Below are 72,089 nucleotides of genomic sequence, written 5' to 3' on the forward strand. Positions count from 1 at the left end.
GGAATCCTGAAAATCAAAAATTATCTACCAATTTTTAATGCTGCCATTTCTCCAACTGTAGCCCACAATATTAGAAATATAGATTTTATCACCTCTTCTGTAGCTAGGTAAGTGAAAATCACAATACAAGTGTGCAGTATACACTTCTTTCATTTTCAGGTAAAACCTCATAAACATATTATCTGAAAGCCATCAAAATCATTGATTTGATTTATAAAAATCAACCTTTGGGTACTTTTGGTTAAAATAATAAAGCAATTATCTTGATTGTGTACCATGATTGTACTTAAAACTGCATTGTTAATTTTCAACATCTTTTGACAAGGTACCCTATAAGCCAAAAATTAAAATGAGCAAAGCCCTTAATGCTAGTGTAGGGCCATTGATCCTGGAGGCCCTTTCCATGAGTTTGAATGTCCTTCTTTAGTTTACCATGTCTCCATTCTCTCTTTTCTTCTTTTATTTATCATTATTTTGTCCAATCAAAACATATATACCCTGGAAATCCAGCATTTCCCAATAATTTTCATACTTTCCAGGCTTCATCTTAGGATGGTATCACTAGACCATATGTTTTATACAGTTTTATTTAAACTATAAATCAAATCTTTCCATTTGTCTGTTTTCCCAGCACCCAAGTAAATGTAGACCTTTTAAAATGTAAAACCTTTATTTAACTGTAGAAATCACTTTTAACTTTTGATTAACCATGTGTATGTGATTTGAACCCCAGTTCCACTGTTCCTTTCTTAATGCTGTAAAGCAATGTTTGCACTTCCTTTTCCCTGTACCATTAATCATTAATTCTCTTGAAATGAGCAAATTCTGTTTATTCCAGAAATCTGAGGCTGCCAGCTCTGACTTTCTGAAACAAACATACATAGTCAGTAATCATTGACACAAAATTATGAATAACCAATGTCATCATTTCCAGCATGTGTTTTTTTTAATGTATTCCTTTTTTCCTATTCTGGTTCTTTTGAAAACTACAAAACACAAACAATATGTGCATATTATTTATTATTCAATTGATACTGTAACTCCCAATGTATTATGGCAATTGCAATTTTCTTCATAAACTTGGTCTTCTGTAGATGGTGGCCACTTTAAATTCCTGTTAAACTTAAACAAAGTTGTTAGTTCACTTGCCAGCCTTCAAAAAGGCTTTTTCTGATGTCTCCAGTACTTTCCTTATTCTCCTGCAATTTAAATAAATACAATTAACAATCATAAAAGTTCTCAGATCCTATACATGCATATCATCTTCTGAAGCCTTTTCTTTCCTGGATCACCTCCCCCCTTTGAATCTTGATCAAAACAGGAGCCTTTTCTCCTTTTTTTCTTTTTGGTTCTCCATGTCCTTTTGACTTTAGAGCCCTAATTCAAATATACCCAGTGGAAGAGGCCTGAGTGATTATAGTAAGATAACCCAGGATTTAAATAAAGCAGAATAAAACACAATGCTTTAACCATTAACTCCATATAACTGAAAGAGAAGGAGGAAACTGCTTAAACCATGTATCACAAACCCTCACTTTACTGTTATTATAAGATCCAAATAAAGGACTACTGAAATTCAGGAACACAGATACTAATATCACCTTTTTGTGAGGCAGGTCTCCTAACCTTTAAGAAGAAGGGAAAGGCCACCATTTCAAATATTCAAGTTTCTACATTATAGAACAACACAGATTTGCTTCAACATGAATCACAGTATACAACATAAATTTGGCTCCTGAATCACAAACATAAGAAGGCTCATGTTTGAACCACTGACCACATAACGGAACTGATAAAGAAACACAACATACAAACAATCTACAGATCTACTAAGAAAATCCAACAAATGCTATGTTCAGCAAAGGGCAAGAGAGATCCTCTCACCTCTGCAAGAGTCTACCGTATACCATGCAGCTGTTGACAAGTTCACATAGGGACCACCAAATGCAGCATTATAATAATAATAATAATAATAATAATAATAATAATAATAATAATAATAATAATAATACTTTATTTATATCCCGCCACCAACTCCCCACGGGGACTCGGGGCGGCTTACATGGGGCAGTTGCCCAAACACAAATCAAGGAACATGAAAGGCCCCACAGAGTAACTCAACCTGAGATGTCAGCCATAGCAAAGCACCTGATGAACCAACCTAGGCACAACATATTATATGAGAACACAGAAATGATGGAACACTTCAATAACCACCATGTCAGACTACACAGAGAAGCCACTGAAACCCACAAGCATGTGGACAATTTCAACAGAAAGGAGGAAACAATGAAAATGAACAAAAAACTGGCCACCAGAAATAAAAAAAACTCTAAAATCAGGAAAGCAAATAAAGAGCAACATTCAAAAAAACAGGGTGAATTCCAGACAAAAACCAATCAGGGGCAGCCAACACCTTTCAACAAAGGACCCCCTCCCAGGCAGTAACCAGCCAGGCCCCGAAACTACAAGGCCACTAAACACCAATCAAGGTGGCAAACCGCAACATTCACACGTGCCTCAAGCAGACAGGAGCTCCCTCTCTCCAAAATATTTAAAAATATATTACCTTTTCTTTTCTGACTTATAGCTGATTCAAAATCCCTCCTCTTCTAACAACAACTCTATTTCTCTTCTCACTTCACTTTTCCTTTGACACAAACTCTCTCCTGGCAATTTTGCTCCCAAACCTTTGCCTTTTTTTTTTTAACGCCTTTCATTTAAACCACAGCAATCTCTTCACTAACTTTCACTACAACCCATCTCTTCACTAACTTTCTTTAAACATTCTTAAACAACGTTTTAATCTCTTGAAGCTTTTTGCATCTATAAACAAAACCGTACAACAACAAGCTACTACACCAAGGATCCTTTTTCTTCCTTCATATGGGGATTCTGGGGATTCTAATCCACAGAAACCTCTTCAGCCTATTTCACTTTCCCCTCCAGTGCAATATTTGTATTTTCACTATCTTTTTCCTGGGCCGATGGCCAGGACATCACTCTTATCTGCTCAAAATTGACCTTTCACTTCTGGGCATAGCGCCCAGATTTTCCAAGTCCAGTCTCTTTTTACCTTTCATTAACAAATATTTTGTAAGAATGAAGATTTATTTCTACATCTCATTTCTAGCCATTTTTGTGGACTCCCTGTTCTATTTTCCTTAAGCTAAGTGTACTAGACTGCAACAAAAATGGAAATATGCTTGGATGGAAGGGCAACAGAGGCAAATTTTTGGTCTCTGAAGATCTTGGCTGGCCCATTACATTGACCATTCAAATGGTTATAGAATTTACTGACGTGTACAGAAGAAAAATCTAGTGGAATTAATGAAACCTGATGAAACAGGCAGAAAGACAACTCTTCACAGAGGTATGAAAATAAATGTGGATCACAGCTATCTTTTCATTGTGTAATTTTAAAATAGGAATCTGAAAAATCTTTACATAGCTTTCTTTTAAAACAACCTCTCCCTGTTGTGGTTGTGTGTGTGTGTTTGTACATACACAATTGCATTTCTGATAATCAATGCATATGCACAAAAGATATTTAAAATATGATGCTCACATGCATAAATATTTTTTCCTATTCCTAAGCATGCATTATTCAGGAGAAGTAACAAGGATCCTCCTTTAATACCTTTTTATAGTTTTATAAACAGTTATAGAGAAAGGGGTGACCATAAACAACGGTCAAAAACATAATACAGCTGACCTCAGCTGACACGCATATAGAATTATAGAATTGGAAGAGACCTTGTGGGCCATCCAGTCCAACCCCACCACCAAGAAGCAGGAAAATCACATTCAAAGCACCCTGACAGATGGCCATCCAGCCACACATTTCAATAGACTACTCAACTGCAAGTTTCTTTCTTTCAAAACACAGAAAAGCCTCTCTTCTTTCTAAAAATATTCAGCCAAATATACAGAGAATTTACAGTTTTTCACTTCACACATTTTCAAACATGCCGGCCTTGCACATACACATTCATTCTAAACAAACATAGTCTTTTTTGCTCTGACATTTTCTTACATACCTATGCATATTAACAAAGAAATAGTATTCCAGTATACAGTTAAGACCCTTTTGAAGATTTAACGCCGTTATAAATTTAAAGCTCATTCTAAACAATCCAATGAGAAATATTACAGTAGCCTGGCCAGGTCAAAAGTCCCCTGGACTTTTGTTTTTCTTTTATGTACACAGATGGGTCTTGCCACCAAGATCCCACTGTATTATCCTTTCGGTGGAGGAGAGCCTGCTCTATCAAGTTCCTCCAGGGACAAGTCCTCTAATTGGAGAAGCGCCTGCTCTATTAGGTTTCTCCAGGACTCTTTTATCTGCAGCTAAACGTCCCCTTTCCATACCTTCCCTGTGGATCGATCTTTTCCTGTCAGCGCTGGCCCTACTTGTTCTTGAAAACAACTTCTCAATGTCCCCACGACCCCAGTCGGTAGCAAGAGCAGGGAGGACGAGAGGGGGTTAGCGGCTTGTTATTTGTGGGTACCCTTCTCGCTTTTCCCCTGTGCGTTCTCCCTGCTCACCCCGAGTGGACGTCGGGTAGGCCCCGAAATGGCCTCTAGTCCCTTTCACACTCACCGGGCCCGATATCACGTCGGGGTCACCAATTTGTTGTGGAATTTCGTTTGGACGCGGGTGAAGAAAGGAGACTGACAGCAGAAGTTGTCTTCAAGATAGTTTACTTTTGGCCAAGAGCAGGTGACAATGTTAGCTAATGCCCAGAAAACGCAATGCCACACCTTGCCTGTAGTGGCTTTCCAATTTATACAATTTTACAGAGCATGCGCAGAAGCTAACTGACAATGGAATTTGCTGACTATTACAATCCTTTTGGACATGCGTAGTTGCCTTGTAACTTATATAACTCATTACTCATCACATCAGGTGAAGTGTCCATAGTTTGCTCCACGTATGCACTATCCTCAGGTGACATGTTCATAGTTCATCCAGCAGCCAAATCATTACTATAGTTTGCATGACCTTACATTGTGAGCAAAGAGCAAATGTCAGGCAGAACATGTCCTGTCAACACTTTCATGGAAAAACAAGATTTTTGAGTAAGGGTCATCTAGGTAAGGGATTATTAGGGTCTTTAAATAAAATATTCAAGAGCTGCTACATTAAAGGAAGCCTCAGGAAGACCTGCCCAGGAGAGGGAATGAAAGAGAATCACGCCTCCATCCAGTGTTGATGCCACTGACTGGCTGTAGCCTAGCTGTTGTTTGGTTTTTAGTCTTGGGCATATTGTCAGCTGCTCCTCCAATATCCTTGCTCTCAACTGGCCACCAAATGTCCACGAGGGGTGGGTCCCCACAGGAGGAAGGTGAGTTCTACATTGATGTGAAGGAGGTAGTGAATTCCTCCCTCCATAATGACAAAAAAACTTCAATATGATTTCAACCACTTGGTGTAGAAAGATGCATGTCACTATTTTTTTAAACTGAATACAGGATTCTCTGTTTTCTGCATATATGAATGCACCATTGACATTCCAGCAAGAGTTAATGGACCACACCATATTCTGATTTTCATTAATGGACATGTGTATCCTTTGAGTTTCATGAAAGCTGATGGAGGTCCACTCGGCCCTACACTCAGGACTATTTCTCCTTCTGGTCCATAGATGGATGGATGGATGGTTAGACAGATTATAAGTAGAAAGAATGAACATTTTTTTTAAAGCTGCATCTATGTTTATTTTATGCAAGAGCAGTAGTACTCTCTAATAAATTCACAAACATGACATGTGTCAAGGCCTACCAGACATTTATCCCCACGGGAGTTATTTGCCATAATTGCACTTAACAACAGTTATTCTCTTCATTGCACAATGCATCACTGTCTCACTGTGAGCTGAACGTGGACTTATATCTTTGACAAATAATTTGCCGAGAGTTCTCCTCCAGGAGCCTTGGCACTTGAATACGTTCCTTCATTATCCTCCTTGATTGCTGATTTCGCATGCACAGGCCCGGCTTGTCTCTTTCCAGTCTGTTTAGGTTGAATGGTACTTGTCAAGAGTTGCACATCATTTGGATTTAACTTCAGGCAGGCATTGCTGCCCTGGAGATTCTTGCGCTTATTCAAGGCTGGGGGGAAATTATTTTTTAAATGGATCTCTTTGCAGACAACACTGCTGCAACAGACTATGCTGCAGAATGTTGTTTTGAAGTATGGCATATTCTATAGTAATTCACAGTCATCTGCCAACAGATCACAGTGTGTGCACTTACTTTTGGGTGTGTGAAACCAGCAGTCCATTTTTTTGCTCATGTGCCTTGTTAAACTGGTGCTTTATTCTGTGAAGAAGGATCTTTTCGTTTAGTGGCATTCGCTCCCTGCAAGAATTCTAGAAGGAGGATTACATGGAGTTTTGAGCACCTCTTAAAAACATAGGCTGGCATCTTGCTCAGCACTTATGAGATCATAAGCTGGACTTGCATATATTGTGAGCAATCAAAAGTGACCCCACAAATTATTTTTGCAGAACCCTTGCCAAAGCATTTTTCAGATATTGGAAAAAGGGATGCTGGGAAATGACGCTTGCATGCTCTCCCAGTCATGGGATACTCTGGGCGTACAACTACACTGCAGAATTAATGCAGATTGACATCACTTTAGCTGCCATGGCTCAATACTATAGAATCATGGGAGTTGTAGTTTTAGTCTTTAGATTTTTCAGCCAAGGAGGTCTGGTGCCTTGCCAAATTACAAATCCCAGGTTTCCTTAAGAGCAGTTAAAGCAGAGTTTGTTTGTTTTTTCGTGTCAGGAACAACCGGGGTTGCTTCTGGAGTGAGAGAATTGGCCGTCTGCAAGGACGTTGCCCAGGGGACGCCTTGTGGGATGCTTCTCTCATGTCCCCGCATGGAGCTGGAGCTGAAAGAGGGAGCTCACCCACGCTCTCCCCGGGTGGGATTCAAACCTGGCAACTTTCAGGTCAGCAACCCAACCTTCAAGTCACGAGGCTTTTATCCCCTAGGCCACCGGAGTTGAACTGCATTAATTCAACAGTATAGATGTATCCTGGAACAAGCAGTTGGGGCAGGACTCCAAAGGTTCTGCTACAAGGTACTGGGCCCTTCCACAAAACCATATAACCCAGATTATCAAGGCAGATAATCCACAATATCTGCTTTGAACTGTGTTATCTGAGTCCACAGTGTCATATAATCTAATCCAATGTGGATGTTATACAGATGTGTGGAAGGGGCCACCATGTCCTCCCTCCCAGTTTGACAGGGACAATCCGGATTAATCCAAAATCATCCCATTTTGAAGATGCTTTCAAAATGTTCTAGTTTCTCTCACCTCATTTTCCCCACACTACACCCTTAGCTTCCTTCAACTGCAACAAAGTGAATTCAAATGCAATAGTAGTTTCAAATCAATTAACTTAGGAAGAGGGAGGATAGGGAGAGAAGTATCTTGATCTTCCCCAAAGACCCAGGCCCTTTTTACACTGTCATATAATTTAGATTATCAAAGCAGACAATCCACATTATTTTCTTTGAACTGGATTACGTGAGTCTACACTGCCAGATAATCCAGCTCAAAGCAGATAATCTGGATTGTATGCGGCAGTATAGATTTGCCCTCAAGGAAAAGCAAACTTCTGCAGATTCTCCTGGCTGGAGTGTTCTTCTTCATTAATAATGTTTGCCATTTTTACCATACTTGAATGCTGCTTAACCACCTGTGCTCAGGATTTCATCTGTGAAATGTTGGAAGGTCTAAAGCAGTGGTTCTCAACCTGTGGGTCCCCAGATGTTTTGGCCTCCAACTCCCAGAAATCCTAACAGCTGTTAAACTGGCTGAGATTTCTGGGAGTTGTAGGCCAAAACACCTGGGGACCCACAGAATGAGAACCACTGTTCTAAAGCATCCAGCATTTCTAAGCAAATGCAGCATTTGTGTGCATAATATTTTGAAAGCATATTGTATCTCAGGGTTGTTGTATGTCTTTCGGGCTGTGTGGCCATGTTCCAGAAGCATTCTCTCCTGACGTTTCGCCCACATCTATGGCAGGCATCCTCAGAGGTTGTGTACCTCACAACCTCTGAGGATGCCTGCCATAGATGTGGGCGAAACGTCAGGAGAGAATGCTTCTGGAACATGGCCACACAGCCCGAAAGACATACAACAACCCTGTGATCCCGGCCATGAAAGCCTTCGACAACACATATTGTATCTTCTCAGCAAACGACAGCCAGTTCTTCAAAATTCTGCTCATGCTTCTCCAAAAGCATCCTCAGCTCCTCAGCACTTCGTGTGTTGCTAAGGTGAGTTCAGAGGATGCTTTGAAGGGCTGCAGTTTGCTGATTGAAGCCATGCAAATTCTCCACTGAACTGGTTGAAAGAAGAGACTTGCATGGTTTTCATTAAATATGAAAAAGCTACACAGAAACACTGGGGAGATTTATTTTGTTTTTAAAAGAGTAATCCAGGGACAATGGAAATGAATACCTGCAGCAGCTGATAAACAGAATTAAAAGTCAATTGGCCCCACGTGAACATAGCTGGTTCCTCCCCTCCCCCATTTCATATATACTGTACACAGAAAATTCTTGAATTCAGAAGGAATAATGATCTACAAAATGGCTCAGTGTATGTGTTACGTACTAAGTCCTTTACATTTTTCTGGGGTTATTGATGGACTCTTATAATATTTTTAAAAAATGGAACTGGCAACACAAAATGTTGTTCTGTGGAGTGAAATCTGTGGAAAGTGCATGCAACCAACCATTGCCCTTTCCTGGTTACTCATGCCCCCCCTTCTCCTTGGTCTTCCTTTTTCTCTCTAGAGGTGGATCTACACTGTAGAATTAATGTTGTTTGACACCACTTTAATTGCCCTTGTTCAATGCTGTGGAAGCTAGGGAGTTGCGGTTTTGCAAGTTCTTTAAAGTGCTGGAGCCCCACCGAACGACAATGTTTCCATAGCATTGAGCCATGCAGTTATAATGGTTTCAAACTGCATTAATTTTTTTTTATTTTACAGTATAAATACACCTTAAGAGTTGGTCATCATTCCATTCCTCCTTGTGCTTGGTCAAAACTCATTGAGCTTTTGAAGGGGGGGGGGGGAGCTGTGGATGGGGAGAGATTTTATTTTCCTTTATAGCCCACCCCCCTTAAGAGTCTTCAAATCTTGGGTTTACCTCAATAATTTTTTTAACTTTCCTTTTGCGAAGAGTTGTGCAAGATATTTAGGCTTCACATCAATTTTTAAGCTACCTTTCAGGATTGTAATCTTTTCAGTGAAGTTCATAGCATAAAACCATATGAATGTAGTAATTAAATCATGGGCAATTTTCAATCATATATCAGGTTAAAATATTTGTCCACAGTGGGTAACACAAAGGTATTCAATTACAAGGTAGGAAGAACAGACTAGTCATACAAACCCATGGAAACACAACCACAAATGATGTTGCTACATCCCCTTTGGAAGGAAATTCCTTAGTACAGACAGCCCTCAAGTTATGAATAAGATAGGTTTTGAAGGTTTGTTCTAAAGTTGGATTTGTTTGTGAGTCAGAACAGGTACATGTTTTAAAATGCAATTCCAGCCAAATATATATAGGCTTTTAGATAGAACAGGGAAGGGTAACACATCTGGGGTGTTTGCTTTGTTGTCATGTCCCTGTTCAGAATATTTCACCGCACTTTCTGTTCCTGTGATAACTGGATTTAGAAAAATTTGGCTTGTTGGGGAAACAAGGATTGGTGACAAACCTTCAGTAAGGACATGTTTTCCCTATGATAACTGTAACGGATCTTGCCCATCTTATAAGGTTGGTAAGTGGTCCACCTTAAAGGATTGATGTGTGGCCATTTTGTAAGCAGGCTGATGATGTAGCCATTTTGCAGGCCTTACTTGCAGAAGCTCATCAGATCCAGGGGGAGGAGCAGTCAGGCAGCCATTACAATAGGTGCAGTCTGATTGGCTGATGCAAATGAAAGTTGTTTAGCAACTGGAGATGGGCAGAGCCAAAGTGACAGTTTGAGCCAAGCATCCAGAGAATTCTTTTTCAGTTGGAGTTTGGAATTCAGGCAGTTAGGAGTTGGAGTTTGGAATTCAATCAGTTAGCAGTTGTTTTTTTTGGAAATCAGTCAGTTGGGAACTGTGTTTTGAAAAGGAAGCCTCTTTGAGGAAATATGGTTAAAGTCTTCAGGAAAGGAAGGGCTGCAAACTATATTGTGAACTCTATAGTCTAGAGTGTTGGTGCTAAAATCCCAGGAGAAGGGGATTTAAAGGTAAATTGCCCTGTTTGTGTTTCCTTGGTGAAGGAACCTATTTACACAGAAACCAAGATATAAGACAATCCTTTGAAGAAAAAATCATAAGCCTTTAATGAAAACACTAAGCATCTTTACTGTTCAATGTTAATGAAACCATCACACATATTTACTGTTCAAACTACAAATAAACATGTTCTTATTTTTCTTCTCATAAAGTGTCTTGTGTCTCTCTCTAAATATCCAAAAGTGACATGGTTAACTTCCAAGATCAGACAGTATCTTTCTCTTTTGGAGTATCATTATTATCTTTATTTATATACCACTTTTTCTCCCCATGGGAACTCAAGGTAGCTAACATTTATCCACACTAGACAGTTTAAAAAGAGCAATACAAAAGTTAAAAACAATTAAATTAGGCTGAAAAATTCTGAACTTGGGATGATATTTGAAGTTAAGTGAGCATTGCCTCCACAGATTAACTTAAACTCAAATTAGGTACAGAACAGTGTGGGCAGTTTAGATAACCCAGGATACAAGCAGATTAAAACTTTAAAAGTCAAACTTTGAACTGATGCCAGAAACACACAACCAAATAGCCATTGCAATTGCTGTGGGACTGGTGTAAGGTCACCATATTGTCTAGTGTCAACTTGGACTGGAGGTATTAACTGAAAGATCTATGTTGTCATTCTAGGTGGTTCTTCATATAGCATTGCACTATAATGAAATATGTTATGTAACGAGGTCATACTTACCTGACATCAGATCCTTGATAGGGTTGCAGATAAGATCTCATCTCTATATATTAAAATCAAGTATACCTGTCTGTCTCACAAAGGATGTTGCTAGGCAAAGTGCCCCTCAATGCTTGAGGGGAAGGGAAGAAGGAAGAAAGAGCCTCAAAGAACCAGGTTACCATGGAGGCCCTGTGAGGCTCTCAGAGCTGGAGATGGGAGAAAGTGGATGGAAAGGAAAGAAAGAAAGAGAAGAAGAAGGGAAAGAAAGGAATTGAGAAGAAGGGATGAGAAAGAAAAAGGAGGGAAGGAAGAGAAAAGAAAGGGGGAATATGACAGGAGAGAAAGGCAAAGAAGAGATAAAAGCAGCAGGGCAATTACCACTCCAACACCCAAGCAATGATGGGTATATCTGCTAGTTCTGAATAAAGTTGAGAAAAGGCATTTGTTGCTACTATGGCTATATTATTTATTTACAGCATTTATATTCCGTCCATCTCACCCAGAAGGCGACTCAGGGCAGATCACAGAACACATATATGGCAAACATTCAGTGCCGATTATAACTATGACAAGACAGACAACAGATTGAAGTATATATAGGCTTTCCCATCTTTCTGCATCTTTGGAGGCTATGCTCGGTTCTGGCCACTAGAAGATGCTGTCGCTCCATCTCCCTGCAGAAGAGTTTTCTTTATTTGTAAACTTCCTCTTTTTTCTGATCAAAACGCTGAAGCTAAATAAATACCTTCCCGCTTTTAATGCAGTTCCTATTTATCTACTCACATTTGTTTTTGAACTGCTAGGTTGCAGAAGCTGACCTGGGCTTCAAACTGTCAACCTTCTGGCTGGTAAGATTATTGCAGCTTGGTGATTAACCTGCTGTGCTAAAGTCACAGTCAACAATGTTTGGAGGACATGCCAGGTTACCATACTGATCCATGAAGGAAAGTATAACCATGACCATAACACCAATTGCATCCTTCTGTCAGGAGGAAACTGCCTTCTTCTCTGTGAATAAGTGTTTCAGTTACTTATATTTGTTTGAGTTTTTCATTTATATTTAACTTATGGATTTTGTAAGGGTGAATCTCAGGGAAGCTAAGTTAGCAATATCTTGAAGTACTCCTTAAAATGGGCAATTAATCCCCATTTGATTCATGCTAGATACTCCAAAACTGAGATTTACAAGAGAAACATGCTAAAAAAATAACCTAGCAGAAAACAGCAAGCATGATAGATGAGTGTGCTCGAATTACAAATTACACAAAGCCTCCCTGCAGTTTGAAATCATAAAATCAAAACAATTATTGAATAAAATACTTTTATCTCCTGCAAGGTTCAGGTTTATCCAACCAAGTATAAATCTCAGTGGGTGGCATTCCTGTTTTATGTTCATAGTTCTGCAACTTTTAGAGAATAAATTTCACAGTGAAACTTGAACTGCAATATCCTGGTTTATGGATATACATTTTGGCAAACTTTTGTGTTGCAACACTCAGGCTTGTTGAGGATGGAGTTGGAAAATGGCATTCTTTTTTTAGAAAGCTGATTGTGGTATAAAAAGGAGTGATTTTGTATGCATATATTTCTGATTTTTCTTCTGGTAAAAAGATTTGATAGATATCAATATTCCCCATTCCTATTTCTACAAAACAAAGTACAGAAGAATTACTTTTGACTGCTTGCTGTAGTTAAAAAAAAACATTCCCAAGTTGTGCATACCACAAAAAATCATGGTTTTGCTGTTTCTGCCCCCTTACCTTGATATGTAGACAATCTATTTTAATATTCTCATTTTACACTGTAGTCAAAAATACAGCTGAGAAAAAATGAAAATCTCTGAGAATTGGCCTATTTAAAGCACTATGTATTATTACTTTTTAAAAAATGGAGCCCTTGGTGGTGCAGTGGGTTAAATCCTTGTGCCAGCAGGACATCTGACTGAAAGGTTGGCGGTTCGAATCCAGGGAGTGGGGTGAGCTCCTGTCTGTCAGCTCCAGCTTCCCATGTGGGAACATGAGAGAAACCTCTCACAGGATAGTAAAACATCCGGGTGTTCCCTGGGCAACATCCTTGCAGATGGCCAATTCTCTCACACCAGAAGCAACTTGCAGTTTTTTAAGTTGCTCCAGACATAAAAAAAAAACCTTTATAAATGTTTCTCCTGTCAGTATGGGGGAATCAGGAGAGAATCTACCTGTAGCAGAAAACTGTGGGTGCATCTGTATGGCAGAATGAATTTAATTTCCATATGGAATAGTGTTGTTGTAGTTTTACAAGATCTTTTCTGCCAAAAAGTTCTAGTGTCGCATCACATTACAACTTCTGTAATTCCGTACCTTTGAGTCATGGAAGTTAAATTGGTGTCAAACTGCATTAATTCTACAATGTGGAGGTACTGTACACTGTGAAGATGTGTATAATGACTTATTAGGAATGTTCACTCTAAATTGATTCCCAATATTCTTTGTGGTTTGCAAGTTGAAGTTAGCTGAAGAAATGGATTATGTTTCCAGATGGATGATATGCATCCTTATCTTGAATCAACCTACTGCTGCCTTAGCAAAGTCATTTTACCCATTAAGAGAAAGTGAGGGATACCAATGAACTGTGTTCTTAATTTTACGTGCATCTGTCCCATTGTATTTGTGTTGTGGGGGGGGGGGGGTATGTTGTCTTATGTTTCAGATTAATTTGCACTTTAGTCCTTTGCATATTACACTGAATAACAAGGGAGCACCATCCTTTGATGCTTCCTTTCCCTCTGGTTTTTCTATAATATGCAAAAGCTACTTTTCAATCGCAAGGCAAATTAGGCAGTTGCCTGGGCACCATCCTCTCCTCCTCCCAGGGTAGCTCTGCCCGCCTTCGGCCTAGGCCCGCCTTCGGCCATGGGTCCGCCTTCGGCCTGTGGCCGCTTTTGGGGCCTGTGGCTGCCTTCCGCCTGTGGCTGCCTTTGGGGCCTGGCTCAGGGCCAGGCCCGCCTTAACCCACACCTATGGCAGGCATCCTCAGAGGTTTTGAGGTCTGCTGGAAGCTAGGTAAGTGGGGTTTATATATCTGTGGAAAGTCCAGGGTGGGAGAAAGAATTCTTTTCTGTTTGAGGCTAGTGTGAATGTTACAATTGGCAAGCTTGATTAGCATTTAATGGCCTTGCAGATTCAAAGACCGGCTGCTTCCTCCCTGGGGGCATCCTTGGTTGGGAGGTGTTAGCTGGCCCTGATTGTTTCCTGTCTGGATTTCCCCTGTTTTCAGAGTGTTGTTCTTTATTTACTGTCCTGATTTTAGATTTTTTTTGAATGCCAGGGGCCAGATTCCCTTTTGGTGGCGTTTTAATTATCTGCCTTGGTATTCTGGGTTATATGGCTGTGTGGAAGGACCCTCACTGCTCTTCCACACAGCCATATAACTCAGAATATCAAAGCAGAATAACCCACAATATCTGCATTGAACTGGGTTATCTGAGTCCATACTGCCCTATATCCCAGTTCAATGTTTGGTGCTAAATTCACAAATATAGTAATTCCTACATAACATTACCATGTATTGAACTGCTTTTTCTGTTGAAAAACATAATTTGTAAAATCATAATGTAATTTGATGTTTAATAGGCTCTTCCTTAATCCCTCCTTATTATCCAACATTTTCGCTTATCCAACGCTTTTATTTTTCAGTGATTGGTTTGGGGGGGGGATGTGCCAAAATTCTGTTCGTTTACACTTGAAAATTACCTAGGACCGGCTCTGAAGGCAAGCCATCCCTGAATCCTATAATATGACTAATATAATTAAGAAACTTTTGCCCAGGGTGTGTTATCCTCTGCATCTGAAATGCATTGTACAATAAATGCTGTATCATATATAAGTTTCTCTGTTCTGATGATAGTGCCAAGTCCAGTCTGGATGGCTGATCAAACCAAATCAAACCCAATCTTGCTTTCTATTTTGCCCTGAAGTTCCAGAACTTCCAGCAAACTGCAGACTATCCGTCAACTTTGTCCAAAGTGGAGCAAATTCAGTTTAAGCAACCACCTCCAAAAGTTGGAGTGTATCATGGGGACAACTAGCAATATATTAAGGGTGAGTCTAGATTTTTCATAGTTACATTTCAGAAGTGAAACATTCAAATCATTTTTTCCTGTAACAAGCAACATTGAGATGTTAATTTTAATTAGCTTCAAAAAAAGGCATTTGAAAGGGTTTCCTCCTGATTTCCTATCATTCTGTAATTGCCAGGACTCAAAATAGTTTTGAACTGTAATGAAAAATACACAAGTAATAACATGAGTTATTTTTCAACACTGGTTTAGATAGTGCAGTGGGAGATGTAACTCTGCAACAAAACTATGATATATCTCCCAGTGCAATACTCTCCAAATCCACTTCTCACTCAGTGTGGTGCCCCAACTGTGGATAATTCTGTGATGATGGGAGGGAACAAAGATGTACCAAGCTATTTACTTGTGGTGGACACATAATGCTAATATAATATTTAGGAATCTCTTATGGTGTCCTGGTTCTTTCTACTCCCTACTGATGTGGAAGTGGCTATTTGGAGGAAGGGGTGCACATGGAAATGGTTTGCAGGGGAGATTTTGGCCATGCAGTTGGAACAGAATTCCATCTTACATAACCATAATAAAGGTGGGTTATGATGGAGTATAATGGACTTACACCATCATAACTCACAAGCAGGCTGCTAACTCTTGTGCCAAAAATTTATAATACGCTGATGACACCATACTAGTTATAGAAAAGTATAATAGACACTTTCTTATGATGAGGCCAGAATTTTGAAAAACTATTTTTTTGGGAATAGTGTTTCTAGAACCACAACGTTATGGTTCCACTTTTGACAGTGTTCCATGTACAATAGTCCTCTTGCAGCTATCCAAATATGTCATATCATCACAGGAAATGGGTGAACCTGCTGTGAATTCTAGATTATATAGTGGCACAAAGCAGTTACAAATATGTAACCTAGAGTAATGCATTCACGGCAGGTTCATATTCAGGATCTCTCCATATTAACTGCTTTAGGGAGTATGTAGGGACTGAGAGATGCCTCCAAACCCTTTTCAGACAGCAGTCTCTGTAGGATATGGGGTCTGTGAAATTGTCAGCTGACTGACAATTTCACCCATCCCAAAAATGATTTCTATTTTGAGGGGGAATTGCAACAGGGACCTGTTTCTGCCTGTCACACTGGAGATCATTCAGGAGAAGGGATGGGACTATCAGTCAGCTGCTTTCCAATCAACAGGGGAAGAGATTCTTGTTTCTTGCTGCAGCTGCTATACAGTGAGTCATTGTAGCTGAACTTTTAGTTAACCAAGGGCCAGGAGCGGCCCTAGTTTTTTTCAGTATGTATGCAAACCTAGGGCCGCCCCTCCCCCCAAATTATACCCCCCACAACTTACCGGTGGTGGTGGCAGCGGCAGCAGTGGTGGTGGTGGCAGCGACCATTGGGTCACTCACTGCGGAACAAGGAAGTACTTGCTATTCTCACGATATTTCGCAATATTTTTGTGAGATCTTGCAAAATCTCGCGCAAATGGCAAGTACTTCCTTGTTCCACAGCGAGTGACCCAATGGTCACTGCCGCCGCCGCCGGTGCTTTGAGAGTGCCCAGCAAGGGCTGCGCCTGAAGCGGCGGCTTCATGGGCCTCCATTAAGAACCGGCCCTGCCAAGGGCCAATTAAACTTTAGTATAGGAAGAGTGAAGCTTCAATATGGCTGTTATATGGCCGTTTCTTAAAAACTTAAAGCAGTAAGAAGGGTAAGCAAATTTTTCCAAATGTTAAATTAAAATATTGTTCCAGTAAGAAAGGCAAGGGCCAACAAAAATGAATTGGTGGGCCGCATGCAGCCTGTGACTTGCAGGTTCGACCACACTGCGTAAGTGAAGACTGTGGGCGGTCAGGTTTAGAATCACTACTTAGCTATCTAATTAAGGTGATTAAATAGCTAGGTAGATGATACAGAATTCTTGTCATTGAATTTCTGAATACAGAATGAAACATCTCAGCCTGTTTCTGAGACTGATTGTTATGGAAAGCATGTGGAAGGATGCAACACTTTAAAAATCCAGAAACTTAGAACACAGTCAAATTCCTTGCATCTAAAAACTTTCAGGGAGAAGGTTTCTGACATTGCATGATCCTCTCAAATATCGTGCTGTATTTTCCCTTGAGCCATGTGTTTCTCTTGTAAAATCAACATATTTCCCGCATTAATATATGATGCGCACATTTATGTCTTTATAATCATTACCAAAAATTATCATCATTGACACCTGCCAGTCCTACATGGGACAAGCTCCCTGACCCTTACATAAAAGGGATCCTTAACAATAAGGAACACCTGGCAACCCTAATCCACAAGTATTTTCGTTTAACATATATTGATTTTTATTTTTCCCTGTGCAGGTTCCAAAGCGACCTACAATATTTCAAAAACAGGCGATAGTTAAACATTGTGTAATCAAACGTTAATAAGGACTTATATAGCAGTTCAATTAAAAGTAAAAAAATCAACATATAGATTAGAAACAGAGATTATAATTTTAAAAGATAAAAACATAACCCCATGACAAATGTTTTTGGTTTCACAGATTTTTAAACCAAAGGCCTGCCTGAATAAGGAAGTGTTTGTCTTAGCTTTTCAATAGAAGGGCAGAATGCAGTGTTTTCTGTACATTAAATTGATTGGCCGATCAGTATCTAGTGAAAAATGGAGAGGTTTATATCTTCACATCATTTTTATCCATTTATTGATGCTTGCTTCTCTCAGGATTGACATTGCTTGGGTTGAATTAAGTCAATCCCACCTTTTTCATAACAAACTCTTGCCTTTTTCTGAAAAATACATTGAGGAATCAATTGTGCTTGAAGTAAACTCATATGGGGGGAATGTGGTGGGGAAAGAAGAAAAATGAGCATTTGGTGTATATATGTTACATATTCATGACTATGCGAACAGTTGGCATGGTAACCCTTTCCATTGTGGTCTTTCGCAGTTCCCCGAAGTAGTCCAGTATTAGTTTAAAACACCCAACCATGAAGTCTCCACTAAGCATAAGCATACGTGTGGGTGCTTTCAAGCTGAGATCTCTCTCTGAGTCAAGGGAATGAATTTGCAACATGCTGGTTTGGGGATTCTGTTTCACATTAATGGACATTCAAGACCTCATTAAAAGTCCAGGTTGCATCATAAGATTTTTTTAAAAACTAATTCAGTATAATACTGCGAAATCTATCACTGGCGGGCACTGAATATGGAAAGGGAGAGCTTTGTATAAAATAATTACAAAATATTGGTACTGTATAGTGTTTTATAGGTCCAGAATGTATACCTTCACCCCAATAGTTTTGTGCTTATGTTCTGCTCATTTATTTTGAGGCCACTGAATATGGGTAAAGACTGAAAGCTGAGCAGTGTAGTGTTCTGTCCTATTACTATTTGCATGAGGGTTATACATTTTACATAGAGTCAGAGGTGACCAAATGTTGAAAGTAAAATCAAATATCTATATATGTATTCTTTTTCATTTTCAATTAAATTAAAATAAATACATATCAAAATTTGCAAGTTTTATATATTTACTATGATATGGGATTTCCATGTCATAGTATGGAACTTATTTTATTCCAATGTTTACAGCCCAACCATGGTGCCAGTAATTTGCTGCCACAATTAGAGGATCACAGCTTGATTGAGTCTGAATTGATGTTTTATATGTTGCATGTATTTTATTTTATTGTATTTTATATTGTGTTCACTTTTATGTTTGTTTATTTTTAGTTTGTTTTATGTTTGTTTTTTGTGCCATCTATAAACCACCCTGAGTCCCTTTGGGAAGATGGTGGTGGGATATAAGACTAAAGCTATTTATTATTAATTATTATTATTATTATTATTATTATTATTATTATTATTATTATTATTATTATTCTGCAGCCTATTCACAGTGATATTTGTCCCCTTCTGAATGTGTCTACAGATCCTCTGTGTCATACCACAAATATAGAGAGCTACAGAAGTTGTCATTTTAAACAAGCCTGAATTGTATTGAGCTATTGCACTGATTCCCAAATTTAGGTTCTCAGTGGGTTTTGGACTTCAACTACCTGAATTCTTTGCCAGCATGGTTTGCAGTAAAGATTATTGGAGAGAAAGTCCAAAACATCTGGAGAATCAATGTATAGGAATTGCTGAACTAAATGACTGTTTAGATCTTTCTGTGAAATATTTGGTTCTCATAGACCTAACTTGTGTACATTTTGTATGTTTGCTTTTTTCATACACTTTCAGGCAATTGCTGCCCTTCCTCATCTTCTCCCTTCCACAGTTTTCAGAAAAAGAGCGGAGCATCATCAGGGCCTAACTGGGGCACCTTCTACACAGTTAAATAAAATCCCACATTTTCTGCTTTGAACTGAAACATATGGCAGCGTGGACTCTGATAACCCAATACAAAAGCAGATATTGAGGGATTTTCTGCCTTATTCTGGGTTATATGGCTGTGTGAATATAAAGGCTTCAAGAGACTTGCTAGGACTCAAATTGGTCAGGGGTTATTGTTAATAAGCCTTCCCCTAACAATTAGCTGAAATTTACTTTATGTTCAACCCATTAGATGAAGTTGTCAGTGAGAGGGCTCTTGAACCTTTCATGATTGCATAGAAGAAGAAATTTCAGCAGGTGTTGCTGGTTACTAGGTTGCATGATTTCTTCAGATGAACACATCCAATTCCTTCAACCAGGAATTTGTTTTTCATGCTTATTACTAGCTGCATTTCTTTCTCCTGAACTTGCACCAATTTGTACCTATTTAAAAATTGCTTGCTTTGTTTCCTTCAAGATATGAGCAGTGAAATGACTCTCACTGTCATCTCTGTTGTGAAAAAAGCAAAATCTCAGAAGCAGAGAGATCCCTATTTATGTAGGGGCTTTCTACATGGGTAAGATCTTTGATTTTCCAAGATTGTTACTCACATAGAGAGACTCCAAATGAATAGAAGTATCTCCTCTTGGCATCTCTCATATGGGAACACCTGGCCGCTCTAAACGAATTCAAGTCCCCAGGGCCAGATCAGCTACATCCTAGAGTATTGAGGGAACTAGCGGAAGTTATTTCAGAACCACTGGCAATTATCTTTGAGAGTTCTTGGAGAACGGGAGAAGTCCCAGCAGATTGGAGGAGGGCGAATGTGGTCCCTATCTTCAAGAAGGGAAAAAAGGACGACCCAAACAATTACCATCCGGTCAGCCTCACGTGAATACCAGGCAAGATTCTGGAAAACATTGTTAAGGAAGTGGTCTGCAAACACTTAGAAACAAATGCGGTCATCGCTAATAGTCAACATGGATTTACCAAAAACAAGTCATACCAGACTAATCTGATCTCTTTTGTTGATAGAGTTACAAGCTGGGTCGATACAGGGAACGCCATGGATGTAGCGTACCTGGATTTCAGTAAGGCCTTCAACAAAATCCCCCACGACCTTCTGGGGGATTTACAAACTAGTAAAATGTGGGCTAGGCAAGACTACGGTTAGGTGGATCTGTTATTGGTTAAGCGAACGAACCCAAAGGGTGCTCACCATTGCGTCTTCTTCATCCTGGAAAGAAGTCACGAGTGGAGTGGGGTTCTGTCCTGGGCCCGGTTCTGTTCAACATCTTTATTAACAACTTAGATGAAAGGTTAGAAGGCACGATCATCAAGTTTGCAGACGACGCCAAACTGGAAGGGATAGCTAACACTCCAGAAGACAGGAGCAGAATTCCAAATGATCTAAACAGATTGGAGAGATGGGCCGAAACTAACAAAATTAAGTTCAACAGTGACAAATGGAAGATACTCCACTTAGGCAGAAAAAAATGGAATACAAAGATACAGAATGGGGGACGATGCCTGGCTCGACAGCAGTACGTGTGAAAAAGACCTTGGAGTCTTTGTGGATAACAAATTAAACATGTGCCAACAATGTGATGCGGTAGCTAAAAAAGCCAATGGGATTTTGGCCTGCATCAATAGGGGAATAGCGTCTAGATCCAGGGAAGTCATGCCACCCCTCTATTCTGCCTTGGTCAGACCACACCTGGAATACTGTGTCCAATTCTGAGTCCCCGGCGGGGTGAGAAGAGCGGGATATAAATGAAGATAATAATAATAATAATAATAATAATAATAATAATAATAATAATTATTATTATTATTATTATTATTATTATTATTATTATTATTATTATTATTATTATTCTGGGCACTGCAGCTGAAGGGATATGTTGATAAGCTGGAATGTGTCCAGAGGAGAGCAACTAAAATGATCAAGAGTTTGGAGAACAAGGCCTATGAGGAGCGGCTTAAAGAACTGGGCATGTTTAGCCTGCAGAAGAGAAGGCCGAGAGGAGACATGATAGCCATTTATAAATATTTGAGGGGAAGTCATAGGGAGGAGGGAGCAAGCTTGTTTTCTGCTGCCCTGGAGACTAGGACACAAAACAATGGCTTCAAACTATAGGAAAGGAGATTCCACCTGAACATCAGAAAGGAGATTCCACCTGAACATCACTGTGAGAGCTGTTCGGCACTGGAACTCTCTGCCCGGACTGTGGTGGTGGCTCCTTCTTTAGAGGCTTTTAAGCAGAGGCTGGATGGCCATTTGTTGGGGGTGCTTTGAATGTGATTTTCCTGCTTTTTGGCAGGGGGTTGGACTGGATGGCCCATGAGGTCTCTTCCAACTCTACTATTCTATGCTATGATTCTATTATTCTAAGAGTGGTGGTCCTGGGAGGCAGAGTTTGGAGCTTCTTTGCCTTCATATGACTATTGCCTTCATGTGGCCAAAACATAGTTGTTTATGTAGACTTCTGTCCTCCATAAAATATGGTTTCTGTCCTACTTACTTAGAGCAAATATGGTATTCCAGATGAGGTCTTAATCATGTTAAAACATTACTTGCTATGACATGGGGACTATGCTTTAAAATGTATTTTGTAGATCTGTATTGTTAACATGACCAAGAGGGAGGAGAAAGTTGTTGTTATTACAGATAAGCACATGGTGGCAGTGTTCCTCCACAGTCACACCCTCCTTTGATATTCCATCAGAAAAATATTTCTTGAGGAAAGTTCACATTTGTCTCTGCATTCTCCAGAATCGTGTCAAAACATGTCTTCCAATCATTTAATTAGGAAATAAGGACTCAGTGTGGTTCAGAATGATGCCCCTTTTCATGTAGAACTTTACAAGAGGTTGACATAAATGAGCAGCACTTACGTCGATTAGAAAAGCCTTTTTTTTAAGCTACGGAAAAATAAAATAAAAGAGTCAAATGACATTACTATGATATGCACTATATTTTCTTTCTTTGAAAACAAAGAAAGTAATCTAGGACTTTATTAAAAACAGATACCATTTGGAACCTAACTATAAGAGCACATATCTTAGTTTACAAGAAAACAAAGTAAGACATCAAATATCAGCCATTTCACTCCAAAGCTAACTCTGATTTTCTGCAATGTCCCATGACAATTGTGGCTATAACTTAGTGTAGAAATCTTCTGTGGCAGCCTATAGATTGTTAACTTTCTCTCAAACTTGTATCTAAAGTTTCTGCGGTTAATGAGAAAAACATTGGGCCTAGTGGGTTCATCCAGTGCAAGAAATTCTATTCCCGTGATTTCCCAAAGGGTTATGCTTGCTGACTCCTAAGGTTTGATTAATTCAGCAAATTACCTAGAAAGGCAGGCTCACAAGTGCTCCTCCAGTGTCTGCATACAGAAGGTACTCTGAAGTATATGCAGTATACTTCAGTGGAAGAGATGAGTCTATGACAAGCAAGGGATTCATCCCCTGATATATATATGTCACTATTTCTTTGTTGGGTTATTCTGGAAGTTTAATATTAAAAAAGTAGTTCATAAATAACATGAAAGCAACATAGCATTAAAATCTATCAGTAAAAACACTGGCCAGAACCCTCTATTCCAGTGTTTATCAAACTATGCTCCTCTAGGTCTTTTGGACTTCAGCTCCCAAAAATCCCAGCTATTAGGAATTGTGGGAGTTGAAGTCCAAAACATCTGGAGGAGTAGTGTTTGAGAAACATTGTTCTATTCTGTCAATTATAAATATGTAACCCAGAATCATACCCTTGTGACAGTTACATATTCATGATCCCAAAAGATCCCTGTAACAGATTAGCCTACGCTGTAGGGATGGCGTGTAGGGGCAGCCATTCTTTTTATATAAGCCTTGATTCCAAAGGCATGGCTGAAGCCAGAGGGGAGGGGCGATCTGGCAACCCATTCAGGGAGGGCAATCTGATTGGAGAATGAAAATGAAGTGTTTCCCCTGTAACAGAATGTGGGTGGGGCAAAAGTGACAGTTACTGCTGGAAGCCAGAGAGGCAGTTGGAAAGGGGGAGTTCTAAAAAAAGTTAGAGTTCTATGGAGAGTGACAGTCAGGAAGTTGAAGAAAGGAGAGTGGACATATTTTTGGGAACTCTAATTTGAGTTGAGAGCACAGTTTTGACAAATATTTTGAGACAAAGAGAACTAAGTGGCAATTATCTAGACAGAGAAAGAGATTTAAGAAAATCTGAAAAGTCCTGTTTGTTGAATTATTTAACATAGTGAAGTTACCTCAGCATTCAAAGTTTTGGAACTGTTCTAATTAAGAGCCTGATTCATAGTGAAACCATTACACCTAAGTGCCTGACTGTAAGCACTATGCATTCCTGATCAAACTAATAAATATAATATCTTGTTTTCCTCAGTGCCATAAAACACCTAATAAATCTAGAAGAGTACATCTCAGGTACAAGAAAGAACATCTATACCTCTCTCTCTATATAAATACAAATATATAATTGGTGGGATACCAAAAAGGATTCCCGTTATAAATTGGTGGCAGCGCTTGCCCAGGGAGGAGGCAGAGGGTTCAAATTTCCTACCCCCGTACAGGAGGAGGGCGACCCGCTGTGAAAAGCTCCTCCCCGCCGTCATAACCCTGGTCTCAATTTACCAGGCAGTAGTTGCTGGAATCAACAAAGGTCTGTTTCCCTGTTGATCAGGAAGTAACTGACCGATGTTTCATCCATTCTTGTACGAATGGACAGCAGTGTGTAAAATAATGGCAAAAGGAACCCTGATTCTGCTTGGAACAGCAGAGATAGCTCATAAAAAGGGGTGACAACGGCAGTCATTTACTTCCCAATAGGCAAGGGAAGAGATCCCCATCGATCACTGCAACTGCTTCCCAGTAAGCGGGGAATGAGGGGGGGGGGGGTTGCCATGATTCACTGTGTAACACTGCAGTTATAGACTTACAAATATGTAATCCAACAGCAGACAATAATACTTATATTAACATAAGCAGGGTGGGGTAATTGAAAATGTTAAGAAAATGATCAGACAAATGTGCTTTCAATTGACAATTAGAAGTATTGCAGCTTAGGAGCCAATGGAGAGGTCACTCCAAATGGTATTGTTATGCTGACAGCTGATGTCTGCTTAGACTAAGCATTTATCAGTCAAATGCATCGCCTTGTTGTCTGCATAAGAGACTCAGCTGCCATATGGGTGAGCAGTAGGGTTTGGTAACTATGATGTCAGTGAGGTGATAAACCGACTCAAGATTTAATCAAAATGTAAAGAAACAGTTCATAGCACTGAAACAATTTTGGGGATAAAGTTCACCACATTTCATTGAATCATTGAGTTGTAAGAGTCCTCCGGGGCCATCCAGTCCAACTCTCTGCCATTAAAGAAAAGCACAATCAAATCAATCTGACAGATGGCCATCCAGGATCTGTTTAAAATCCTCCAAAGAAGGAGCCTCCACCACATTCCAAGGCAGAGAGTTCCACTGTTGAACAGCTCTTATGGTCTGTCTAACAGTGGAACTCACTGCGTCACTTTGGATAGCACCATTAAAGTTCAGATTGAAATTCGAAACAGATTAACAGCCCATTGATATTAAATCCGTCAGCTTCTAGTGCTGGTCAACTTTAATACATGGAATTGTATTAAAGGCGTACAGTGGAAGGGGATATCTTGTCATTGGGCTGAGGCAGCAAAATATTTGGAGTCATCCCTGCCCTTCTTTAGTTTTTTCCTTTCAAATATTTTGATATTTCCACAAACCTTCAAACCAAATGATACTCCTCATTTTCTGTGCTTTATCGACATGCACATACCTGTACTGAAACTCTGAATTCTGCTTTTGTTATAGAAGATCAGCCTGAGATGGGGATGAGTTTTAGGTGAAGATATGGATGCTTAACCCTCCTGCTGCTATCATCAGTCAAATCTATATATATCAAAGGATAAAAAAATTCGGCCTAGGACAAAACAACAAAACTACACATCCCAGAAACTCTAAACTTGGCAACACAACCTGTCATCCATGCCTCTACGTTCATACAACAAAAAGAAAAGAAAAATAAAGTCCTAATTATCTATTACCTATAAGATACAGATTATCTGATTTTAACTGGATTATATGGCAGTGTAGACTCAAGGCCCTTCCACACAGCTATATTATCTGCTTTGAACTGGATTATCTTGAATCCACACTGCCGGATAATTCACTTCAGTGTGCATTTTATACAGCTGTGTAGAAGGGGCCTCATATAATCCAGTTCTAAGCAGATAATATTAGATTATAAATATACAGTAGAGTCTTACTTATCCAACATAAACAGGCCGGCAAAATGTTGGATAAGTGAATATGTTAGATAAGAAGAAGGCATTCAGAAAAAGCCTATTAAACATCAAATTAGGTAATGATTATACAAATTAAGCACCAAACATCATGTTATACAACAAATTTGACAGAAAAAGTAGTTCAATGCTCAGTAATGCTATGTTGTATTTACAAATTTAGCACCAAAATATCACAATGAATTTAAAACATTGACTACAAAAACATTGACTACTAAAAGGCAGACTGTGTTGGATAATCCAGAACACTGGATAAGCAAATGTTGGATAAATGAGATTCTACTGTAATATGAAATAATTACTGTGGTAATCCAGTCCAACCCAATTTTGCCATGGAGGACACGCAATCCAAGCAAACCCAACAGATGGCCACCCAGCCTCTTAATAATAATAATAATAATAATAATAATAATAATAATAATAATAATAATAATAATATCATACAATCATAAGGTTAGGAGACACCCCTAAGGATCATTCAATTCAACTTCCTTCTACCATGCAGGACGACACAAACCAAGTACTCCTGACAGATGGCCATCCAAGATCTGCACAATAATAAATCGAATCATAGCATCAGACAGTTAGGAGACACCCCTAAAAGCCATCCAGTCCAACCCAATACTACCATGCAGGACACAATCCAAGCACTCCCAACAGATGGCCACCCAGTCTCTCAATACTAATACTACTAATAATAATAACAACATCATCATCATACAATCCTAAGGTTTGGAGTGACCCCTAAGGATCATCCAGATCAACTTCCTTCTACCATGCAGAAGAACACAATCCAAGCACTCCTGACAGATGGCCATCCAGCTTCTATATGATGATGATGATGATGATGATGATGATGATGATGATGATAATAGAAGCATAGAATCCAAGAGTTTGGAGAGACCCCTAAGGGCCATCCAGCCCAACCCTTTCTACTATGCAGCAAGACATAATCCAAGCATTCACAACACATGGACAATGTATAAATACTATACAATACTACACAGGGACATAGACCCCCCATCTACCCTCACCACTTTCACAGTACACAAACAACCAAATGTATACTAAACATAAAGACAACCATACAACAGACATTCAATACCACCACTAACTCACCAACACCACCAGACCACGCCACAGCAACGCGTGGCCGGGCACAGCTAGTTACTTATATTTTGAGTACAATCAGAATTATAGAGTTGGAAGGAACTACAAGGGCTATCTAATCTAGTCCATCCTTCTGTCATGAAGGAATATACAACTGGAGCAGTCCTGCGAGATGTCCATCCAACTTCTGATGAAAAATCTCTCAGGAAAGAGAATCCACCACACTGCAGGACAGACTAGTCCATTCTTGAACAACTCTTTAAGTACCGAAAAAAATATTCCTAAGGTCTAGGTGAATCTATTGGTTTGTTTTCTTAAGAGCTTTCTAGAGCAGCAGCTCATTCCATATTCCACGTGACATCCCTTTAGATATTTAAAGATGGCAACCATACCATCTCTCATTCTCTCCAAACTAAACATACTCAGTCCTAAGCGGTTACAGTGCTTTGTTTGCAGATTTTCCCTCCCTTCTATGGACCTATTTCAGCTTGTTGATATCCTCCTTGAATTGTGGTACCCATAACTGGAAAAGATATTCCAAGTAATTTCTAAGCAAGCAAATCAGAACTAAATAGTACTTTTACTTCCCTTGATCTGGGTACAGTATTCCTATGGATGTAGCCTAGAACTGGATTAACAGTCCAGGGCACAGAGCTAGAGCACTCAAAATAAAGTATTTGCTTGCCTCTGAGCTTAATATGAGATTCTGGGTATTTTCTCTTCTGATCAAGGGTCTGGAGAACAAGCCCTATGAGAAGTGGCTTAAAGAGCTGAGCATGTTTAGCCTGCAGAAGAAAAGGCTAAGAGGAGACATGAGGGCCATGTATAAATATTTGAGGGGAAGTCATAGGGAGGAGGGAGCAAGCTTGTTTTCTGCTGCCCTGGAGACTAGGACACAAAACAATGGCTTCAAACTACAGGAAAGGAGATTCCACCTGAACATCAGGAAGAACTTCCTCACTGTGAGAGCTGTTCGGCACTGGAACGCTCTGCCTTTGCTACTCTGCTGCATTTTGGTGGAATCACCTGCACAGAGGGTTAAATTGAGTCTAACCGCTCAGAGATTACCACAACATAAAGGACTGGGCATGTTTAGCCTGCAGAAGAGAAGGCTGAGAGTAGACATGATAGCCATGTATAAATATGTGAGGGGAAGTCATAGGGAGGAGGGAGCAAGCTTGTTTTCTGCTGCCCTGCAGACTAGGACGTGGAACAACGGCTTCAAACGACAGGAAAGGAGATTCCATCTGAACATTTGGAAGAACTTCCTAACTGTGAGAGCTGTTCGGCAGTGGAACCTTTTGCCCTGGAGTGTGGTGGAAGCTCTTTCTTTGGAGGTTTTTAAGCAGAGGCTGGATGGCTGTCTGCCGGGGGTGCTTTGAATGTGATTTTCCTGCTTCTTGGCAGGGTGTTGGACTGGATGGTTCACAAGGTCTCTTCCTATTCTATGATTCTATGATTCATAGCTTCTGTTTTCATGTCTGAAAGGGTCAGAGAAGTCATCTATCATGCCTATTTGATATGAGCAATGTAGACTGAAAATGGTGTTCAGAAAATAACACCAAGAGAAGACAACAGCAGCTGTTTATTAAAGTATCTTGCAGTGTGGACCAGCCTAGCAGAATAATCATCTATAGACCAGATTGTCAAAGTGTGCAAGCTCCTGAAACATTTATAGCTATTAACCTATGAGTTTTGATTGTAAAGCAGCCATTCCCTCATCTAAGACCTCATCAGATGGGCCTCTGGAATCGCCATGCATCTTGGCAAATCTGGTGGTGCCCTTTGGGGTGTGTGAGAACCCATCACCCCACGCCCTGCATCGCCAGACTCACGTCACCCCATCCTATAGGGGGAAGCGTTGGTTGCCCGGCTTCCGCCTGTTGATCTCAATTGAACATGGAAAGCCTCCTGTGTTGCTGCCATAGTGGCATGTGCTGGTTTGCCTTCCCTTTTACACAGGTAGCTGTGTGTCATGGAATAGAAGTCAGTGGGTTCCGTGGCAAAAGGAAGAACTGGTGTATTCTGCCAAATTTGCCCCCATCTGATGAGGTTGTTAGTGAACAAAAATAGATAGCATGTGTATAGAAAAATGCCAAAGTAACAGAGGTGTGAACATAAAAAGGGGTGACAAAAGTAAAAGAACGAAGTTCATACGAAGTTCTTATACAATTCAGAGGTTTTTGTCCAGTTTTGATTGGCAGGCATCCAGAACAGGTTTAAATCAGATTTAAAAGTTTCTATTTCTCTTATCTATTACTAGATGTTACTTTTAGGTAATGCTTAAGCTATTTTTAAAATAGTTATTCTATAATTACTACAGAATTATAGTTATTTTATGTTATTTTAACAATTATAAGTATCTAGTAATTTATCTAATAACTAAAGAATAACTATTTCTAAAAAGTAGCTAATATATTATCAAAAGTAACCTAAAAGTAACATATTGAATAACGATAAGGTAATTTCCTTAAAAGTAACATTTCTAATAACTATCAAGTAACTATATCTTTGAAGTAATTAATATATTAATCAAAAGTAACTTAACATTTATCTAATAACTACAAAGTATATTATCCAATTATATTAATCACTTCTAAGACAATTGTGCTGTACTTACTAGGTACGTTACTTTTAAGAAAGTTACCTTATAGTTACTAGGTAAGTTACTTTAAGTTACTTATCTAGTGGAAATCTACAGACAAGTTGTCAAGGGGTCTCTCTTCCCTGGCTTTTTCTATGACCAATATAAAACGTGATCTTTCTTTCTCTATGTTTTAAATAGACTATTGCTTCTTAAGCTGTTAGTCCTGATCTCAAACAGGATCCTCTTAGCTCAGGGCCCTTCCACACAGCCCTATAACCCAGAATATCAAGGCAGGAAATCCCACAATATCTGCTTTGAACTTGGTTATCTGAGTCCACACTGCTATATATCCCAGTTCAAAGCAGATAATGTGGGATTTTATTCAGCTGTGTGAAAGGGGCCTCAGTGTTGGGGTCCTGAAAAAATTGGCCACAGTAGATTTTTGAATGTCACCTAGTGGCTGTTTTAGACATTTACGCTAATCTGTGGCACAGTGTTTAAAGTGGACTGACTCTGCAGAAGATGCTTCAGCTGTACTTCATTAGCAAGCCTTACAAATGCTGATTTTTAATCAGTAAATGTTGATTTTAAAACCTATTTTATATTCCCATATACCCAGGGTCATGTAAACATTTCTTGGGTTGTGAGTGGAAAAGTTTACGAAGCCCTGCTCTAGGCGACATCATGAGGATTGGTAAAAAGACTGCTGTGAAATCATTCCCCCTTTCTAAGTAGTAAATTGGCAGCTTAAACAACTCTAGCAGAATGTTCTTGTCCAGCAAAGTGGAGCATCTCTCGCAGAATTTATATAAATATATGACTCTGGTTAACCATGTACAAAGGGAAGTTTTCTTTTTCTGCTTTGACAAATTGGTCCCTAGCTTGCAAACAAACCTATATAATGCTTTTCATCCATTTGCTTCATGGTGCTTTCATTTTCTTTCCAAGGATGCTGCTGTTAAAGGTGTTTAAAAGGGACTCCTACATTGTACTTTGCAGCTTGCCTCTTTGGGAAACTAATTCCAATGAACAATACCACTATTTATAGCCCTTCTGAGTTTGCAGGCCATTAATGCTCCTGCTAGCCACTCTAAGACACATTTCAGACTAATTTCTCCACTACATCTTAAAGATTCTGATACATAATGATTTGTTGAAATCCAGGTGAGCTTATTGCTGTCCATTTGGCCACTTTGAAGAAATCAGTGAGGCCTTCCTTCTAATGCGTGGTCTGAGAAATAAATAAATACAAACAAATAAAACCCTTCTATCTCATGGAAAGAGCTTAGGAGACATGTAGGTAAACCAGACAAGATGCATACAAGGCACAATTGATGTTAGTGTTTGTTGGTGCGGCTAATGCTGTAGGATAGACGTTATGATGCCTAAAAACATGAAGATAAGTATAAACCTACAGCTGAATACTAAAACTTTAAATACTTGGGAATAGACTGTTCCAAATATATCAATCTCAGTATCAATATCATTAGGATTTAGGATGGCAATCATTTTTGGGCAGATCCCTGTGTTTTGATTTTACCTTCATCCATCACTTCAGTTGATAAGTTAAGAATCAGAAGCCCTCAATGAACCAGTTTGTCTAACTTCTTGTAAAGGAAAAATGATATACAACACTTTCACTAACTGTGAAAATGTATAACTGTAAGTAGAATGGGTAGTTCAATAACGTAAATGGGTGCAGGACATTAAATATTACTATGAAGAGTATCACAGTATCAGTAGTCCACATGGGATAGTGATATATATGCCACAAAACTGAGGAAAATACATTGCATTTTCCAGATGTTCCATTCAACTCAGTCAGCAAATCTAGTGTTTGTTTTCATCCTATTTGTGCCCCACATTTTGTCTTTGGACCTCAGAATGGTGTAAATATAATTAAAATTTTAATTTCCCTTCCAGTTGTGAATTAGCTGAATATCTTCATAAAGTTCAAACTAGAGATCAATGAATCTGATCATTCTGAATAGGAGCCAGACTTAAATGCTTTATCATAATTTATTGTTGAAGGCTTTCATGGCCAGAATCACTGGCTTACTGTGAGTCTTTCAGGCTGTATGGTCATGTTCCAGAAGCATTCTCTCCTGATGCTTCACCCACATCTGTGGTAGGCATCCTCAGAGGTTGTGAGGTATGCAACCTCTGAGGATCCCTGCCAAAGATGTGAGCAAAACGTCAGGAGAGAAAGCTTCTGGAACATAACCATACAGTCTGAAAGACTCACAGCAACCCAGTTTATCATAATGATTAAAAAACTTGCAAAATTCATATTTCAATATGTGTTTTGATATACCTTTAGATTGTTATTCTTCTTTTAAAAGTACATTTAGTTTGATACCTTTAAATTGCTGAAAAACTCATTCCAACATTTTTTTTCATGTCAGGAATGACTTCAGAAACTACAAGTGGCTTCTGGTGTGGGAGAATTGATAGTCTGTAAGCACGTTGTCCAGGGGACACCTGGCTGTTTTGATGTTTTATCATCCTTGTGGGAGGCTTCTCTCATGTCCCCACATGGGTAGCTGCAGCTGGAAGAGGAAGCTCATCTGTGCTCTCTTCAGATTTAAACTGGCAGTCTTCAGATTGGCAACCCAACCTTCAGGTCAGTAGTCCTGTTGGCACAAGGTTTAACCCATTGTGCTACCGAGGGCTCCAACATTAAAAGAAGGACGAACCCAGCAGATACTGAACTTCTGATTAGTACAGGATTGGATAAAGTTATTATGACATGAGCTGTTTCAAATTGTTAAGGAAGTGGTCTGCAAACACTTAGAAACAAATGTGGTCATTGCTAATAGTCAACATGGATTTATCAAAAACAAGTCATGCCAGACTAATCTGATCTCTTTTTTTGATAGAGCTACAAGCGGGGTTGATACAGGGAACACCGTGGGTGTAGCGTACCTGGATTTCAGTAAGGCCTTTGACAAAGTCCCCCACGACCTTCTGGCAAACAAACCAGGAAAATGTGGGCTAGACAAAACTACGGTTAGGTGGATCTGTAATTGGCTAAGCGAACGAACCCAAAGGGTGCTCACCAATGCGTCTTCTTCATCTTGGAAAGAAGTCATGAGTGGAGTGCTGCAGGGCTCCGCCCTGGGCCCGGTTCTGTTCAACATCTTTATTAACGACTTAGATGAAGGGCTAGAAGGCATGATCATCACGTTTGCAGACGGCACCAAACTGGGATAGCTAACACTCCAGAAGGCATGAGCAGAAATCAAAATGATCTTAACAGACTAGAGAGAAACTAACAAAATGAAGTTCAACAGGGACAAATGGAAGATACTCCACTTAAGCAGAAAAAATGAAATGCAAAGATACAGAATGGGGGATGCCTGCCTCGACAGCAGTACGTGTGAAAAAGACCTTGGAGGCCTTGTGGACAATAAGTTAAACATGATCCAACAATGTAATGTGGTGGCAAGAAAAGCCAATGGGATTTTGGCCTGCATCAATAGGAGTCTAGTGTCTAGATCCAGGGAAGTCATGCCACCCCTCTATTCTGCCTTGGTCAGACCACACCTGGAATACTGTGTCCAATTCTGGGCACCGCAGTTGAAGGGAGATGTTGACAAGCTGGAAAGTGTCCAGAGGAGGGCAACTAAAATGATCAAGGGTCTGGAGAACAAGCCCTATGAGGAGCGGCTTAAAGTGTTGGGAATCACCCTGGACTACTCAAGTCTAAATGTAGTCAGATAGATGATATAGTTAGATCGAGGGAATCCTTTCACTGTTTCCAAAGCATGCGTAGATAGGCTTTACTGTGTTTCACTCTATCCTGTGTACGTCACATCCCTTACTTTGAAGTTAGTAGAAATGTGAATCTTTGGGGACACTAACTTCTCATTGGTCAGAATGTCTTTTATGGCCCCAATAAACTGGACCATGAGGTTGGAACCATTTTGGTTCACTCTTCTCCCTTTGTTCTTCTAGCTAACAAGCAGCATCTTGCTGTCTCTCCTGGCAAGATGTAACTATTTAGATGTTTATTTTTCCTTTCTTATTTTTCCTTAGAAACCAGTCTAGAGTACACTAGACAGCTCCCAAGCCTTTCTATCTACAATGGAATTCTTTTTACCTGAATAAATGTTTTTGAACTTTTACTGAGACTCTGCAAACGATTGCCATCCTAAGCTGAAAGGATTCTCTTTGCTCGCCCCGTGTAAGTAACTGTTGCATTTGAAAGCTTTTGCTTTTGCTACTCTGCTGCATTTTGGTGGAATCACCCGCACAGAGGGTTAAATTGAGTCTAAGTGCTCAGAGATTACCACAACATAAAGGACTGGGCATGTTTAGCCTGCAGAAGAGAAGGCTGAGAGTAGACATGATAGCCATGTATAAATATGTGAGGGGAAGTCATAGGGAGGAGGGAGCAAGCTTGTTTTCTGCTGCCCTGCAGACTAGGATGCGGAACAATGGCTTTAAACTACAGGAAAGGAGATTCCACCTGAACATCAGGAAGAACTTCGTCACTGTGAGAGCTGTTCAGCAGTGGAACTCTCTGCCCCGGACTGTGGTGGAGGCTCCTTCTTTGGAGGCATTTAAGCAGAGGCTGGATGGCCATCTGTCGGGGGTGCTTTGGATGTGATTTCCTGGTCCTTGGCAGGGAGTTGGACTGAATGGCCCATGAGGTTTCTTCCAACTCTATAATTCCACGATTCTATGATTTGATAGACTAATGCAGAGGTGGACAATATGTGATCCTCCAGATGGGATTGAAATGCTATTCCCATTCATTCTTGACATCATAGCCAATGATGAAAGATCATGGGAATTGCAGTCCAGCAATGTCGGCATACTTTATCCATCCCTGAATTAGTCTAGGGAAGTTTTCTTCATTTCATGATCAAATTCTCAGATACCGATTCCTTAAGTATCACTACTTTAGACACTTGCCTTCAAATCATTCATTTTGAATTTCTTTGATCCTTCTCAAAAAACAATTACCATGACGTTTTATATTTAAAGATAGAATTACAGTATGTATAGAGGTGTCAAGTTTGATTTCATGGTCATGACATATTTATCAAGTACTTTTTTGTGAAAATATTTTTCTAGGAATGGTACCAAACAGTATGCCTATAAACCTGGAAACATACTACGGGTTGAATATCCCTTAGCTGAAATGCTTGGGAACAAAAATGGTCCATATTTGGATTTTTCTGATTTTGGAATTCTTGTAGATATATAATAAAGTATCTTGGATACCAATTCTTGATACCAAATTCATGGATGTTTCATAGATATCTTGTATACACCATGTTTTAAACAATTTTGTGGATGAAATGTTTTAGTACACTGAACCACTGGGAAGCAAAAATGTCACCAACTCAGCCACCCATGTGAACAATTTTGGATTTTGGTTCATTTTGGATATCATATTTCTGTATAAGGGATGTCCAACCTGTAGAAATAAGAGCAGATTCCCATACTGTTACCCTTTGTCTACTCTACAGGAAGCAAGTGCCAAACAAAACAGGCTCCAATGTATAGAAGCAGATGCAGGTGAATCAAATCAGTCTGTTTCATATAGAAGGAGTCAAAGAAGTTAGTAGTAGCAAGGTCTCAACCAATGCAGTGGTCATAGTCACCAATGCCACAAGGGAAAGACAAAAAAAACCCCTACACCATAAACTAATCCAGAGGTCAAGAATGCAAATAAATCCTTAAGCAGGAAGCCAAAGAGAAGAAATTGCTATGAACAACAAAAACCTCCCTGTGGGATTTATAGCTGCCCTGACCTTGAGTTGTCAGGTGCCTGCTTGCTCAGCCTTTTTCTTAATTTAAGAGGCATTGGCTTCTGTGTGTGTGTGTGTGTGTGTGTGTGTGTGTGTGTGTGTGTGTGTGTGTCCTGATGACATTCTACAATTGATGGGAGTGCCTCCTCAATACTTTCAATTCCACCTGTGGTTGGGGCCCCATCCTGCTGAAGTTCATCATCAGCTGCATTGGTTCCTAGCTGCTCAGAAGGGGAGGAACCATTCTCAGGAGGCAGGGATCTTTGGGGGACCAGCTGCAGGAGAGTGAGATGGAAAGGGTCTGCTCTGCATCAAAGCTTCACCTCACCACCAGTAAGGCACCTTTCTGGCAGGGAATCAGACTAGATGGCCTTTGGAGTGAACTTCAACAGGGAGAAATGCACAATACAGTGTTCCCTCACTACTTCGTGGTTCGCTTTTCGTGCCCTCGCTGTTTTGCGGTTTTTAATAAGCACTAAAATAATAGTATAAATAATAAAATAATATTATAAATCCCTCTTTCTACTTCCTTCCTAAGGAGAAGCCTAAGGAGGAAGGAAGGAGAAGCCGAAAGGCGAGAAAAGGAGATTAAAGTAGCTTTGTTTTCGCCTCACAAGGCATGCACGTGCTTGAGAGGCCAGGAGGGGACAGAGACGCTACTTGCCAGTGAGATGATAAACAACACAAATATAGTGTCTCTACTTTGCGGATTTTCACTTTTTGCGGGGGTTCCTGGAACGTAACACCCACAATAAGTGAGGGAACACTGTATTACACTTCGCGCATAAACACGAAATACACAGATATAGGATGTGTGACACCTGACTTGAAAACAGTCCATGTGAAAGGGATCTAGGAGTCTTAGTAGACCACAAGCTGAACAGTGTGACGCAGCAGCTAAGAAGCCCAATGCATTTCTAGGCTACATCAATAGGAGTGTTGAGATCGATGGACGTTATAGTGCCACTTTGTTCTGCTTTGATCAGACCTCACCTGGATTAATACTGGTTTGGCATCCCTTATTTTGAAATCCGAAATACATGGGTAGCTGAGAAAGTGACACCTTTGTTTTCCAATGGCTAGTTTGCTGTATTAGAGAGGCTTGGTTGTAGAGATGGAATGGTAGCATATTGGAGGTGGCAGTTTGGTTATGCAATGTTCTGCAACCGTGAAGAATATAGTAGGGAAAAAAGGAAAGAGCCAGCCCAGTGGACCCAGTGGGGAGAGTTGGGTCTACTTGTTAAAGAACAGTGTGATTTCATATATGTCATACTGTGGGGGGTTTTTGGGGGGGGGGGGTGAAGGGTTAAGAGAAATTCATCTTTTCTATTTTATTTCATTTTATTTATTCGCTCACCTAGAGGCTAAGAGGGTGGGTCTCGGGGCTAAATGCAATGCCAACCCTGAGGTGTCAGAGTCCTAGCCTAATCTTGGCTCTGGGGGCTTCCTCACAATCACAAAGAAGGATTGATTGGATTAATGTGACCAGGGTCTCTTGTAAAACAGTGTGGACATGCTTTCCCACCACAAGGTGGGAAAGCTTTGGGAAATCTTGCTTAATATCTGGGATGGATTCCATTATTTTTTAATTCAATATTTATACTTGATATGGGGTTGCATGGGGGTTTTGCTTTGGGGAGGCTTGGCTCTGGCTAGGAAATCTCCGGAAAGAAAGGAATAGTACTCAATAACTACAGAAACTATATGTATATAGAAATGAAGTTTTAATAGTTGAGCCCAGTCTTGGATGATATAATAAAATACAAAAATGGGGTTGATTTTTGATAACAAGATTACCTTTTTGGTGTGTGTATTTTTCAATCCTTTTGAATGCTCAGACTCCCTACTAGGCTTGTGCAATTTGGCTGGAGGGTGATCTGTTTTGGTATCCGAATTTCGTGGGCCACCCAGATCTATTTTTGGCCAATGGAAACATCTGTTTTTGGCTAGGCAGCCAAAAGATCCAGGAAGATCTGGCCAATTGGTGGCAATGGAGAACTTACAAGGCTCCCCCTTCAATTCCTGGATCATTTCTTTTCTTCCTTTCAAGAGAGTCTGGGCTTGAGCAACAGGGTTAAGGAAGCACCCTTCCTGGGACCCTTTCTTTTCTTGCCTTCAAGGGAGTCTGGGTTTGAGTAACAGGTTAAGGAAGCATGTGTACTCTCAAATAGAAGGGAAATAGCCACAGCTGGCAGCCACGTGGGCTGTTCTGCATGGAAAAAAACATGACAGCTGATCGCTTGTCATTACAGCTGTCTGAACAAGCAGAACAAGCCAGATTGGCCAAAGGGAACCGACCAAACTGAATCCATGCACAAGCTTATCCCATAGTTTTCAAGGGGATTTTTGAAATGCCAAAATGGTTTTCAGGATGGTGACTAGCATAACACTGCAAGATTACTAAGAAAAGGTTCTGAAAATAGCTGTGAATTTCTGGGAAAACAGAAAGAAAATAAAATTATGATGTTTTATAACCTTGCCAGCTTCATACCTCATGGTTTCTGGGAATCAGCTACTGTATACTCAGCTTCTTAATTTTATGAGAGAGAGAGAAAAACCCTTACGAAGAAGGAAACTGGGAATGTTAAAGTGATTAAAACAACCTTCTTTATTAGTCTGCACGGTACTAGTTTTGTATAATGAGCTGCATAATTATACAGGGCAAAACCCCCAAAGCCTTATATTATATGAATTAATACTTAATTGTAAAATAGATCTAATTGGCATTTGAAAAAGGCACACACATTGAGCAAAATGATATCCTTGTTTTTGTTTTTAATGACAGCACTGCAAGAAATGCTGGGAATTTGATTCTGTAGGCTTCAGTTTTCCTGACTTGTCAGTGGGGTTACCTTTCTGTACAAGTTGGTGATTCATTCTCTAATTAATTCTTTTCCAGACAAGCCTCTGGTTTATGTCCTGCTCACCCATTTGCCCTCCTTTATAATGCTCTAAAAGCTGTGATAGACTTGCCCTGATCATTTTTGGCCCAGTTCTCCAGTCTGTTACCGTCATTTTTAATTCTGATTCTGGGATATTCGTTACTCTTCCTAATTTGGCATTGTCTCCAGATGCCCTCTATTTCATAATCCAAGTCATTTAAAAGATGTTGAATAGCACTGGATCTAAGACAGAGCCCCATGGCTCTACATGACTCACTTTTCTCTAGGAGGAAGAGGAGCCATTGGTGAGCACCTTCTTGTCCTCACAGTCCTGAAATCACACACATGCTACATCAATACAACATTTTGTGGAACCATTGTTGGAAAACATAGTATCATAGTATCACAATAACTGCAGGAGTAGTGGGTGCATGTCTGAGAGAAAGCAATTGTCTTGAAGATACAAGTTGCTATCAGTGCTGTTATCCTGGATAATATATAAGCAATGCATGCAAGAGCATAGGAGATGAAGCACATATAGACCATAGCCATCGTGCCATCTTCCTGCCTGCTGTGTCCTCTGCAAGTGCACAATTTGAGCATTGATCTTAATTCTGTTTTCTTTTGTCATTCTTCTTACACTCATATAATGCCTCATCTTAAGCTAAGGCAAAAGCTCAACGGAGGCAAAGCTCAAATAAATAAATAAACAGGATACACCAACTCCACATTTTTCCCTTAGTGGATGGGCAGAGCTGCAGCAGGTGTCTACTCAGGTTTGCTTGGACAGGGGTAGAGGTCTCCACCCAGTAGTAAAAGCCTAGCTTATCAGGCTTCTTGATCACAAGGGAATGTAAACATCAGTAAGAAGCCCACAGTAAACCTTTTGGACAGAAGGTCAAGGACATTATGAGTACAAGGGCAGCACACATGAGGACACAGGGGCAGGCCCAGCATGCATAACTTCATCCTTCTAACATATATTGTTTTGAGAGATGACGGAACTATGTTTCAGTATATATCATTAACTGATTTTTTAAAGAAATGAGGTGGAAAGAAAGGGAGGCCCCTTCTATGGACCCTTCAACACAGCCATATAACCCAGAATATCAAGGCAAAAATCCCACAATACCTGCTTTGGACTGAGTTATCTGAATCCACACTGCCATATATTCTAGTTTAAGGCAGATAATGTGGGATTTTATTCAGCTGTGTGGAAGGGGTCTACATTACTATATAAAATCCAGATTATCTGCTTTGAACTGGATTATATTGCAGTGTAGACTCATATAATCTAGTTCAAAGCAGATAATGTGGATTATCTGATTTAATAATCTGGATTATATGGAAGTGTAAAAGGGGCCAAAGATTTAAGTATTTAACTCTTTAAAGTCTGGATCTGAATTCTGATTAGCATGACAGGCAGGAATAACTAAAGGTGCATCTACAGTGTAAAATAAATGCAGTTTGATAGAATTATAGAATCATAGAATAGTAGAGTTGGAAGAGACCTCATGGGCCATACAGTCCAACCCCCTGCCAAGAAGCAGGAAATCGCATTCAAAGCAAAGCACTTGATAGCACTTGAATTGCTATGACTCAGTGCAATGGAACCCTGAGAATTGTAGTTTTACAAGGTCTTTAGCCTTTTCTGCCAAAAAGTACCGGTGCCTCACCAAACGAGTGCACCTATGATTCCATAGCATCGAGTCATGCCAAAAAGTCACTTCAAACTGCATTCATTTTACACTGTAGGTGCACTCAAAGTCTTCTCTGTATTGAGAATAACTGTACTGTATGAAATTGAAATTTTCAGGGAGAAAAGGAGAGAAATTTGGTTTGGTTCATTTGGATCAATGAACTAAAATTCACACTTTTGCTTATATTTGGTTGGGAAAGAATTGATAGCTGAATAATGGGTGATTGGGAATTCCTGTATTACCTGTGCATGATGGTAACATGATTTGGTGGATCACAATAAAATTAGTAAGGACTGGGATGTGGCGCAGCTGGTTAGTAGCCAGCTGCAATAAATCACTACTGTCCAAGAGGTCATGAGTTCGAAGCCAGCCCGGGTCGGAGTAAGCTCCTGACCATTAATAGTCTAGCTTGCTGTTGACCTATGCAGCTGAAAGACAGTTGCATCTGTCAAGTAGGAATTTAGGTACTGCTTATGTGGGGAGGCTAATTTAACCAATTTATGATGCCATAAAATCTCCAGCAGCATGCAGAAGATGAGGAAGTACTTCATCAAGGACTCGGTGTCACAGTGGATGATGAAGCAGCAGCTCGCCCTGTGGCCGGAATCGAGCATACTCTTATGAAGTAAGAAGCTGGAATTTTAAATTGCCTCTGTGTCTGTCTATATGTGGTTGTCTATATATTTCGTTTGTCTAATGGCATTGAATGTTTGCCGTGTGCATTGTGCATTGTGCTCCCCCTTGAGTCCCCTTCGGGGTGAGAAGGGTGGAATATAAATACTTAAATACATAACTAAATAACTAAATAAATAATATAGAACCAACTAGTGGCTATTTCTGTTGTAATGTATTATCTCCACTTCCTTATGAAAAATCAAGGGGGAGGGGAACTGTCCATCATATCACACGGAGGAGCCCTCCCCCCGTGTTGCTTCACTAGCAAGTGTTGCAAAATGTTAGCCGTGAGGGACAACTCCTGTGCCCCACATGCTGCTCTGGTGCAGCAATGCTTTCCCCATCACATGGAGGAGGCACCGCTCAAGGAGGGCACAACACTGGAAGGCCTCTGTGTTTGGGGAAAAGTATCCAGGGATGCTTCCACCCTGGTTGAGGGTAGCGTCTCCACCGGAAGCCACACTATGTCATGTGTTTTTCTGTCCTCGAAAAAGGCTCAAAACATACCAGGGCACTTATTTTCGTAAGTGTGATGTGGTTGTCAAGCTATGGATGTGAAAAATCTAAGAAGTAAGGACTTTTCTAGGCCCCGAGATTTTTAAAACCAGAGATTGTGGAGGTATTTTAAGAACAAACCACTATAATAAAGAGCTGAAGCCATATGTTACTAACCATCGGTAGGAAGATACTCTGGTTCCCTGTTATGGGTGTCCTTATATTCACTCATCTCAAAGGGAACTACAAGCTGTGACTGAGACAGATGTCTAAGGGGTGTATATGAACAGCATATAGTTCATATTGCCTATAGTCTCTTCAAAGCCTCAAGCCTCTCTTCCTCACTCTTAGCAACCCAAGATTGTCAGCATTTGAGATGCCAGGGATAGAAGCAGGTATATGAAGCCGGTACTGTTTCATCAATCCAGCTTGATTCAATATGAAAATCTCCAGATGCTTTAGAATTTCCATCACCTCTCAGCAGTGGCTGTTCTTGCAAGAACTAATGGAAAGAGATGTCTTTAGTTCAAAATATCTAGAGATTTCTTACTATATTGAGAAGATTTGTACTAAAATACGACCATGTTCTAAAATAAAATCCATGTTCACGTAGGATTTAAGCAGTTTGTATTTCAACAACTTCCACCTTTCTTCCCCTTACCAATACCACTTCCCTGTCCTTTCAGACAACTGTGCAAACATCAGGCTCTTCTGGACCATCCCACTGTTTCTTTCTTTATACATTTATAAAGAAATCAGGATGAGGTGACATCATTATTAGTCAGAGGGCATCTAAGGGACTTGGAGGCAATTGATCTGCCATGCCCTGCAATTTTGGAGGAAAGGCATTATTGACAAGAGAAGGCAATGTTCGCTTTGCCCCTTTTACAACCAAAAAACTCTTCCTTGGAGCTGATTCATTGTAGTTCACTCTCAGGGAAGAAAAGCAAAGACATGAGTAATCTGGACACAGATAAGACCTTTGACAGCAATCAAACTAAGTACGTGTGGTTTTTTGGCCCCGGGAGCTGTAACCAGCTGCATCTGCGATTTGAGGATGACACCACAGGAGCAATTATGCATTCGCCTCTTGTGTAATGCTCAATCTAATGGCCACTCACAGGGAACATTACAATGTTACCCTATGACATTACATTTCAAAGCCGGGCAGGAAACCTTCTCGTTTTATTTGCTGCAATGCTTAATGATTTGTGAAATCAACAGCCACAAAAATTCAGCCTCTTTGCCTCCACCCACCAGGTAGAAAGTGGAGATCATTCTTTTTATATTCATTGCTTGGCCTTTCACCATTTGAAACTTATGCAGAAATGCACTCGGGCCCAATAACCAAACTCCAAACAGGGGCTTGTGTGCTTTAATTATTCCCAAAGGCAATTTAGGAAACCTTTTCTTGCAAATATAAATGCTATAATATGTCAAAATGGGCAGGAAGTCCAGAGAGTTACATTCCAGTTTCTGAGAATCAGTATTGGTACCTGGTTGCCATAGAGTGTTTAGCAACGTTTTAATTTAACATCTCCATGTTCATAATTATTGCATTTTCTTAGGATGCATCTACATAGGGAAGGCTACTTTGGATCCAGCACATGCCCTGGATCCAACACATGCCTGCTGAATCTAGGGGCAGTGTCCAGACTATGCAGCCCATCCCTGGATTGGTGAATTCCCCTTTTCTTGTGTTGCTGCCACTTTTTTTGGAATTTCCTGCAAACTCAAAAGTACCCCCTCCCCCTACTGTCGCTTGATCTATACTGCCAAATAGTGCAATGTGAACTGCATTATATGATCAGTGTAGTAGACCCATATAATGAATTTTGAATTGCATTATATGGGTCTACAATGAACATATAATGCAGCTGAAATGACATTTGGCAGTGTAGATCCAGCCTTTGCCTAAAGCAGAGGAAAGTTGTGCTAAGGGTATAAAACCTAAAATTCTCACCAGAAATGAGCATGTGTCCTGTAGCCAGCTAGAGGTGGACCACATGGTGAGTCTAAGTATTTTTGTTTGTATAGACAGGTCCTTAGTCCAGTAAATCTAAAAACTAGTCAGGGACAATGAAACTTAAGCTGGAATCATGAGAAAATATCTAGGAATAGAAAATCAGAGTTGCCACCACAATTTGATCAAAGATGAAATTCCAGGCCAGTTTGGATGATCTTCCTTGGACTATGTACCTGAGGAATTATGAAGAGAGTCCAAAGAATTTCAATGCCAAGTGAAGTTTCTTTTGGAATACAGTGTCCTCTCTGGGTTATCCTACTGTGGGGTTGTTTAAAGCTATCTGAGATCTTACAAACCCTGCTGAGTTTCTTTTGGAAGGGTAGAATAAGGAATTTTACCTGGGCCAATTTACATGTGATCCTCCCTCCCAATGGCCCCAAACGTATCAAAAACACTTTTAAATGTGGCAGTTTTGCTGACTAACCTCCCAAAATGTTCGACTCCCTGTCCTTTCCAGCCAAAGTCAGCAAGTAGAAGCAACATGATACCACTTCCAATGTATTGCCCCTCAGCAGGTTGCGGGGACAAGGAATGCCCTGTCTTGGCTGTGCAGTTGCTGAGCTAGGCAATTCCAGGTAAACTTTATGACAAATATATAATATTTAATTTCTCTGTGCTTTAGTGGCACATTAGTATGGGTTGGATAGCCCATTCTGGTCTGCCTCTGCTTTGGCTTGGTGAGCGAATTGAGTTGACCATCATGAACCATCTAAAGCTTGTAACTGTAAGCTACCCAGTGGAGAGAATTTTTATCTTCTCTCACTTTACACTGAGTATTAGAAATGCTCAAAGTACAAGATAAAAGATTATCTCTCTGCACCCACAACTTTGCAAAGGCTCAGGAGAAGGCAGTATTTCTCCTTGTAAAACTTCCCTTCTGAGATGACTGGATAATCTCAAAATCGCAGTGTAGCATTACCCTCTTTCCTACTGTTCAGCTGTTTCCTCACTATTTGGCAGCAAAAATAGATATATATGAAAATCCTCTATCTTATTTCAGCTTCCATTTACAATTATAGCACTCTGGGGTTTGTAGTCTGTTGAGGCATTAGAGGTCTCTGAACTGAGAAATGCCTCTTCCTATATTGTGTATCCCTGGAATCCACAAGACTTTGCCATGGCAATGAAAGTGGGGTCAATATTATAATTATGGAGCTGCAGTCTCAGGCCGTGTCTACACTGGCCCTGGATCAACTATGATGGTGGCCACATACACATGGAGAAATCTTCTCTGATGCTGCATTGGTGAACAATTGATCCAGCCAGGCTGAGACCACATTGGTCTGTCCCTTGTTCTTGTATTACTGCTGGCACTCATCACTGGCCATGGTGCTACCTGAACGATCCTGGCCATTGCAGTTGCATTTATTGAAATCATAACATGATGTCTGTGTGATCAACAAGGAGGGAGTAGTGTGTATGTGAACAATGGATTGTGCCAAATGGAATCTTATCTCACTGTCCACACAGCCACAAATCCTGAGGACACTCCAGAATTTCCTTCAAACTCCAGAATTTCAGAATTTCCTTCAAACTCCAGAATTTCAGAATTTCCTTCAAACTCCAGAATTTCAGAATTTCCTTCAAACTCCAGAATTTCAGAATTTCCTTCAAACTCCAGGGCATCTGTTTACTTACTGACGAGCAAGTTTGAGTAAAGAGTAAATATGTTTAAACAGTTGCTGGAAGTCATGAAGATAGTGAGCTCCAGCTTTGTGGTTTAGACACACCTCCCTTTCTCAAACCAACACCAGATAGGAGTGTGTGTGTGTATAAATAAACTCACACTTGGGACTGGGATGTAAGCATTCACTTCCTTTTCATAAACAAGTTTTTCCTTCACTCAGTGACACCAAGAGAAGGGTAATTTTATTTATTCCAGGAAAGTTTTATTGGTGTGTGTGTGTTTCTTTTTGTACATTTTGACAAAAGTATCAAAATGTGAATAATCTTGTGGTAGCAGATCACAGTGTTCTTATCTTAATTGTACTGGATGGAAAAGGGTAGGCAGTACAAAAAATGGAGACTGCAGCTATAAAGTGTTTTCTGAGTAACCTTTCTATGTTTTCTTTAATTTATCATCTTTCTTCTTAAATGTTTTGGGGATATTCTCAAGTGATTTCTGGGAAATATCTTGTAACTCCATTCATCAGAAATATTTGAGCCATTATGTTCTTATCATGAGAAAGATTCTGCAGTTGTTATGCATCTGAAATAGTAAAAACTCCATTAAAATAGATGTCAGAAGCGTTGACTTTTCAGAATGCTAGCAGAAATGTGTAACAACTATTTACTTTTTTAAATGTTTTGTCTGACCACTCTATCTTTTAATTATGATGTTCATTAATCTAAAGCCTTTCATTAAAAATGGCTAAGCTTATCTTTAGGCTTTTGAGAAAGTGCATTATTCAATTGGCCTTTATTGGCCTAAGTGCAATTACCAGGGCCAGCTATAGGAGATCAATTGAAATGATAAGATCAATTCTTATGCTTGGATGTGATTTCAATATGGCAGGACGGTAGTGAGAACAGCTCACTTACTTAAATGTTCCATGCCAGAATCAATGGGATTTCCATAAGTGTTTAGTTATAGTTCAGCAATTGATTTCACAGTTCTTTTCAAGTTGGAGGTAGTAAGTGGACTGAAGCACAGTACAAGTAAGAAAAACCTCACAAAACCAATGTGCTTGCAAATTTTGCAGAAACAGTATATATTGTCTCTCCTATGTGGACTGTGACTTTGTCATTACTAATTTATTAAAAAAAATCTAGATATATTTATCAAATTTGCAGATGACACTAAATTGGGAAAGATTGTACCCCAGAGAACAGGATCAGAATTCAAAATGTCCGTAACAGATTAAAGAACCAGGTCAAAACCAACAAAATGAATTTTGACAGGGAGAAATGTATGGCACTACACTTAGGCAATAAAAATGAAATAGATATAGAATGAGTGACACCTGGCTTGGAAACAGTAAATGTAAAAGGGATCTAGGAGTCTTTGTAAACCACAAGTTAAACATGAGTCAACAATGTGATGTGGCAGCAATTCAAGGCTGCATCAAAAGTATAGTGTCTAGATCAGTGGTTCTCATCCTGTGGGTCCCCAGATGTTTTTGGCCTTCAACTCCCAGAAATCCTAACAGCTGGTAAACTGGCTGGGATTTCTGGGAGTTGTAGTCCAAAACACCTGGGGACCCACAGGTTGAGAGCCACTGGTCTAGATCAAGGGAAGTCATTGTCCCACTCTATTCTGCTTTGGCCAGATCTCATCTGAAATGCTTTGTCAAGTTCTGGGCACCACAATTCAAGAAGAATATCGACAAGTTGAAATGTGTCCAAAGAAGGTCAACCAAATGATCAAATGTCTGGAAGGCAAGTCCTATGAGGAATGGCTGGTATGTTTAGCTTGGAGGGAAGAAGGCTTAAAGGGGACATGACAACCATGTTTTAAATATTTAAAAAGATGCCACATGGAGGAGGGGGGCAAGTTTTATTTCTGCTGCGCTGAAGACTAGGACATGGAGCATAATAATAATAATAATAGTTATTATTATTATTTATACCCCGCCACCATCTCCCCACAGGGACTCGGGGCGGCTCACATGGGGCAAGGCCCAACTAGCACAATTTACAAAAACAACAGCATAAATACATTGCACAATATACAAAAAATAAAACACAGCAAGATAATAAAACAGGAATTAATATAGCAGTAATAATATCAATCAACCACCAAGTACAATTCAGTCGACTTCATTGGTGGAGGGGGACTGCAGCAGAAATATAAAAATAACATCATCAGTTAAAATACCAGAACAAAAGGGACCTAATAAAATTCAGGATAGAGTTATAATGCCAATTGAGGCTGGTCATCCAGTGACTGTCTCACCAAAGGCCAGCCTAAACATCCAGGTCTTCAGTTGTTTCTCGAAGGAGGATAGAGAGGGAGCCAACCTAATCTCTCTAGGGAGGGAGTTCCAGAGCCGGGGGGCCACGGCCGAGAAGGCCTGCTTTCTCGTCCCCACCAAACGCAGTTGTGAGGAAGATGGAAGTGAGAGGAGGCCCCCCCAGAGGATCTTAGAGATCGTGTAGGTTCATAGGGGACGACGCGGTCACGAAGATAGGCAGGTCCAGAACCGTTTAGAGCCTTACAGGTAATAACCTGTACTTTGAATTGGGCTTGAAATATCGGCAGCCAGTGGAGCTGCTTGAACACGGCGGTTGACCGCTCCCTGTACGCAGCTCCAGTTAGTAACCTAGCTGCCGACCGTTGTACCAACTGCAATTTCCGGACCATCTTCAAGGGCAGCCCCACGTAGAGTGCGTTACAGTAGTCCATCCTTGAAGTAACTAGAGCGTGGACCACCATGGTCAAGTCAGACTTCTCGAGGTACGGTCACAGTTGGTGCACTAGTTTTAATTGTGCAAAGGCCTTCCCAGCCACCGCCGACACCTGGGCATCAAGTGACAGCGATGAATCCAGAAGGACCCCCAAACTGCAGACCTGTGGCTTCAGGGGGAGTGTGACCCTGTCAAGCACAGGTAGCCACCTTATGCCCCAATCGGTCGATGAAATGGATGAAATCCGGGAGATTTCAGTTAAACATTAAGAACTTCCTGATGGTAAGGACTATTTGGCAGTGGAATATGCTGCCTTGGAGTCTGGTGGAGTCTCCTTCTCTGGAGGATTTTAAGAAGTGGCTGGTTGTCCATCTCTTTGGAGTGCTTTAATTGTATGTTCCTGCATGGCACTCTATGACTCTAGAGTTCTGAGAGTAAAAACAGAAGACTGCACCTGTGAAATATATGGTGACATTCTGTCTTCTATATGACCTTGAAAAATAAAGGAGCCTTCTTTTTTTAGTCTGATAACTCTACTTAAACTTCATTTTCCTTCATTTACTTTACAAATGATTTCATCAGTTAAAAAAGTATTTCCCAGTGAAGTCAAATCATTTTCCAAGGTGGACATTGCCTTGAAAATTTTTGCTTATCTCATTAATGATAATTTGGAAAAAATATTAATCATGATGGTAATGGGAGAGGAAGCAGAGTTGCAAATTTAATCAGTTAATAATAATCAATCTAATCATCCAACTGTATCATCTATTCTATAGATATTTGTTTGTGAGGAAGCTTCAATTACAGGTTAAAAATTGCCCTACAAACTTGCAGCCCATGAAAGCCCAGGGGTTTGAGATACTCCAGAAGGTCTCATCAGTATATAGGATATTCATGATTACTGATTCACGCCTATTGTAAATTCAGTCAATATTAACCAACAAAACAAATATTTGACAGCAAGATGCCAGCAGAACAACAGAATACAAAAGCAGTTTTCATAGTACAAGTCACAGGCAGGTACATTGCCTCATTTTATATCACTTTTGTGTGTGCACATGCCTACATGTGAAACATACTAATAAAATATTTTAATTGGAGATATGCCAATGTTAAGAATGACTTAATTGTTTTTAAAAGTAAGATTATTACTCTCGATTTTTAACTCTGTTGAACTGCCAGCCATTCACTGTTAGTTCAAGTCAAAATGATGAAGTCATTTTACTTTCTCAAGTGTGATTTCAACAGTAGTGAGAGTAGCTTGCTTACTTAAAATGTCCCATGCCAAAGTGGAAATAGGTGAGGCATCTTGACCAGCTGATATCTCAGACCATAGGGAAAAGTCCCCATGGGCATTGTATGAGTCTTGGTATACCTCTTCAGGGACAGCAGAATGCTCTCTCTCTCTCTCTCTCCTTAAAATTTGTTTCCATGTCTTGCAGAACAGATCTTGAGAGGACATGAGTGTAACTATGGGGAGATATCTCTCTCTCTCTCTCAATTCTGCAAACAGAGTTGCTTCTGCTAGAGAAATATAAGCACTGAATCCATATCATGCTGCCCATTTAATTCAGCAGAACATTAGCATCCCAGTGTTGTGACTCATATTGTTGTGACCTATTGAGTCTCTTGGGGGGAGAGGGATAGCCATGTACCTGGACGTGTATTGTATGTGTGTGTGTGTGTGTTGGGGGGGGGGGGGCGGCAACAATGTATAAGGTGAGTTACCGAGCTTTGTTGATTCAGGAAATCCATCTGGGATAGAAAAAAGAGATGAGCAAAAGAAGATTACCTATATTTTACTTGCAGAGCCACTAAGCAAGATCTCAAGTTTTGATGTGATCTATCCTGAGGCAGGAGCCTCATGGACCTTGACTGATGGTGAATAAGACAGCAGATGGATCTTTATTTTTAATGAGTCCCATCTCAAGTTCTTCTTTGGGGCCATCTTGAGACTTCGCCAACATCTCTAAGGCTGAGGGGATAATCTGTCACTTTCCTACAATTGTGAATGGAAGATCTAACTTCCACTCCACCAAACCAGATGTAGTCCACTATCCATGTACAGTAGGCTTTCAATCAACCGGAATGTTCATGCAACCAGCACTCAAAATAAAGAAATAATACATTAAATTAAAAATGCAAAACTGTGTTACATTAAGTTAAATTTGTCTTAATTTGCTTTTAATCAATGTACTGCAGTATTAATATCAAGTAAATTTATAATTTATGGTATAATATGAGGTAAAGTATTCCTTTTCCCATCTAATTGGGGCCCCTGGTGGTAGTGCAGTGTGTTAAAGCACTGAGCTGCTGAACTTGCAGACCGAAAGGTCCCAGGTTCAAATCCCGGGAGCGGAATGAGCACCCGCTGTTAGCCCCAGCTCCTGCCAACCTAGCAGTTTGAAAACATGCAAATGTGAGTAGATCAATAGGTACCGCTCCGGCGGGAAGGTAACGGCGCTCCATGCAGTCATGCCAGCCACATGACCTTGGAGGTGTCTACGGACAACACCGGCTCTTCGGCTTAGAAATGGAGATGAGCACCAACCCCCAGAGTCGGTCACGACTGGACTTAACGTCAGGGGAAAACCTTTACCTTTACCTTAAAGTATTAGGCTGGATCTACACTGCCTTATATCCCAGGATCTGATCCCAAATTATCTCCTTATTCCAGATTATCTGTCAGTATAGACTCATATAATTCAGGGTTGTTGTATGTTTTCCGGGCTGTATGGCCATGTTCTAGAAGTATTCTCTCCTGACGTTTCTCCCACATCTATGGCAGGCATTCCCCAGAGGTTGTTAGGTTCATATAATTCAGTTCAAATCAGATAATTAATCTGGGATCAGCTCTTGGGATATAAGGCAGTGTAGATCCAATGTTAGTTAGGCCTATTTGTAATAGTAACTTTTAAACAACCAGAAACTACATTCATCTCACATCTACCAATCCCCATGGGTGCCAGTTAACTGTAAAAAGGTAAAGGTAAAGGTTTTCCCCTGATGTTAGGTCCAGTCATGTCTGACTCTGGGGGTTGGTGCTCATCTCCATTTCTAAGACAAAGATCCGGCGTTGTCTGTAGACACCTCCAAGGTCACGTGGCCGGCATGACTGCATGGAGCGCCATTACCTTCCCACCGGAGCGGTATTTATTTATTTACAGTATTTATATTCCGCCCTTCTCACCCCAAAGGGGACTCAGGGCGGATCACATTATATACATATAGGGCAAACATTCAATGCCCATATACACATAGAACCGAGACAGAAACAGACGGACGCAGAGGCAATTTAACCTTCTCCTGAGGGGATGTTCGATTCTGGCCACAGGGGGGAGCAGCTGCTTCATCATCCACTGTGACGGCACTTCCTCATTCCAATGTTGTAAATTAGTTAAATTTGCCTCCCCACTTTATAAGTGGTACCTTATTTCCTACTTGATAGATGCAACTATCTTTCGGGTTGCTAGGTCAGCAACGAGCAGGGGCTATTTTTTATTTTTAATTGATGGGTGCTCACCCCGCCACGGGCTGGCCTCGAACTCATGACCTCATGGTCAGAGTGATTTATTGCAGCTGGCTGCTCATCAGCCTGCGCCACAGCCCGGCCCCATTTGGCCTTCTGGGCCATTGAGATCTAGTCCCAAACTACAAACCCCTGGATGCTGTAGGAAAGCTGACTCATCATATAATAACATGATCTAGGAAAGCAGAATAATTATAGAGTAACATGATCTGGTCACTGAGACATGTTATGAGGAAACTCCAGACCTTGAGTTGAAGAGATTTGCTCACTCTTATTCAACAGTCAGAGAGCAGCAGTGGGGAAAGTACAACCCACAGACTCAGCTCCCTAAACCATTCCTTATGAAGATTCAATTTTCAGATCTTTGAACAGCTTGACTGCCCTTCTCTAGATACATTCCAGCTATTGATCTACTCACATTGGCATGTTTTCGAACTACTAGGTTGGCAGAAGCTGGAGCTAACAGCGGCCGCTCCCGCCGCTCCCTGGGTTTGAACCTGGGACCTTTCAGTCTCCAGCTCAGTGCTTTAACACACTTCGCCACCTAGGCTCCTTATGCCAGTTAACTGAGAGTCTATAAAATTATACTTTTTCCATTTTGAAGCCCCAGGTAGGCTGCAGTGATAGCTAGATATTACAACAATGAGTACAATGTAAGTAGCCTTCCTAGAATTCCACCCCGCTTTCAAATAAACAGTTAAGTATTATATCTATCTTCTTCCTTAATGTTTCCTCTGCTGTTTGTCAGGGTAGTAATTTAAGTCTTTTTAAAAAAGAACACCCCAAAACGGAGGCTGTAAAAATTAAGCATCTCTGTGACGAATTGGCCTGTGGAATATAGGCATAATATATCGGAGGAACAAATTGACATTTACTGTTTTAATCACGTTATCACCCTAGTGGTAAAACAAACAGGAGCGTAAAATTATAATCGTGATTGTTCAGGTCTCAAGCCTTCTATAAAAACAGAGAGAACATGCAGCCATGTTAATGGTTTTAGAATGCCAGCAGGCATCCACACAGGGGGAGCCAGAGGAAGACAGCGCTACTAAATGTCAGTTTTATTGACAAGGAGGAAATAATATCTTTAAACATTCCCCAAAAAGCTAGGCTTCAAAGCCTTTAATTAATATGCTGCAAAGGTGTCACTTTGGAAAAGTTTCCATCAAAAATTCTAAAAACAATTACTTCATCTAACTCTCTCATTAAAAAAAACCTCCTGTAATATATGCACTAAATTCTGTTTGCACATGGGAACATGAGCTCACTGAATTAGTTGTGAACTTGGATTTAACATGAAGCTTCTAGTACAAGCAATGGAATTACAATTAGCCTTCTTTATCCATAACTTCTGCATTGTGTTGCTGTTTTTATTGATTTGTTTGGCTGTGAATTTTGCCAGTTGTTGTAAGCCCCCTGAGTCCCCTTGGGTGAGAAGGGCGGGGTAGAAATGTTGCAAATAAATAAATAAATAAATAATCCACAATTCAGCCATCCATGTCTTGAAAACATTTTTAAAAATCTAAACAAACATACCATGGTGAAGTTGCCATTTCATATAAGGGCCATCTATTTATATGCCATTGTATATACGAGACTTGAGCATTCACAGATTTTGGTATCCACGGGGTGTGTGTGTATATGCTGGAACTAAATCCCAGTAGATATCACGGGCCCAGTGTATGTATATATGGACCTATTCATCCAGATGTGCCAATAAACATGGTCATTTGTGTTTTTGCTGAACCAGCTTTTAGGTTTATCACTGCTGCTGCTAGGAAAGTTAAACCATTTGTACTGCCTTGACATCCACGGGGAACTTTCTATTCCTTTTATCAGAGTAGGATAGTGCTATTTTTGTGTAATTGAGAAAGATAAGACCATAGCATGATGGCAGAGCATATGGTCCAAGTGCAATCCTCAGCAGCTCTGGCTGAAAGTCAAAGGATGATGCCTGAAGAGATTCTGCCAGTCAGATCAAACAGGACTGAGTTACATGCTTGAACAGCATTAGGCAAATGTCTATGCCTGCAGCTTAAGGATTTCCCAGGATTTGAAATCATGCATGAAACATCCATAGACAGAAATAGTCAAGGTTGGGAGGAGCTATATCACCCCTGCATTGCATGGGAATTTGTAAATATAACAGTGTTTTCCCTAGAAATATATATAACAATCTCCACAATTTTTATGTTATCCTTTTATAATAAAACCAACTAATGGGACCACATGGCGGCTGATCATGGCTCCTCCTCCTCTATTCGGCATCACAGTTACTTCCTGGCTTCAGTATATTTTTTAGCTCGGTTCCTGGCTTAGCCTCTCTCTCAAATCTTTTTTATTTTTCTTTATTTTCTCAATTCTTTTTATCTAGTGGGACTGACTGGGAGTTGGGAACATGTGGGACGGCTAGGTGGGGTGTGTGTGAACATTTGGGGGCATCGAGAGTCACCCTTTTAGCTTCTTTTTCTCCTCCCCTCCTGTCCTTCAGAAAATATTTCTAAAAGATTATTAATAATAATACAGTAGAGTCTCACTTATCCAACATAAATGGGCTGGCAGAATGTTGGATAAGCAAATATGTTGGATAATAAGGAGGCATTAAGGAAAAGCCTATTAAACATCAAATTAGGTTATGATTTTACAAATGAAGCACCAAAACATCATGTTAGACAACAAATTTGGTAGAAAAAGTAGTTCAATACGCAGTAATGCTATGTAGTAATTACTGTATTTATGAATTTAGCACCAAAATATCATGATATATTGAAAACATTGACTCCAAAAATGCGTTGGATAATCCAGAACGTAGGATAAGTGAGTGTTGGATAAGTGAGACTCTACTGTAATAGTAATCCCATCAAACAAAAAGAAAAGCCCCATTCTCAGAAAACTACTACCACCTAGTTACCTCTCCTCTAGAGTAAAGCAGAAACAACTTTAAGGAAGCATTAAAGCCGAGGTAGAAAGGCGTGAGGGGAAAAAAGGCATCAGGCCTGCAGTGCAAATCAAGCGACAAGAGGTCTTTTTAACAGAAGCCCAGGGGATCACCACTCTTCCTTCCCAGTGGGACGTGGGGAGCCTCCTTAAAATGCCTTAATGCAGTGGTACTCAACCTGTGCGTCCCCAAGTGTTTTGGCCTACAACTCCCAGAAATCCCAGCCCGTTTACCAGCTGTTTGGATTTCTGGGAGTTGAAGGCCAGAACATCTGGGGACTCACAGGTTGAGAACCACTACCTAAGGAAAAGCTGCATGCAGGGAGAGAGCGTGCATGCTGCCACCTATCTAGAGTAGAAGCAGGTTTAACAAAGCATTAAACCCAGGTCTCCTCTACAGACTGAAGGGAAAAGGACCGCAGAAAGAGTAGTATCTTAACTCTGATGCTTTAAAATCCAGGTCTTAATGAAGAATGTACAGACAAATGATGCAATTGCCTAAAATTATGGGAAGGGGAGTCCGGGGAGTCCCCCCTCATTGCCATCAATGGGCCAGATCTAGCCATATTTTTCAGCTACTGTCCAAACTCCATCTGGCTGTGCACGTATTTTCGGGAGGCGTGCGAAAACAGATATGGGGGATCTATTGGTATCCGGCCAGCAGAAATGGATTGAGATTCAGGCAAAATGCACAAGCCTAGTATGTTAGTCTGTCTGTCTGTCTGTACCACAAAGGCTGTTGCTGGTGACAGTGGCCCTCTGTGATGTCATTGGATTGACTGTTGCTAGGTGAAAGATTGGCTGTTACTAAGTGAAGTGGCCCTCTCTGATGTCACTGGGAAAGAAAGGTGACAAGTGTATGAGGGGAAGAGATGAAGGTAGGAAATAAAAGGTGAAAAAGGAAAAAGAAGGAGAAGAAAGGAAGGAAAGAGGGGGGAGAAGAAAGAAAAAAAGAGGGAAGGAAGAAAGAGAAAAAAAGTTGCAAAGTATGGGGGGAGGTAAGAAAAGAAAGAAAAAATAAGGGAAGAAAAAAGAAAGGAAGAAAGAAGGGGCAAAAGAAAGGAGGAAAGGGAGAAAAAGAAGGGAAGAGAAAAGAAAGAAAAAAGAGAGAAAGAAGAGGGGGAAGATGTATGAAAGAAAGCAAGGGAAGAAGGGAGAAAACAGGTGGGCAGTGGTACCTCTACTATCCAGGCGATGCTGATAGGAATATAAAGACAGAAAAACATGAAACCACAGAAAGAAGTTGCAAGCGACACACACACACACACACACACACAGAAATAGGGAGAAAAAAGTAACTTCTGACTTTCTTACTGATGGTTATGTATGATCTTCCATTTTGTATCTATACTTTTACCATTTAGCTATTCCTACCGATTTTCAAGGTGGCTATGATACTGTAAAAGCACCAGATCCTTCTGATCTTGGAAGTTAAGCAGGATTAACCTTGGATGGAAAACCACTAATAACTCCCAGCTACTATAAGCTGTATTTCAGAGCAAGGAGCTGGCAAAAACACCTTTGAGTATTCCTTGCCCTAAGAAAACCATATGTAATCGTCAAATCCCACTGATGATAATTTTGTCTCTTCTTTCCAGAAAAAGACAATTACTAGTTCCTACGAATGCATTTTTTTGTAAAATTACCCACTGAGTTTTCTCTAATTAAGATAATTACATGTCCATTTCAGCAAGGTCATATCATTTCATTAACCAATCCTCTTACTATTCCTTCCATTTCTGTACATATAATAACCTAGCTGCTGTAATTGTAATTGGTCTGATTCTTTCTTATTTTTGTCGATTTGAACAATTTTTTCCTTTCTGTCCAGTAAACAGAACATCACAAAGAATCTATTAAACTGTGTCACTTTGGAAAGGAAAGTCCAATATCAGTAGACTACTTTGTTAGGCTTTGTTATCACCTCTATTAGTGAGTGCTTTTTAGGATGGCCAATATCACTGCTACAAACCTTAGATAATATACAGGCAACCCCTAAGTTACAAATGTCCAGCTTACAAATGACTCTTAGTTAAGAATGGGGGTGAGACAACAGGAAATTAGAGAAATCTACTCCTAGTAAGGGAAATTCACTCCTGGAAAAGTTATCATGGGAAAAAGGGGTCTCCACTGAAGCTTTATCTCCAATCCTTGTTTCTGCAACAATTATCACAGGGACAGAAAGTGAGGCGAAATCTTATGAACAGGGGCACAGAACAGCAACACAAACACCATTTAGGCGTTAACCCTTCCATATATTATATATATTTTGCTGGAGTTCAAAAATTTTAAAAAATGTACCTGTTTTGACTTGGATATAAATTCAACTTAAGAACCTATCTTGTTCATAACTTGGGGACTGCCTGTACTGCTGTTGGTCCTCTACATTTGCTGGTTTGACTTTTGCCATTTTGATTATTCATGGATATGATTAAGTTGTTCTCTCTAGGAATCTCTAGATCCTTTGCACAAAGTTGACCATAGAGTCATGATGGAAGAATAAGAGATTCTTAGATAGATCATTCTTTGAATCCTTAGGTCCACCAGTACAATTCTATATGGTCAACATCCACCATAAGTTGGCAATATAGTCACACTGGGTGTCCTAGGACCAGTCCACACATACACTAAAACCTGGAAGAAACTGGTATAAAAGGGGGTAGTGGTAGCTAAATGATGTTTTGCAAAAGTGCGCATAAAATTGAGTTAACAGCTAAAAAGCACGTGTTTAAAAGGTGCACTTTAAAACTTGATTCTGCCCCCAAAATGTGTATATTTGCATGACTGTATATCCATGCAGTCATGGAAAACACATGATTTTCTTTCTACACCCTGTTGTGGACTGCTCCAGTGCTTGTGTGTGAAACAGCTGATCAGGGTTGTCAAAAAATGGAGCCACCGAATTTAATAAGGAATTTTATAAAAAATTTATTAAAGGAGAAAGTGAACCCTCCACAGAAAACATTTCACCGCCGTCAGTTAAAAGGAAGAAACCTAAAAGAGCCCGACACACTTCACCACCAGGAGGGAAAGCGGATGTAAGTCTACATCCCCAAATAACAAGGTTGTTAGATGAAAAGGAAGAAACAGAAGAAGAGGAAGACGAGATAGAAATAGAAGAAGAAGAGGAAGAAGGAATACTACCAGATGTGGAAAAAGAACTGGATGAGGACCAAGAATTAATGAAATTCGACGAACCTCTTGAAAGTGAACATGATTAAAGGAAATTTTATGCACTGTTTAAAAATATACTCTAACAATGTGAACGGACTAAATTCCCCATGTAAAAGGAAAGCGTTTAAGTCTCAATTAATAAAAGAAAAATATGATGTAGTGGCCTTACAAGAGACCCACATATCAGCAAAACATGTAATACATTTAACAAATAAAAGAATTGGTAAAGAATTTACTGCGTCTGATATTGTTAAAAAAAGGGGCGTAGTAATATATATTAAAGAAAATATCCCAGCAACAGTTCAATTCCAAGATTTGGAAGGAAGATACATAGCAGTATTAATCGATATGGATCGTCAAAAAACCCTTATCTGCAACATCTACGCTCCAAACGGTCCAAAAAAACAGTTTGTGAGTGAACTAAGGAAAAATATTATGAAAGTAAAATATGATCATCTAATAATATTGGGGGACTTTAACGGAGTATTAGATGTTGGACTTGATACAAGCAAACAAACTAAAAACAGAAACTATGTGAAATCCAGATTAATCCCACAAAATTTTGTAAAATTAAAAGAAGAATTTGACCTACAAGACGCTTGGCGCATTCATAATCCAGGAGCACAAGACTACACTTTTTTTTCAGCTAGGCATAAGACCTGAGCGAGAATTGATATGGTCTGGGTCTCTAATTCATTAAGTACTAAAATAAGAGAAATTAAAATACATCCCAGAGATAAATCAGATCACTGCCCCATTATTACTATGATTAAAATTAAAAAAAATCAATTTATAGATGGAGGCTAGATGAAAACTTACTGAAAGTAGAGGAAGACATTAATATTAATAAAAAGCTGATAAAAGAATTTTTATAATAAATAATACACCGGAAATTACAGATCAAATTTTATGGGATGCGTTTAAGGCAGTCACAAGAGGTCATTTTATTCAACAAAAGGCAGAGAAAAATAAGAGGAAAAACAAAGAACTAAATAAAATCAAGAAAGAAATAGAATCTCTAGAAACTAATCTCAAGATGAATCCATCTAACAAAGAAATAATAAAAGAATTGTCAACCTGGAAGAAAAGGAAAACCCAAAGGGAATTAGAAGAAACCGCAAGACAGTTAAAATTTATTAAACAATATAATTTCGAAAATGCAAATAAACCGGGCCAATGGTTGGCGAGAAGAATAAGAAAGAAAAAACAACAACAACAGATAACAAATATAATAGAGAATGGTAAAACATATACAACGGACGAGGAAATATTAGAGAAATTCAAAAATTATTATACGAATTTATACAGAAAAGAAGAGATCGACGTAAATGAAATATCTCAATACCTAGGAGAATTCAAGTTTCAAAAAATATCAGATCAACAAAGAGAATTACTAAACAAAGAGATAACAATAGAGGAAATTAGAAAAGCAATAAAGACAATGAAAACAAATAAAGCTCCGGGACCAGACGGGTTCCAAGTCGACTTCTACAAAGTTTTTCAAGAAGAAACACTACCGTACCTACAAAAAATCATAAATGCAGCTTTAAAATATTCGGAAATGCCCGAATCGTGGTCACAAGCAGAAATTATTGCTATTCCGAAAGAAAATAGCGATCTGACGAATATAAGAAATTATAGACCAATATCGCTTTTAAACGTAGATTATAAAATTTTTACGACAATTCTAGCCAACAGATTTAAGGAATTTCTAACAAATTGGATTAGCCCTGATCAAAAACGTTTTCTTCCAGGCAGAAATATGAGCGAAAACGTAAGATGTATTGTGGACATTATTGAATATTATGAACTTCATCATGAAAAAGAAATTGCCCTGCTTGCTATCGACGCGGAAAAGGCGTTCGACAACTTAAATTGGTCCTTTTTAAAATTATTATTCAAAGAGTTAGATATCGGATTCCATTTCCTGAATGCCATAGAAGCGATTTATAGCAGACAAACGGCTAAAGTAGTGATAAATAACCAACAATCACGGTGCTTCGAGACTGAAAAAGGAACGAGGCAAGGTTGTCCACTTTCGCCCCTAATATTTATTTTTGCTTTGGAAACACTCATCAACAATATCCGCAAAGATAAAGAATTGAAAGGCACTAGAATAAGAAATCAGGAGTACAAAATCCGGGCGTTTGTAGATGACGTAATCTGCATAATAGAAGAACCCAGGCATCAAATTGACAAATGGATGGCGACAATAGAACGTTTTGGTAACCTAGCAGGATTCAAAATAAATAAACAAAAAACAAAAATGTTAACAAAAAACATCACCAAGAAGAACCAGGTTATCCTACAAGAACTCTCCGGTATAAAGATAACATCTAAACTAAAATATCTCGGTATTTGGCTAATGGCGAAAAACGCTCAATTATTGAAAAACAATTACCAGGAAAAATGGATGGAAATACAAAAAGATCTAAGACAATGGCAATCCTTGAACATATCTCTGCTAGGCCGCATCGCGACGATCAAGATGAATATCCTACCTAAAATGCTATACTTATTTCAAAATCTACCAATTCTTAGAAATCAAAATCAATTTAAAATCTGGAATAAGGAGCTATCTAAATTTATCTGGAAAAATAAAAAACCAAGAATAAACTACAAAGTGATGACAGATCTCAAGAGTAAGGGGGGATTCGGCCTTCCAAATTTAAATTTTTACTACGAGGCATGCGCCCTAAAATGGGTCAAGGAATGGATCACCCTCGCTGATGAAAACACCTTAACCCTCGAGGGGTTCGATTTGCGCAGAGGGTGGCATGCATACCTGTGGTATGATAAAAGGTTAGTAGAGAAAAATTTCGGCAACCATTTTATCAGAGCATCTCTAATCAAAGTTTGGGAGAAATACAAGAAATTTATGTACAATAAAACCCCACTATGGATCTCGTCATTGGAAGCAAATCAAAGAATTATATTAGGATGGAAAAATTGGTCCAGATATAAAGATCTCTTGAAGAAAAAGGATGGAAAATATGAATTAAAATCTCAGGAAGAACTGAAAGATAGTTTCAAAAATATCTCCTGGTTTCAACATGCGCAAATTAGAGAGCAATTTACAAAAGATAAAAAAGTAGATTTCAGTGGAGAGGAGGTTATATGGGATAAAATTATATCAACAAATAGGAAGGAAATTTCAAAGATTTATAATATGCTATTAGGTTGGTCCACTGAAACTGAATCAGTGAAAAATTGTATGATTAGATGGGCAAAAAATATTGGTCGCCCAATAAGAATGGAAGAATGGGAGCAGATTTGGAATAAGAAGTTAAAATATACCTATGCATGGGATTTAAAAGAAAATTGGCTAAAGATATTTCACAGATGGTACATGACCCCCAAAAAGTTAAATTCAATGTATAAAAATTGTCAGAAAATGTGCTGGAAATGTAAAAAACAGGAAGGGACATTTTTTCATGCATGGTGGACATGCGAAAAGTTACAAAATTTTTGGAAAACGATCCACGAAGAGTCACAAAAAATATTGAATATAAAATACCCTATGAAACCTGAATATTACTTATTGGGAATACTAGACACATCACTCAAACTAGACACCAATGACGACAAATTGTTTACATATATGTCTACAGCAGCAAGAATAACTATTGCAAAAAGATGGGAAAATGAACAGATCCCGCAACTGGAACACTGGTTGGAGAAAGTAGAAGAAATAAAGGACATGGACAAACTAACTTTTTATCTGAAAACAATTAGAGGTGAATTGATCAAAAATACAAAGTGGGAAAAATTTGACTTATATATTAAGAAAAAAATCATAATAGTAAATTGAACCGGGACACAGTAACAACTACATATTAAAGAAATCTTTTTCGAGTAGGGGATAGAATGGAAGTTTTCACTGTACCCCCAACCTTTCCCTGCTTACCCCCATGTGCTTGTCCCTTTTCACTACCTTCACCCCCTTACCGTCCCCCTTCCCTATTATCCCCCACTGTTATTCTTTTAAATATTGTCAATGTCTATCACTTACCTTTCAAATAAAATAATAATAATAAAAAAATGGAGCCACCGATACACAGGTAGCTAAACAGAAGCACAATTGGAAAGCAATTGCAATTTCTGCAACCATTCCTTTGTTCTGATCTTTATGATATTAAACAGAGCTTGAATTTATAGTTGGGTCAGGAGAGAGATAAGAAATCTGCTTGTGTGTACATTGAGATAGCCCCATGAGCACATATATGGTCCATTGCATCTAAGAGAGTCAATTAAAAGGAACAAACTTCAGCCGGATGTCATTTGTCCATCATGCGGATTTGTAAAATCCACTGCAAAGGAAGGTGTCAGGACAGAGGGGGACCATTTCTCAGGACTGACAGATCTGTGTCTGGACTTGCTGTCTGGACTTGTGATTTTTAAACTCATTTATTTTGAATTTTGACGGTGTCTGGAAGTACTTTTAGAGATTCCTAAAGAGGTGTTCTCTTGGGTTCAAAAATTGTGTGTGTGTGTGGGGGGGGGGGTATTTACAGTTTGCCCACTTTTAGAGGGCTTCTATGCCCCTAACCCTAGTACATGTAAAGCTTGACTGTATTTATTATGTTAGGGATATAAACAGATTCATTTTTATTAGCTGACATCATCTCCTTTCCATGTGCAATTAGTTTTACTTCTGTGGTTGGAATCAAATGAAACCAGTTCATTTGGAAAATACAATGCATGACCGGCTCTTTAAAAAAAATCACTGTGTCCAGTAAGTGGTGACTATTGTATGATGGTCTATTGTACAGTAATTTGATTTTCAACATACAGTAACTGACTTGATCAACACACATTAAGGGAGGGGAAAATCTTTTCAAGGAAACACTATTTCAGAGTCATGCTGGCTGGAGGATTCTGGACGTGAAAAAAAGTTGCATATCTACATTCTGTATTTTTTCCCCCATTTGCAGTAAGAAAGCAAGAATACGGTTGTTGTGTGTTTTCCGGGCTATATAGCCATGTTCCAGAAATATTCTCTCCTGACGTTTCACTCACATCTATGGCAACCTCTGAGGATGCCTGCGATAGATATGGGCGAAACGTCAGGAGAGAATACTTCTGGAACATGGCCATACAGCCCGGAAAACACACAACAACCCTGTGATTCTGGTCATGAAAGCCTTCGACAACACAAAGCAAGAACAGCAACAATAGATTCTGAAGCAAGTTGAATAGTTATTTTCTCTTCCGATGGTGCCATAGGAATTACAGTCCTATGAGATGGAGAGAGAGCAAGTGATGTCTAACAAAGAATTCTAAGAGGTCCATCAAGATGACATTTGGACTGATGGCCCTTATACCGCTCCATCTACACTGTCATATTAAATTCAGATCATCTGCTTTGAACTGGATTATATTGCAGTGTAGACACATATAATCCAGTTAAAAGCGGATAATGTGGATTTACCTGCTTTGACAATCTGGATTATATGGCAGTGTAGAAGAAACCTTAATTACATAGTGGTATGATTCCACTGTAAATACCATGGCGATATCCTATAGAGTCATGGGGCTTTCCAGTTAGCAAGGCAGTGGAAGTTCCATGGCTGAGAACTATGAATGCCCTTCCATAAGTTGTAAATCTATGGTTGTTAAAGTGGAATTGTGCCATTATAACTGTATGGTATGAAAGAACTTTTAATTCTCAAAATTCCCAGGGCAGAGAAAGCCATAACATTAAAAGCAGAACATACATTTTTAGCCGAAATATCAGTATAAGAGTAAATAGTTGATTTTTTTTAATTGAAGTCAAGGGATGCAACAGATTTGAAGTCAATGATGTGATGAGCGGCTTGAGTATTTCAATACTTGAAACTATTCCCTTACATACCTAGAGGCATGTTCAGCACATCGCATCCAAGGCAGTTTCATGCCTCTGTACCTTGAAAATCCCAGAAACATCACCTGGGATGAAACATCAAACAATTTAATGGGAAAGGTGCATTAAAAGACAACGATATCTTTTTTTAAAGGATTATGTTGCTCAAGTTGGAGGCTAGTGATTTATAAGGCTCTATCACATTTGAGCTCATAATTATATTTGCCAATAAATTTCTCAGGCAAGCATCATTTGTAATGTTCACGTTCATTTTATAACAAATATTGCCATAAACAGCACTTCCCCCACCACACAAAATGAGAGGTTGGCTTGTCAGAATGATCTAAGATAACATAAAAATATGGCACCCCCCTTCAGGTATCAATAAAATTACCATTGAAATGAGACACCACAAAAGTCATTTAGGTCTCCATCGAGAGTGGGAGTATAAGGAGTGAAGTTTGCCCTTAAAGGCCACAATGGTTTCGTAATTTTTAGCATTCTTTGATTAGCAATGTTCGAAAGAGGCAAATATTTATTTATTATGAATATGCATATATTGAGCACATTGAGAGGCAAAATTAAACATTCTGAATCTGTTTCTGCTTTTAGATACCTTTAATTTTCTTTGGAATGTAATGTAATAGAAAGAAGTTATATACAGTAGACTCTCAGTTAACCAAAACTCTCAAACAATGAGCAAAAAATAGAAGAAATAATATTGCATTCACAAAACTGTTTTTATAATACAGGAAAACTGTGTTACGTCAAGTTTGTCTCTCTCTCTCCCTCAATTTGCTTGTAACTACTAAATCCCAATATTACTATCAAGTCAAGACACAGTTTAATATATGAGATATAGTATTAGTTAGGCCTGTTTTTAATATTAACTCTCAAGCAACTGGAAACTACATTTATCAGCATTTAACTGAGATTCTATTGTATTATTCTTCTGTAATTCGGGGAGTGGGGTGAGCTCCATCTGTTAGCCCCAGCTTCTAGCAGTTCAAAAACATGCAAATGTGAGTAGATAAATAGGCACCGCTTTGGTGGGAAGATAACGGCACTCCATGCGGTCATTCCAACCACATGACCTTGGAGGCTTCTATGGACAACACCGACTTTTCGACTTAGAAATGGAGATGAACACCACCACCCGGAGTTGGACATGACTAAACTTAATGTCAAGGAGAAACTTTTATCTTACGACTGTATTAAATTGTAGGGAGTTTCCCCAGTCCACCTATGCATATTGTTTAAAGAACAATTGCTTCCAAATAAGGAATTATTGATTATCAGGCATTTAGAAAGTGAACTTCTTTTCGCATCTAGCACCAACATATCATATAACTCTACTAGTAAGCACATGCTGATGTGGTATAATGATAAAAAAAAAATGCAAGTCTCCTTTTTGGGAAAAAAGGTAAGGTCTCAGGCTGAGTTTATACTATCACACATTTTGCAGGGATATGGGACCAGAAACACGTCAGATGAAGTTCCAGCCATGGTGTTCCAGGTGACTACGTGGGGTTGAAGATCCCTGTGGGTTCCTATCGTAACTGCTTTCCTTAAGGCACCCTGCAACTAGAAGAGCTCCGTAGACATCATTTCCCAGGGTCTCGGTTTCTAGCATTATATGATCAGTGTAGACCAGTGGTTCTCAACCCCCAGAAATCCCAGCCAGTTTACCAGCTGTTAAGATTTCTGGGAGTTGAAGGACAAAACATCTGGGGACCCATAGGTTGAGAACCACTGGTGTAGACCCATATAATGCAGTTAAACTCCACTATATGGCAGTGTGTAGATTAAACTTTGGTTGGGATGTTGCCAGGCAGCAAATATAGGTGTTGCAAAAGGATTGCAGTTGCCATCACTATTTAACTTGGTGCCTGATGTTGCATGCCTTAAAGTGGCTTCTGATTTATGGCGACCCTAAGGCGACACTATCACAGGGCTTTCTTGGCATACTTTATTCAGAGCAAGTGTGCCTTTGCTTTCCTTTGTCATTGAATTTGTCACTGTCCAGTTATTGATGGACTCCAGCAGCCATCAGGAGTACACTGCAGACCTCCTTTCTCAGTTCACCGATCCCCAGAACATTGGAAACACCTTTGTTTAGAATGCTGTCAGGCTAAAATGATAGGATTTTTCAGGAGATGGCATTGTCAGTTGTAACACAGCAATCTAGCTCTGTTGTGGTTATGTTGACAATGCAAGATCTCATCCAGAGTATAGCCCAATTACTTGCATGTTGTTGCTGGGAAGATTTTCCACAATGGCTATAAATGATAAAGTATATGTTTACTATGGCACCAGATTGCTCTGTCTGAATGCTGACATTTGGACTGCCATGTTGTCAAATAAACTTCTGTCCTTCATCACTAACACCTCCAAACCAACACCTCCAAACTAGACATTCATTCTGATTTCAAAAAGCATTTTAACTGAAAAAAAATTCTCTCTCTCTCGGGTAGCATACTGTTATTTGAGCCGTCCAGGAATGTACCCTATTTATATGAATTCCTTTCTAGGAATATGGCTATAATTCCACGGCTCTCCAAATGGACTGTGGTCCTTTTTGTTTATTGTCCTTGTCACTCCTGGATAACAATCATGGTTTTATTATAGAACATTATACATAGAAAGTACTCTATATTTAGATGTAAAAATGAAATAAATGTTGATAAAACTTCTAATTCTTTCAACAGGAACATGTTATGTGACATACCTTGCACCTCTATTTCTCCCTGGCATCACAACAGCAGTGAATGCCCCATACATGCTTAAATATAATGTTATTCCCCAAAGAATATATTATATACTGAAAGTTAGGTCCATGCAATGTCTCTGCAACAAAAGTGTGACCTTGAAGTAAGAGCATGTACAACAAATACGGAGCAAACGGTCATTACTCATTGTACTTCACAAAACAACTAATTTCATAGAGTGGCCCTAGAGTTAATTAGGCACTCGAAATCCATTTCTGCCTATACGAGATTGGGGCCATCATCTTTTTAAAGTAAAATTGGTTGACATTGTGGTGGGTCTGATTTCCTTCATTCTGACAAAGACAAACACAGCCCACTTTCTGAAGCCACACAACACTCCTTTGCAACGTTTTTCAGAGGTTTGGCACCCTAATGCCATTATGTGGGGTAATTATGTAATTGCATATCATTATGCATTCTAGTGAGATGATCATGCATGGGTTCCACTAATTGTGTAATTAGAGCTAATTATCACAATTGTGAAAATATATGGTAATGAGGTGATGGGGAAGCAGAAATAAGTGAAATCAGCATCAGGTTTCATTAATATGCATGTGAATATGCATGAAAAAGGCAAGCCCTAGGCGATTTTTAATCTCTCTCTCCATTTGACCTTAGCTTTTAGAGCATTTTTTCATGTTCATGGCCAGTTTTTGCTATCATTGTGGTATTTATTTATTTATTTATTTAAAACATTTATATTCCGCCCTTCTCGCCCTGAAGGAGACTCAGGGTGGAGCACAACATATATACAGCAAACATTCAATGGCAGAACATAAAATAAACTATAAATATACATCAACACTAAAATCAGTTAACTTCACATTAAAACAATTATTTAAAACCATCACAAGTCAGCCGTACTAAGCATTCTGGAGAGTGAAAAGGAACCATTGTACCTTATAGACTTATGGATAAGTCTAGAGATTTTAGTCAAACGATCCAAAAAAACCTGGGCTCACTTATGCATTTAAACAGTTACTCTATCTAGTAATGATAGAATAACTTTTTCTTATAATCGTTAATGTAATTATAAAAGTAACTTTAAAGTAACTTTATTTAAAGTAATTCAGATTAACATGTTTCCATATAATCAAAATCTAATTAAAGATTCCATTCCAGTTTTCATAAAATGGAAACCTTACAGCATAAATGGTTTAACAATTTAGAAGATAAAAGCTGTGATCTTTTATACCCACTTACCAACTTTTTAAATAAGCAGTTTCAACTATAATTCTAAAGCCCCTACAAGTAGTTGATAATAATAATAAATGAATTACATAAGTGATTTTTCTTAAATCCAACGATTGTTCAATGTAGTTAATTATAATTTGGACTGTAGGGTTTTCAGAGTGTGAGTGGGCTCCTGTAACTTTAATTATGATAGATGTAGATGATTTGGATGTTTGTGAGAGAGATAATCTTAAATTATTTTTATAAAAAGTTACTTTTAATACGGTTCAGCTTTTTGTCCCAAATTACAAGTGCTGTCTAGGCTTCTGGGAACATTATCACAGAAGTGCTCACACCCACTGCACAAGATTAGCTTTATTACAGGGAGGTGTGGAAAAGCAATGGTATCACATGATGTTGTGCAAAAGAGATCACCAACTGCTACTGTAGGATGTAGCGTGTAAAAGAGTTGTTTCAGGATACTAACAGGCTATGCCTTCTTTGTTTTACAGGAAGCTGACATTTCAACTGGGGTTACTCCAAAAACTAGGCCTTTCTATAGATTTGCAACATGGATCTAGGGAACTAAAATCAGATAATCCTAGAGTTAAAACCATCCAGTCTTAACCCCATTTTGCCATGCTGGAAAACACAGTCAAAGCACTCATGACAAATAGCCATCCAGCTTCTGCTTAAAAACCACCAGAGACAGGGACTGGAACTCCACCATCCTATGAGGCAACATATTCCACTGCTGAAGAGCTCTTAAATATACAGTAGAGTCTCACTTATCCAACATAAATGGGCCGGCAGAATGTTGGATAAGTGAATATGTTAGATAATAAGGAGAGATTAAGAAAAAGCCTATTAAACATCAAAATAGGTTATGATTTTACAAATTAAGCACCAAAACATCATGTTATACAACAAATTTGAAAGAAAAAGTATTTCATTACACATTAATGCTATGTAGTAATTACTGTATTTATGAATTTAGCACCAAAATATCATGATATACTGAAAACATTTACAAAAATGTGTTGGATAATCCAGAACGTTGGATAAGTGAGCGTTGGATAAGTGAGACTCTACTGTAATAATAATATACTTTATTTATATTCCGCTTTATCTCCCTAAGGGGACTCAGAGCGGCTTACAGGTACATATATGGCAAACATTTAATGGCGTTATACAATTGACAAAGACAGACAGTACATAAACAGAGGCAAGACTTACCATAAGGAAGCTCTTTCTAATGTTTTGATGGACTCTCCTTTTTTGCAATCTGAAGTCATTTGCACTGAGAAAGAATTGAGCACAAACCTCAGAAGTCAGCCACTTATAGGCAGGGATGGGCTTATTTATTGCAAAAATGATGATAGAATACTGAATGCTCAATTTGTTGCAAAAGTCTTTCCTGCTTCGGCTACAGGCTTCCTTTTTAAAAAAGTAAAATGGGCATCGTGGAACCCATTCACACTTCACAATAATTCCATTTTCACTGTTATGGTTCAACCCTGGGGCTTGGAGTTAAAGGAGGAATATTGAGAATGCACAGCCTGGAAGCATTGCTGTCTCACTCCATGTCCAATGCTTCCACAAGATGTTGCCATGGCAGTTAAGGTAGAATATATATAGTGCTGTAATTGTGAAATTTAAAAAGCATGTGGAGGGAAAACGTAACATAAGCTGTCTCTACTCAGAGCCTCTGGAGATGCAAATCCTGCCTGAAATCCCTATGCCTGAATAGTTAATTTCTATATTTCACTTGAAGAAAGCTGAAACATGAAGGAAAGAAACATTAGTTGCATCTACACTATGTAATGAATGTAGTTTGACACCACCTTAACTGCCATAGTTCAATGCTATGGAATCATGGGAGTTGAAGCTTGATAAGGTCTTCAGCCTTCTCTGCCAATGAGTACTGGTGTCTTATAAAACTACAAATCCCAGGATCCCATAACATGGTAGTTCAAGTGGTATCAAACTGCATTCATTCTACAAAATTAATTCTACAGTGCAAATGCAGCTCCCCCTCCCCCCAAAGTCTCTCATTCATAGAGTCACCTTAAGTTGAAGTCAACTTGATGGCAGTGAACAGAAATAATGAATGTGTGAGAGTTTTGTTGCTTGTATGCAAATATATCCATGTTCCATATGGGGAATCTTATACTTGAGAATATTTCTTTCTTCTAGTCCTGTATATCAGTTTTCATTTGACTTGTTTTAGAATTTCCACAGTTCGCCCTGCTTCCTCCTCTTCCGAACATTACAAAAGTATTCTTCTATGTACAATGTTTGTAAAGATGGCTAAATAATACTCCTCGTCCAGATAATCCTCTGTTGAAGCCAAGGGCCTCTTCCCTGTTTGAGTTTGTTCTGGCAGTCTTCTTACAGAGGTGAGAATGCCTTGGGTTTTTTGTTTTGTTTTAATGTAATTTTAATTGCCTCTTCTGCTGGAGATCCAACCAAGTAGTTGGTTTAATTTCCTGGAGGAGCATATCTTCACTCTCCTAGCATATGGAAAACGTCTCTTGCCTGATTGTATTGGCTGGGAAATGAGAAGATTTAATTCCTCTGGTAGGAGCATTTCCTTTTCTTTCTCTCTCTCATTCCTCATTAAGCTTAGTCAGGAAATCTCTCTGTGAATACCTTGGCCTCTCATTTGTCCACCCTAAGCAGGTGACACAGTGATATCTATCAGTGAGGAAATGTAACCTTTGCAGGGGCCATCATTAGGCTGCTTGGCAGCATTTTGTTCGGGTTTCCAATTTGTGTGTGACAGAATGCAAGCGCAGAGCTCTTCCGCTTCATTATAGCCGGAGGGAAGTGTCTTAACAGGCCAAAAACCTTCAGTGGTGCAAACCCAGAGGCGCTGATGGCATTACACCAGGGATTGACTGAGCCCCTATGTGTTAGCTTCGTTTCCTACTGTGTAGGAGTGGAAGTTCTTGGTGCCTTTATTTAGAAGCGGCAGTTTCCATTAAATTTAATTACATTTCTCTGTGGCTGTAAATAGAAGGTGGCTCACTGGGGTTACGTTTCATTCTCTTTCCTTGGCAGCTGGTGCGCTCAAGGTGTGGCTTCCAAATAGGAACAGCTCCTAGACTTCAGGGATTTGTAATACGGAATTAAAACTGTATCTGTCATAGAGAGTGACCCCCCCCCCCCATGTGTGCTGTTCCTTATTTTTCTTTTTTGATACTTGCTTTGGGGGGGAAAACCCAATACAGGCAGTCCCCATGTTATGAACAAAATAGGTTCTGTAGGTTTGCTCTTGTTGAATTTGTATATAAGTCAGAACAGGTACATTTTAAAATATAATTCTAGGCACACACATAAGCCCCGTGGTGTTTGTTTTGCTGCTTGTGCCCCTGTTCAGAAGATTTCGCTTCGCTTTCTGTCCCTGTGAGAACTGGAGTTGGACATAAAATGGCTTGTTGTGGAAATAAGGATTGGTGATAAAGCTTCAGTTGAGACACCTTTCCCTCATGAAAACTCTTTCAAGAGTGAATTTCCCTTCCTAGGGGCAGATTTCTCTCACTTCCTGTTGTCTCACTCCCTTTCTTAACTATGAGTCATTTGTAAGTCTGAAGTTTGTAACTTGGGGGATTACCTGTACTACCTTTCCTTCCACATGAGCATCTACTTACAGCTTGACAGTCGGAGTGCTCATCCTGATCTGGCTTCAAACTAATCACCTTTCGGTTGGCAGATCTTATTACTGCTGGTAATTTATAAGCTGTGCTACAGCCCAGCCCAAAGGTCTGTCCTAGGCCCAGTGTTATTAAGCATATTTATCAATAACTTAGATGATGGAAGAGAAGACAACCTGCTTATCAAATTTGCTGACATAAAATTGTGAGGGATAGTTAATACCCCAGAGAACAGGATCAGAATCCAAAATTACCTTAACAGATTAAAGAGTGGTGATAAAACTAACCAAATGAATTTCAACAGGGAGAAATGCGCAGCACTACACTTTGGCAATAAAAATAATATTCCAGATGAGATCTGACCAAAGCAGAATTTAGCGGAAGTCATAGTTCCGCTAGATTCTGCTTTGGTCAGATCTCATCTGGAATAGTATGTCCAAGAGCTGGGTATGTTTTGCTTGAAGAAAAGGAAGCTGAGAGGGGACATGACAGCCAAGTTTAAATATTTGAAAGGATGTCGTATTGAGAAAGGGGCAAGCTCATTTTCTGCTGCTATGAAGACTGGGACACAATGGAGCTATTGATTCATATTGCAGAAAGAACTTCCTGGTGGTAAGAGGTGTTTGAAAATGGAATATACTGCCTTGGAATGTGGTGAACTCGCCTTCTCTGAAGGCAGAGGCGGTCCAACCGTCAGGCAATCTAGGCATTTGCCTGTGGCGCCACCCCCGGGGGCGCCATCGAGGCCCCCGGGGGGTGGCGCCACCCTCCGCCTCCTTTACCTCCTTTACCTTCGGCACAGGCCTTCCAACCGCGGCCTGGCCCTTGCTGCCCCGGCCTGACTGCCTGGGCCTTGCCGTCATGCAGCCATGCTGTGCAGGAGGCGTGGCCACGCCTCCACGCCGCCTGGCCACGCCTCCCATGCAGCCTGGCCACGCCTCCCACACCATGTGGCCTGCCATGCCGAGACACCACCTTCCAGGGCATCAATGGATCGCCAGGCCATGCGGACGCCTATCCCAGCCTCCGCATGAGACAGGTAGCAGCCGCGCCCTTGCCTCCACCCCCTCCGTGGTTCAAAACAGCACCTCCTGCCTCCTTCTTCCCTCCTTCCTTCATTCCTTTCTCCCTTCCCTCCTTCCCTGCTTCCTTTTTTTCTCCCTTTCTTCTTTTCTCCCTCCCTCCCTTCCTTCCTGCTTCCTTCTTTTCTCCCTTCCCTCCCTCCTTCCTTCCTTCCATCCTTCCCTGCTTCCTTCCTTCCTTCCCTCCCTCCCTGCTTTCTTCTTTTCTCCCCTCCCTCCTTCCTTCCTTCCTTCCCTCCCTCCCTGCTTCCGTCTTTTCTCCCTTCCCTCTTTCTTTCCTTCCCTCCTTCCTTCCTTTCTACCTTTCTTCCTTTCTGGATTCCTTCGCTCTTTTTCCCCTTCCCTCTTCACTCCTGCCTTTTTTTCCCGTTTCGTTTTTCAGTCAACTCGTTTCTTTCTTCCCTCTCCTCGCTCTCCCCTTCCCTTCCTCCTCTTCCCCACTTTTAACTCCTTTACCTTCAAGGCTTTCATGGCCGGAATCACTGGCTCGCTATGACTTTTCCTGACTCTATGGCCACATTCCAGAAGCATTCTCTCTGTAAGTTTCCCCTTTATCTATGCCAGGTACCCTGGCTGAGGCAAGTGTGAATGTTTCAAATTGGCCAGA

The 72,089-nt window shown here is 39.7% G+C and overlaps 1 long non-coding RNA gene across 3 annotated transcripts; it reads left to right on the forward strand.

The window, feature by feature from the left end:
- The first annotated feature begins 1,387 nt into the window (after positions 1–1,387).
- LOC134299671 (uncharacterized) lies at positions 1,388–40,605 on the forward strand. 3 transcript variants are annotated; one of them, XR_010006932.1, is made up of 5 exons: positions 1,388–3,373; positions 14,961–15,084; positions 31,840–32,057; positions 33,473–33,620; positions 40,300–40,605. It is a non-coding gene; the product is annotated as an uncharacterized LOC134299671 (long non-coding RNA). The 3 variants fall into 3 exon arrangements; XR_010006934.1 differs by having other exon boundaries at positions 40,303–40,605; XR_010006935.1 differs by lacking the exon at positions 14,961–15,084.
- Positions 40,606–72,089: the final 31,484 nt, after the last annotated feature.

This window comes from Anolis carolinensis, chromosome 1, assembly GCF_035594765.1.
Source record: "Anolis carolinensis isolate JA03-04 chromosome 1, rAnoCar3.1.pri, whole genome shotgun sequence".
Lineage (NCBI taxonomy): Eukaryota > Metazoa > Chordata > Lepidosauria > Squamata > Dactyloidae > Anolis > Anolis carolinensis.